Source organism: Erpetoichthys calabaricus, chromosome 9, assembly GCF_900747795.2.
Source record: "Erpetoichthys calabaricus chromosome 9, fErpCal1.3, whole genome shotgun sequence".
In the NCBI taxonomy this organism is placed as follows: domain Eukaryota; kingdom Metazoa; phylum Chordata; class Cladistia; order Polypteriformes; family Polypteridae; genus Erpetoichthys; species Erpetoichthys calabaricus.
In genome coordinates, this window is record NC_041402.2 from 50,039,602 (window position 1) to 50,111,690 (window position 72,089).

Below are 72,089 nucleotides of genomic sequence, written 5' to 3' on the forward strand. Positions count from 1 at the left end.
TGTAAACACTTCACAGGTAAAATGCAAAAACAAATGGCCCTCCTGGCCATTTTACATTATATGTCTGTGCTGGGTTATCTAATATGAGAGTAGAATCTTTTCCATCTGTTTATTCCAGGGCACCCAAGTATCTCAGATGTCTTTCCATGAGTGGAAAACTGATGGGACAAGAGCTTGGAAATAGAGTAGCAGCGGTAAGAAGATAGAAAATAAAAAGAAAAAGGGGATGGTTAGTAACAGATCATAATTATTGTATTACTTATATTTTTAGACAACAAACTAACAAACAGAGATGTAGTCTGCACAGCTAAGCAGCAGCTCTAGTCAGTGTATGCCAGACTACAAGAGTGAGTTTTCAGACTGGATTTAAAAGCTGAGACTGAATGGGCATCTCTTATATCAGCAGGCAGATGATTCCATGGCTTTGGGGCTGTGTAACTAAAAGTTTGACATCCCACTGTTATTTTGTTAATCCTTGGAATCATAAGCAGGCCGTCATCTTGAGATTTTAAAGTGCACTCTGGTTTGTAAGTCATGATAAGTTTAGATAGGATTTTGAAATCATCCCTTTCTGTGTAACCACAGAATATAGTACTGCAAGGAATTAATCTTTTGTTGAATCTCATGTTACATGACATAAGGATATCTGGAGGCCAATGCCAATGTAAAATAGGGATAGGCAAATAGGATGAACACAAGAGAGTGGTACATCTTTCAAAGATTTTCCACAATCTTCTAAGAGCAGATCTTAAGATGTAGTCCATATTACATTTAACAGACCTTCACTTTTTATAGACAAAGGTTATAATCACTCCTCTCAACTGAATCAAAATGTACAGGAAATGTATTTTCAAGTAAGTATTAGGACAATTTAGCCTTTAACTGTGTGCCATATTTTAGACATATTAGTAGGTTTTTCACAAAAATGTAAAAAGGTTGATATTATAAAAGCCAGAGTGCAATTTTTGTTTCAAGCCAGATGGACGAATACTCATAAGATATGGCCAGTGTTTGCCAAATATGACTAAGTGCATGGCATGAACTGGTACCTTATTAGTAATATTTAGATGATGATATGCTCTTAGAGTTAAATAATTCTAAGATAATCATGGATCTGCAAACTTATGTTATAAGGCAAACCACATTCTGTGACAAAGAAAAATGTTAACATTGGTTAAACTCTTTTTAAGTATGGTATAAAACATAATGAAAGCTAAAATCTTTTAATTGTTAATAATATTGAATATAAAAAGGCTTACCAATATCAATGTACAGGGACTTTAAATACATGTTGTATACCTACATTTCAAACAGTTGAGTGCAGGTATACTGTACAGCACACTGTACTGCCCAAATGGCAGCTCAATAGTGACATCTGCTGAAGCTATTATGGTTATCTAGCTAATAATTATGGAAATGTATCTAAACACATCACTCCATCCACTTTTTAACCAACTTACTTCAGAAAGAATAAATTGACCTTTGCTTTAATTATATATCTAATTTTATTAAAAAAAGAAAAAACATCATATGCATTAAATTGACATGAAAAGAAAAAAAATTAAATTAATCAGTTCTTACAATCTTATTGTTAGTAGAAAAATAGTACAGTTATTTTATATGAAATTTCATCAAACACATAAGACACTAAAATTCCATTCCAATTTAACTTCACTCACTCTACATTTTAAAAATCCTCATTGAACATACAGTTCATGTCTTCACCAAAATACAAAATAAAAAAGAAAAACCTCCCAGATTTAATATCAGTCTATTTTTATTATGATACATTGATCATATTGCTCAAGTAATTGATCAATTTTTGTGTAAGACCACTAGAGAGGCTAATAAAATAAAAACTTCATGCTTCCTGAGCTGTAAAAAAGTCTCACATACACACACATGCACACAAACATTGAGTAGGCTGCCATTAAAATAAAATTAAACAACACTTAAGTTGTTTCAGGATTGGCTTCATTTATGAATGGATCTGTGTAATTTGTTCATTGCATTATTTTGTTAGGCACTGATTCAAAGGCTACTGTTGGAATTAATCTTTGTTTTAGTTTCTTTTAAAACGAGTTATTCAGCTGACAGGCATACTTAACAATGTACTATAGAAAAATGAACATATTTGCAGGGGCAGTACAGGAATTACTTCCTCAAAAACAAAGGAATGCAGGATATGAATACTAAGGATCCTTGCATAGATTAAGTACTGAGTCCTGGAGTTCTAAAGAGACAAGGGGGGAAAAGTTAAACAATAGGTCTCCCCAGTCAGCAATCAGAAACTGCTAAGTACTTTTCCAGATACCTCTGCTCTAAGAAGATGAAGGGCAGTGTGTTTCTAATGTATTTTAGACTGCAAAATCCCAGGTATCATGGCCATTTAAAGACAGGATCTGTGCTTAAACCTGAAAAGCTTAAAAAATCTTTAAAACAAAAGAACGTCTGTCAGGAGAGCATAACTTGAATGCTGACAAACTGGTCTAAAGGTTAAACTTGTACAGCACGATTTCCTCTGTAAATCTGTTAAATGCTTCCGGAATTCTTTGAAAATCATTTTGTTATGACTGGATGTTGAAGCTATGGGAGTGCAGGACTTTTTTTCACTACAACTACCCCTCAATGGATTTGGCACTGTTAAGCTGCCAAGCCAACCAGAATTATTGTTAAAGACCTGCAGAAGCTGCTGACATATTTCCTGCCATATAATGTGATTCATTGTATAGTTTTTTTTGGGGGGGCGCGGGGAGTAATGCTGATTTATTTGTATATCCCAGCATGTCATATTTTAAAACATAAGTAAAGAACTGTGAAAACAAGCTAAAGAGCATGCACATCCTGTTTATACTCTGACAACGGACCACTTGACTACACCAAGTGAAAGATCTTTTCTGTGCTTATCAGCAAAATCAAACTCAGACACTGACAGTTTAAATGTGAAATCATATGTATCATGTTTTGATTTTTCGTAGGAATAAATACTTTTTTAATGAATAGCATTCTTGGGTGGTCTAAATTTTACAAAAGTGTTGGAAAATATATACAGTATTTCATCTAAAATGCATCTTTGTTCATTCTGAAAATATTTCTGCACAGAAAACCCAATCATTACTTATTAAAGTTAGTAACTAAATGGTGCCCAGCACTTGTACTATCTGCAACAAAATACTGAAAAATAAAATCAGTTTACTTATAAAAGTAAAAAAAATCTTTTGATTTGGCCATGATTACATGCAAAACATGTTATCATGATAAAAACCCTGACATTAGCACCGTCTACTATAAAGTAAAAAGCAATACATAATACAGTTGATTGTCAGTGTACTGGAGGTTTAGTACATGGAGGCGTCATCATGTTCATCAACTCCATACAGTTCAGCTAAAGTTTTAAAGCGTGGTCCCCATTCATTTATAAAATCATAATCAAGGTCGGAGTCACATGAAGATGAATTTATAGAACTGAGACTCCCTGCCAGGGAATCTTGTCCCTCATAGCCGTAAATGTGAAGAGTGTCATAAGGTATTCCATCCTTATCATGATCGGCTTCGTCCTTCTTCACCTCAATCATAATCGCCATGTTCTGCTTTATTGCAGGTTTTTGAACTGTGGCATACAAACATGGTCCAGTTTGGGACTCTGGTCTAGGCCTTATTCCAGTTTGCCAAGCGGAACTGAGCACGGAGACATCATAGCCGTTGGTATCCATCTCACCTCCACCTTCTTCATCATAGGACACAAGCTGCTCATGAATTTCTCCTACGCCTTTTCCCAAAGATCCCAGTGGTTCTTTTTTTAACTTTCTTCTCAGGAGAAACAACAGAGTGATAACTGAAATCAATGAAAATAATAGAATTTTTGTCAGTGAAGCAGTACATAGAAATAAAACACAAAATAAGAAAGGTTTGCAAGCAGACCAAAGGAGTTTAAGGAAAAGATTAAAATGCTGATAAAAAACATGCTTGTATAATTTCACCCAATCCATTTATAGAATCTTTTTCATTTACATTTTGGGTAACAGCTATTCTAAGCCTATCCCAGCAGTATTCACTCTGGTGGTCATGGGTATTCTTGCATTCCTTATACTTCTATTTCTAATTAGTAGGTCACACACACTTAGTGTTTCCAGGCTGACTGCCCTCTGTAATATGCAACAAAGAACACATTGATGGCTCCTTTGAGTTTTTGGGGCTCTGTGTCTCCTGTCATTCCTCATGAGCTTTCTTTAACTTTGGGGCCCACCAAGTAGTTATAATCAGAATGACAGGTAATCAAATAGGGGCTTACCAGCTCCTGGCTGTTATTGCTTACCTACACATTTGGAGGAGCTCTCCGCTTACCAGTGGGGGCATTTCGTTTAGTCTATGGACCCAGCTGAGCTCTTCTCCTATTATGTAGCATTTCTCAGCACATTCTGCTTCTATAAAGCCAGGTGCAGTTTATATGCACTGGGTCAGATTAAATCAATCCAGATCAAAACTCTGTTATTGATAATAATGTGAAGATGGCATGGTTCTGTCTGTGAGAAAAATTGATCATCTGGCCTAATCTACTAATACAAATCTTACCACTACGGGACAAATTGACTCAACAGCTGCAGTCTGTATTTTAGGTTATTCTTTTGTATATAGGAATCTTGTCTGACTTGCCGATGGCACAAAAATTGGAGGGATAGAAAATACTGTTAATGTACAAAAAAACAATTAAAAACGAGAGTGACAATCCAACGAGCTGGGCCAGCAATTGGAAAATACAGTTAAATTCTGGAGAAATGCAAAGTGCGACTTGCAGGCCAAAATAATATTAATTATAAATATAAGATGGCAGACGATGTCCTACCTATAGAAATTAACTTCTAAGAAGGATTTAAGGGTTTACGTTGACAGGAGATGGTTTTTGACAAAGATCAAAGGCATTCATAAACCTGACCCACGGGGATCCCACTTGAGAACACTAATGGTTAAGGGGGTTATTGTTAATCTGAAAGAAATGATAGGACTATGTAGCTGACAAATTTAAAACTTGTGAAACATACCCTGGTGACATATCAGGATAACCTAAAGTAGATTTTACCCAAATGACTGAAGGTTGATGACCTGAATGCCCTCTAATGTTCACATTTTGTGTAACTGATATGCAGAACAGAATAAGGAACTATTGCTTCATGAATGTGTCATATAGGCTGCCAAAAACTGGCCTAATTTTCACAACAGTATGTTGCTAACTTAGCCTTATTTTTTGCAAGTAAAAAATAAACTGGAATTTAAGTTGTTGAGTGATGGACACTCAGGTGCTCTCTATATATAAAACGTTTAAGAAACTGAAACAGCAAACACAGAGTATGAAATCAGAAGGCAGTAAAGCCACCTTCTAGGTTGATGAATTTATGTCATGATGTTTGTCAATTAAATGTACTATTAAAACTAGGAGTTAGCTATGAGTGGCTGAAAAATACAGTTTAAACACGTTCAATTAATTATGAGTGCATCCTACATAAAAAACAGCCAAAGAACAATAGTGGGACTTTAGTAGTTCATTTTTAAATTCAGTCTCATGTGACTTTTTTCAATCAATGATCTCTTTCACTTACTATGCATGGATTTTTACTTGTTTATTTAAATTTCCCTTGATTTTCCTATTTTTTTTTTGGCAAGTCATTTCAACAAGTAGAATCTGACTGTAGTTCTTAAATGTTAAGATTGTAAAGTCATTCTAAAGGTCAAGAATTAAATCAATGTATTCTAAGAGGATTTTACTGTTAACACTGCCTTTGATATATGGTCAATCTGGAGGTTTAATCGCTTTGAGATTTCCAAAGTTTATCTCCTTGCCATAATTTTGTTAAAATATGTAGCTATCCACCAATTTTTATAACCAGCGTATTTTGCTTAAAGGTATGGGGGGGGAGTGGTGGTTTGGGATAGAGCCTCTTTAGGCAGCAACAATTCTGCAAGTACTACATACACCAGACAGCCACCCTTGGGCAACTAAGGGGCCCATGGACATGAGACACATTCCTTGACAAAATATACATAAATAATGAAAGAATGTGCATACTCCACAATGAAGTGAATTGGAAAGCAAACTTTGGGTGATGGGGCATATTTTATCTTCCTACACTGCCTACATCTTACTTTTAGAGCTGCCTTTACTGTATATACACAGAGCATTTTTCAGTTGCAAGCAATGAGGAGAAGCAGTATATGACTCACTTAAAATCGTAAGAAGGCAAAATAGTATTGCCAAAAGAGCTTGAACACTGACTCCCATTTGTGCAGAGGCTACTTCACACATCCGATCCCCATCAATACAAGGGCAGACATGAATGGTCAAAGTTGTAGTACTGCTCTTTGGAGGATTGCCATTGTCTGAAATAATGAGAGTCAGGATGTCGTCTTCATTTACTCTGAAGCCACCATATTTTGCTATAATGTTAGCCGTGTTGTCTGGAAGAGAATACACAGATACACTTTATATAAAACATGACAATGTGTCATTTAGATTACTTATAGAAACAATTCTGCAGTCTATTTAAAGGAATATTACTGAAAAGTCCTGAATTTTCACTGTGTGGTAAGCTGTAAAACTATATCTACTTATAAAATTTCCATATTTTTCCCTGGCTTCCAAAACCATTAAATCATTTTGCACAGGTTATCTTGACTGCTCTAATAATGCAGTCCCTTAGAAAGTGATTGGGAATTGCTATAGTGCAACACTATTTTTTAAAATCTTGGGTCAAAAATATTTTTTTCCATGGAATATATGTTAATTTTGAATGTCATTTCTTTATCCATCACTTTCTCCTTTTTTATAACATAAATGCTTCAAATATAAATCAAATCTGTTATTTTCTAAAATGGATATGATATAGTAATAGTCTGTTTTCTTCCATATAATTCATCAGGGTAACTTAAAGCTACCAAAATGCTTTTGAAACTCTTCTTCTATCCGTTTTCTCTCTTAGGAATATATTTTTAATAATTTCTTTAAAAGAAAAAGTCATACCTAAATTTGAGACTAAAGTAAAGTTGCTATTTTCTTCTTTTAAGTGGAAAGTGAACCTCGTATCCAAAGTCATTTCATCCTTGTCAGTCACAGACAGTGTTGCTACAACCTACATTGAAAAAACATGACAATTATCAATGCTCTGGGTGCCTTACATATATTTAAACACACACATATCTACGGTATTTACCACTGAAATGACACAGTTGTTACAACAGAATATTGGTGACAAACACTTAGGTGCAGTTTTGTGTTTACCTGGCATTTGACTTGTTGAAATCTTGTGTGAAAACAGCATGCCATGGCAACTTGCATAAGAAATTCCCAGTTTTGCAGCAGTAATATCAACAGTGTTTGTTTTCAGACAGAATTTGTTGCACCTTTATTTTTATAAAGTCTCCATTGTAAGAGGACAATGTGGTATAGCAGGTCCACGGCTCTGAAAGAATGGCTGTATCATTAAATAGTCCATTGGCCATGTCAGTCTCCTTGGGCACACTCAAGCAACTGCAGGGAGTTGGTGAAGTAATTTGGGTGAGACACACCTAAGTGTGATGAGTGCATTGGGGCGGAGAGAAAGAATGAGCCAGGTGGCAAGAGAAAGGGGAAAGACAGTGTGGTCAGTGGTCTAGCAATGGAGCGAAGGATCAGTGCTCTAGGGACAGATCGTCCCCACTGATTGTGCTGCAGTTTGGGAGCAATCAAGGTGATGTCTTCTTGAGGGATCCAAGGGATGACTACGTGAGTGTGAAGGAGGACGAGAGGACAATTTTGAGTTGTCTGGTAGACGCAGATGAAGGCAGCCAAGACGGGGGTACAGGATGGAGAGGGCCGTGACTACTGAAGTCTCCACCAGCTGAGTGAGCAGTAGGTGAGCTGGGGAGACTAGGAAGGAGTTGTGCTCGGCTCATTTGGCCGAGTGACTGTTGGTTTTTATTCTTGTTTTTAGCCTTGTTTTAAGGATTATTTATGTATTGGAAGCACTGCACTTTTGAACATGTACTGCTTTGATGTTTTTATTGTTTAATGAAAGTACTTGAGCACTTGGAGTGTTTTGTCCCCATCTGCCATGTTCATCTGCTTACGTTTTCGACAGTGTCAGGGTCAAGAGGCTCCCAGATATGTAAGAGGGAGCTTGGAGCCGGACCCACACCTTCAGAGACAATCATTTCACTCATCACCTTCAAGAGACTCCCTTCGTTCTCTGAATTGACTTTAGGCAGTGAACAAAACAATGCTGTTGTGTTAAATCACCAAGGGCCTCATATATAACGCTGTGCATAGAATTCACACTAAAATATTGCATACGAACAAAACTGGAAATGTGCGTATGCACAAAATCCAGGAGCATAAAACTGTGCATAAGTTAAGTTTTATGTACTTTCCCTTTATAAATCTTAATCAATGTGAATTTGAATGCACATGGACATGCCTGCAGCCCCACCCTGACTCCTTCCTGAAATCTGCATGTTTGAATACGCAAATCAATAGAAATAGCCCCTCATTTCAGTGTTTTGTTAAAAGACAATGACAAAAGCATATGGAAAAGAGAAGAATTTCAGTGAATGTGAAGTGGAGTCAAGGAAAAACATACTATTTGTTGGCTTAAGCAGTGGTATAAGCAACAAAAGGAAACTGATGAAGTGTTACAGTGTGGCAGAGACACTCAAAAGTTCCAGTTCAGAAACTCTCACAATGCCCAAAATAAGAAATAATTGGTCAGATATCAAAGTCGACGTGAAAAGGTGAGTCACAGCCCATTGTCTGTTTATTCTGTTTCAGACAATATTACAAAAACTGACCCCCGTGCCAAGTACATGACTGCAGGTGGTGATGGTGCTGCTGTGTCCAGCACATCTTTGGGTGCTATCTGTGCACACACCTCTGCCTCGGAATCCACTGAGCGACCATCTGGTTGTGCACTGACAGATGCTGTTCTGTAGTTACAAAATGCAATAGTGGATGCAGTAAGAGATGTGGCCAATGAACTAAGGAATTTAAGGACTGTACTATGTGATATTGACCTCAAATTAAATGAATTAGATAAAAAATAAATGCTGCATCTGATTACCTGTTTTTACATTCAGCTAATTACATTCAAATGAAGTTGTAACGCTGTCCAATTTGGCCGATCATTTGGTGGGTCAGGGTCAGATCCATCATACTGCATCACTTCAGGTACGGGCAAGCTACGATTGTGTGCCACATCATGCAGCAAGCTACATGCTTGCACAATGCTACACACCTTCTGTGGACTACAGAGCAGCACATTAATATTTTCATTCTCTGAAGGTGCCTTTATAGTGTAGCATCAGTGCTGAGCACCACAATGGATTGGTTTTCTGCTCTTTACATGACTTGAGGTTGAGGTGACTCACTATCTTTAAAAGGACTTCTTGCCTTTTGCCACACTAGTTGGGAAAAACACCTGTGACTGTGCAGAGTTGCTGTTTTTATAGGCTTTCCTGCTATAGATGATGTAATGCCAACTCATTCTTTTGGTGATTCATCCCTGGCTGATGTAACTTGTCCAGCGCCATTGCAATAGCAATGTGTGTGTAGTTGACTGCTTCAAATACATTTGGAAAACCAGACGTTGCCGTGAGTTGTGCTTTGACGTTTGCCAGTTCAACCACAGTGTAAGGAAATCTTATATATCTGGATGACAAGTGGATTATACCATCCCTTATAGCTGGAATGGCGCAATGATGGTGAAATACCCAATCAGTCAGAAAGTTCATGTTGAAAAGCTCCTGTGGCTAAAAACCCGAGTGTGGACAGGACTTGCAAAGGAGCAAGTAATGCACAATTCCTGAAAATCTGCCTTTGTAAAATCAATGCCAGTTCAGCACACAACTCCAGAGGATTGTTCTTGGAAATCAAACTTGACTTAGAAGTCAGTCATCATCATCTATAAATACTCGCTCTCTTCTGATTCTTCAAATGTGTGATGTCTTCTAACAATGCTATGGTAGATGGAATAGTTTGGCCATTCTGTGCATCATTATATTGTTAGAAAATGATTACAATCAAATGAATTAAATTTGTAAATGATATGCAATTAATTTTGGTGTATTTGATAGATCCGGTGCCATGGATGTGAATCTAAAAGAGAAAGGGACACCACACAGAAACAGTAGCATTGCTTTGACCACCGGTTTGCAAAACTGATTAGAAACTTGCGTATGTGCTGTGTGAGGCTGCCATGAAAATATGCTTAACTTTACGCCAAATTTAGTTTTTATACATTTCGAAGTGAGTGTGAAAAACGTGCATATGCACTGTTCGTACATGAGGTCTCAAGTCTTTCAGGTGTCAATATCCAAGAAGTTGGTAAAATTTGATATTTGCTTGTTGCTATGGACACCTTTCTTTCAATGTCACTAATCAACTTAGGTTGAGCACCCAGATGCTTGCGACCATAGATCTACTTGTTATAAGTTTAAATTTAACCACACCAGTGGCAATTGTTAACCAGTGTTTGAATTGCTATACTGTATCTTGCAAATACATATTTTCAATTTGAGCATATAGTCACTAAGTAACTCCGAGTCACACACTTTTGTACATTGGAGGTAGGATTGATCTTGTAACCTTGTGGTTTAATATAAAGCTCCCTAGCCACTTCACTGTGTACATTAACTTGATCTACAAATGCCCAGGATAATATTTTTTTGGGTAAAAGGGCATATCCAAAAGTGATTAACTCATTCTAATCTTTATACATAATTTTCCTGAAACCTTAAACAACCCCCCCACCAACTTGTCATAATCTAGGACTTCTATTGGGAAATGATTTAAATAAACAGGTATTGTATTTTCCTAGGTTCTATGTGTGAAAAATAAGTAATTGACTAATCTTTTAGCTCCATCCTCTCAAACAGCTACCTTTTACACCTTCTCTGGTCTTTTCCTCTTTGCATCTTTTGTTTCCTGTTAGTGCAACTTTTATATTGGTTCTGCCTACCTTTCTATTCTTTATAGCTTTTCATGGCGCGACTCAGTAATGATGGTAAGATACCCGATCAGTCAGCAAGTTTACGTTGAAAAGCTCCTGTGGCTAAAAACTTGTTAAAAACGCTATGCAATTAATTTTGGTGTATTTGATAGATCTGGCGCCATGGATATGAATCTAAAAGAGAAAGAGACACCACACAGAAACAGTAGCATTGCTCTGACCACCGGTTTGCAAAACCAAGCAGAAACCTGCGTATGTGCAGTGTGAGGTTTCCATGAAAATGTGCTTGGCTTTATGCTAACTTTAGTTTTTACACATTTCGAAGTGAGTGTGAACACTGGCATATGCAACACTTTTGTGCGTATGTACCATTCATATATGAGGCCTTAAGTCTTTCAGGTGCCGATTACCAAGAAGTTGGTAAAATTAGATTTTTGCTTGTTGCTATGGAAACCTTTCTTTCAATGTCACCAATCAACTTCCGACCACATGTGAGCACCCAGATGCTTGGGACCATAGATCTTCTTGTTATAAGTTTAAATTTAACCACACCAGTGGCAATTGTTAACCAGTGTTTGAATGGCTATATCTTGTAAATACATATTTTCAATTTGAGCATATAGTCATTAAGTAACTCAGAGTCGCCCACTTTTGTACATTGGAGGTAGGACTGATCATGTAACCTTGTGATTTAATATCCAGCTCCCTAGCCACTTCACTGTGTACATTAACTTGATCTACAAAAGCCCAGGATAATAATTTTTTGAATAAAAGGGCATATCCAAAATTGATTAACTCATTCTAATCTTTTTACATAATTTTCCTGAAACCTAAAACCCCCCCAACCTGTCATAATCTAAGACTTCTATCGGGAAATGATTTAAATAAATAGGTTTTGTATTTTTCTAGGTTCTATGTGTGAAAAATAAGTAACTAGTCTTTTAGCTCTATCCTATCAAACAGCTACCTTTTACACCTTCTCTGACCTCTTCCTCTTTGCATCTTTTGTTTCCTGTAAGTGCAACCTTTATATCAGTTCTGCCTACCTTTCTCTTTTTTATTTTGATTAATTTTGCATTTAAGTGTAGAGTTAGCTTTAGCATATGTTTGTTCTATTATATAAAGTTATTCATTGGTTCAGCTTTCTGGAGGCAATGTTGTATGGAAGAAGTGCAACTACCAGTGTGGCCTATTGATTAATGAGTTGCCATTAAATTCATAAAGTTGCTGGCTCATATGCCAAATCTGTCTCTCTGTGCCAAATGGCTTGTATTCATACTGTAGGGATATCCCATTTCTGTCGTTCTCTTCAATCAAAGTGATTTCAGCTGCAGTTCAGGATGAAAGACACAATATAAAATTTGACTTATTGATACTTAAAATAAATTTCTAAGGATGAAGTGTAGAATTTTCCACTATGCAATTATGAATATGCTACAAAGACCAATATAGATTTAAATGAAAAAAACTTGGGAAATGGAAAAGCATGTTGATAAATTGTATAATATTTAATATTAAATACCGTTTCAGGTTGGGAGTCTTCACAGACCACCAGATGTGTGGTACCATTCAACTCAGGTGGATTATCATTTTCGTCAAGAATCTTCAAGTGCACAGAAGCAAATGATTCCTTCCCTTGTGTTCCTATGGTTAGAAAAAAGTATGATTGCTGAACATACAGTAAACATTTATAGTTATTAGTCTCAGTAGTGAAGTGTATAATTTAATATTTCCCATGTTTTACTGTTAAACAAATGGAGATCTCTTTGTTATAATCTGAACACCAATTTAGCATAATTGCACATTGCTCACATTATCCAGGGGCATAAAATATACAAAACTCTCTTGATGACAGATTTGCCTTTGGTTTGTGGTTTGCTTTTGTGTTTCCCAGCGACTAGGCTCATTTGTTTCACAGACCCATAATTAGACAAACTAAGTTATCACAGGTAATGATGGATGCTGTTTTTGCATTGTCTGACATTTTTATCTTAGAGTTTTATTATTCTCTAGCATTTTATACTGTATGAAAACTCTAATTTATTTTTTAATCTTCTGTGGTACAAGCACTACAGAGCGCAAGTAGGACCTTAAAGAGGCTGACAAAGAACATCTTTCTCTCCTTCACTGCATTTTCAATAACTGCAAATGTCACAGAGTAATGAAGAGTCTCTGCAATTAGACAATGGCACCTCTGTGGTCTGGCGCCAGCTCTTAATTCACTCCCATGGTTTTTTTTTGCTAGCAATTTGGTTGGATTAATGGGCACATTATACCCTTTGGCAATTAAAGTACTAAGTTTAAATTGTTTTCAGGCTAGCAAATCCAATTTTCCTGTTGTTCACGCTGAACTTTTATTTGGGTGGGAAGAGCGGAACTGTCCAAATGGGTCAAGAGAAAAGTTAATATTCAGTTAAACAAAATGTGGCTTATTTTCAAATCAAATACAAATGTTGATTTCTAACAACATTGATAAGTTTTCTGGCTGGTTAAGGGTTGGCTATGGGAGAAAAAGATGGTTTGCTGTACAGAGAAAGAGGGAATACAGAGAGAGAACCTTCAGTAGCAATCAGATACCCACTGCAAATGCCCATGTGTGCCCAGGATCAGTGTGCTCTCTACATAAAGGGGGTACACCACAGACAGACTCCCGAAGCAACTGACAATCAAATAGAAAGTCACTAAAACAATCCCCACTGTAAGGTCAAAGGAAGTCCAGCTAAGATCCATTCATTTCCTGTTGACATCAAAGGGCAGACAGTGCAGAAACCAGTTTGGCTATCTAGTCCTTTAAGCATAGGAAAGCGTAGAATTATAGTTCTTCCTTGACTGATATGGACTGAATGTCCTGCAGTTTTAGAGGAAACTTCTGATTCCAAGGCAAGTTGAGTTTAATGACATGTGTACATAGTAAAATGAGACTCTTACTTACTATGCGTGTCCTTTTACAACAGATTTTAACTCTTTGAGGGCTGAATATTTTTTACAAAAAAACGTAGCTTCTGAAAAGCAATGGTTTCACACAGAAATCACCATTAAACATCTGTTGCTGCATGCTGCGGCTGCCAGTTTGCCAAGAATGTGCGGCAGGCTTGCTGCCAGGCTGTCTTCGCGTGGCTGGGGCGGCAGCAGCAGGGGTCATGGTCGCAGTGCATTGCAATCCGGTTTCTACCTCTTCCCATTGTTAAGTGGCAGTCCTCCTGGCGAACATTGCCGTAGGCATCTCAGCTACATGAACCTGTTCAGCACCACCACGATTAGCTGGGGACCAGTCAGCTGAAGCTGGAACCTCACATTCGTTTTTGATCACTTGTATCAAAATCGGAGTCCGGCAAGTCATAGTCCAGTTCAGAGATAACAGGCAAAGCTTTGTCCACGGAGTATTTTGCTTTACGCATTCGCTTTGATCTCTCGCCATTATGTCAGTGCCATTTTTGCTCTTGTTTGCGCCTTACTACTCACACGAGTGCAGGAAATCTCGGTCAAACCAATGAAGCCCAACTTTCCTTCTAGCAACTAGAGTCCAACTAAAAGATAATGGGTGGTTTTGTCACAGTTTACAGTCGATTACCATCGTCAACTCCTCCTTTTGACAAAAGTCAACATCAGCCCTGAAAGAGTTAAAGTGCAGAGGCTACCCTTTAGAGGACTGTAGTAGTTGCAAACAGACATTTTTTTAATTAGAAGCAAATTATTGCTATTAATGCAACACACTCTTTTGACTTAAATTTATTTTTGAAAACAACTAATAACCATGTTTCTGGTTGTGTGGGTCCAGTACTTATCAAGGCAGCTTTAAGAGCAAGGCAGTTTCCAGTCTTGGACAAGGTGGCAGTTCATCACAAGGCACATTCACAAACAACCACTTTCCCTCACACTGAGCCAGTACAGTTACCAGTTAACCAAACAGCCATATCTTTGAGATTTAGGAAGATAACAGAATAGTGGAAGAAAAACCCACTGTAGATACAGGGTGCATGTGGAAACTCCACACAGACAGTGACTGAACTATGATTTGAGCCCAGGAGGTACTGTATGACACAAAAGATCTAACCTCTGTGCCACTGTGCTGCCTTAAGATTGAATGCCACACTTCAAAATGTGTTGAAATCATCTTATAAAGGAAAGACTCCACTGGAAAGTCTAATAGAAAAAGCAGAAGCCACAAGAGCAAAGTACTGTAGTATTTGCGATCCCGCTTTCCATTAATACTTTATGATATCAATGCCATATACTGTAACCTAACAAATATGATAAAAATTGAGTATCACGTTCATATAATCCAACAACTCCTCCAATGTATCTAGATTTCTCTTGCCCCTTTGCATTATGAAATGTATGTAAGTTAACATTATCTTGCTCTTTCCCTAAGAGACCTTTTAGCTGTCAGGTGACCATGCTACAACCATTCATTATTGCTTATTCTCTGTTATTGTCTTTTAATCTTTGTAATCTACTATATATGACAGATCATCCCTAGAGAAGAGCTGGGAAATCTGGCAGATTGTATGCTGTGTAGTAATATAGCTGTACAGGGTTGCTTTCTCAAATCCCTCATTTAATCAAGCTGTGCATCTCGTAAGCTACAGCCTGAAATGCTTCCAGCCACATATGCTTGACACAGCCTCACTTTTAGTAACTGGTTCTGAAATAAACCTTCTCAATACGTGCAGCTAAATTTCAATAATTGAACTTTTATTATAAGACATGAATGTGATCTAAAAAGATGAGGACCTACTCTTAGTGTTTTGTAACATTTCTTTTTTTTGTCATGGCAAATCATTGTGCCATCTGACAAATGCTTTGGGAATCCCTGCATGTGCCGTACAGTAAATATAAGAGGAAACATAAACAAGGCAATTCATTATTAGAAATAGGATATCCGTATGTTAAATATTCCATGGCATTGCTGATAGCTCCCTGTAAATTAACAATTATGCTTTATTTGTTTCACATTAGGAAAGTAGAAATGTCATTCCCAGACCAACAAAAGCATATTAAAGTCATTAACTCCTCTATAAAATGCAGGGATAGCCTGTAGTGCTTTGTTACACTTTGTATTCTTACAGTATATCAAATTATGACAAAGAAAATTAAAAAGTGACATCCTTTCTCCACAAATCATTTTCTGAATCTGCTTAATCTTAAATGACAGCTTGTATGCTGTACTTTAAAAAGACTGCAAACAGGTTAATAATATTTCAGCAATGTGTGTAATTATATAAGAGGCTTGTAGGTTTACCAACTTTTAGGCAACTATGGGGCTCCAAAAACACAGTTTTAACATTAGAAATATTTGACAAGAACAGGCCACTCAGCCAAATAAAGCTTGCCAATCTTATTCACCTAGTCTCTTTCAAATAATGTCAGGTTGTGTGAAGAACGATGGAAAAAAGAGAAACATATAGAAGTCTGAACAGATTGTTACCCCAATCTCTAAAAACTGAAACATTCATTGAAATGTAACAGTAATTTATTGAATTATTTCATTTACACCCAAAGGATGGGGCAATGTTTTTCCTGACCTCTTAAAAACCATATGTTAAGTTAAATCATTGAACTTTTTCTTAGCCTTTGATCTGTTGAAGATCACTTTACCACAAGTGAAGAGTTCTACTTTACTGATTTGATAGTAAACAGTATTTTACATTTTAATTCATTTTTATTTTAATGTATGTTAAGTTTTCACTATAGTAATGAATTACAAATGCCAGTATTTTTCAGTCACACAGGAGCCCAAAACCCATTCCAGCGACAACAAGTATATGCCAGAAACCAACTTTGGATAGGAGTTTTCTCCAGTCAGTATTAATCATGACAGGCCAATCTGTTATAGTTAAAATTTTAATTTCTAATCGAAACTCTTGACAGACAGGAGAGTTGACAAGCCATATAACCTCATGGCTTTTAGACTTTAAATGCCAAGGCCTCCACCACGGTTACCAGCATCTTGTGCTCGTATTGATAAAAATAAACAAACTTTCTATAGTCCTGCTATTGGACATTCTTTAGTACATTGTGTTCATTAGAAAAAGGCATTTCACAAAATAAAAACTGTTTGTTTGTAAATCCTATTATGGAATATGGTAATTACAAAGGCATTTTATTTGATCAATGGATAAGGATAAGTTAATGTACTTAGCTCTCTTAATTGAGTCATGACCAGATAGTGGGTAGCGCTGCTGCCTTACAGTTAGGAGACCTGGGTTTGCTTCCCTGGTCCTCCCTGCGTGGAGTTTGCATGTTCTCCCTGTGTCTGCGTGGGTTTCCTCTGGGTGCTCCGGTTTCCTCCCACAGTCCAAAGACATGCAGGTTAGGTGCATTGGTGATCCTAAATTGTTCCTAGTGTGTGCTTGGTGTGTGGGTGTGTGTGTGCGCGCCCTGTGGTGGGCTGGCGCCCTGCCCGGGGTTTGTTTCCTGCCTTGCGTCCTGTGTTGGCTGGGATTAGCTCCAGCAGACCCCCGTGACCCTGTAGTTAGGATATAGCGGGTTGGATGATGGATGGATGAATAATGGATGGATGTAATTATTAGAATAGAACCATAGTAAAAAACAATGGTATTGGTATATCCCCTGAGGCTTCTGGCAAAGTAAGTTAATTATAGGACAAACATTGTTGAAGTTGCAAATTAAGATCAGTGACCATAGTAACAATTGTCTAATTCACTGTATTCTTGAATTTAAAGGAAATTTTCTCCTCACCGTCCTTATTGATTTCTGTAGCTTTTATGGTGAAATTGTGCCAGGCTTTTGTTTCTCTGTCAAGCAATTTCCTGATTGAAATGATTCCTTTATTGCTGTCAATGCCAAGTGAGTCTACTGAGTCTTCTTTAATAGAATACCTGCAACATATATAGATGACAAAACTTCATTCCAAACTAATTTTCTGGGATGTAATATGACTTTGTAATCACTGTGTACCAAGAATTACAGCATTATTTTTTAAGTAATAATGTAAACATTGCTTTCCACATTTTTTTGTTTTATTTATATTTCTGCTTATGTTAGTCTATGCTCAGCTATGCACACTGAAATTTCAACAAAAATGGGTACATTTTGATACTAATTTCTCTTTTTTTCTAATTTCTTCTTTTTGTTCTATTAATACACAGCTTACATTAGAAAACATTCAATGAAGTATTTTTAAGGCACAAACTCATTCTCCTGTAGTTCAATTTTATGTTGATAGTAGAAACAGAAAAAAGTAAATATTACAAACCTATGTTTTTTTAGTAAATGACATCATATTAGATATCTTGAAATTTGCAATGTAGTATAAAGCAGTAAATCTTTTAACATTTCACTTAATTTATGATAATTTACATAATGTTTAAAAAATAAAGTTTTGTGTAAAGCAAGTTTTTGAAATTTCCTATTTGTGTAAGCGTACCTGTGTGTATTGTCACACATGTGTGTCTGAGGCTCACCATCCAAGCTCTTCCCAGGTATATGATACCACCCCGGGCTGAGAAGGAACACTGCTGTTAACCATCTTGTTTTTTCTTCCTCCACAGTCCTGAGAAACCTCCCAGTGAGGGCAACTGACTCTGCCGCTTCTGATCCTGGAGTTTCAAAAGTATTACCCCCTAGAAGGAGGCATCATTGATCATGGAGATGACGTTACAAGAGGAGCTCCAAGTCTGAGGACCCATCAGCAGAGCCAAAACGTTTAGACTCCACTGGGCACTTACTGTACCTTTGCTCATCTTTTCTCATGTTATCAAGCATTTTTTTAATTTTGGACTTTATTAGTACACATGGAGGACCGTTTTGGCATCCCAAAATATTCTGGTTTTATTGACCCTTCTTCACTCTTACAGCACAGTATACAGATATAGTATGTTTAGTTATTCCAGAAGAAGAAAAAAGGGAGATTTACCAAGGGAAGTAAACTGGTATTAGTGACAGAAAGATGCAAAGGTAGCCTATTTTTTATCATTTCTAAGTCCAGTATCTGGGATAACAGCTGTTCACAATGGGGGCAATTTAACCTTCTCAGCGTGAACACTTAGAACACTATCCTATTGGCAAAGATGGGACACCCATGAGCACTTGTGGTTGACTGTAGGGATTCCTTGGACAACAAGGTCACTCAGCTCTCCAGATGCAACTAGTGCAGCTTTGACATAGAACCCAGGAAACTGTATTTGGCATTACCCTGGAAGAGAAACTCCATTGGGAGTTTAAAATGAGTGTCAATATCAGAACAAGTCTAGTTTGGAGTGTAGAGGAAGAGAACTCTTATGCAGAGAGGAGCTGGTAGACAATGGGAAAAAAGAGGAGTGAGAGAGTTTAAGGAAGGGTGTTTTTATATCCGTAAAGATAGGCCTTAGATTTCTTGATTGGCACTTTCTCTATCAGTGTGTCTGTTATGTTGCCTTTTTATCTTATCTGGTTGTTCTGACAAAAGACTATGAGACCTCATTTATGTCTGTGTACCTAGACAAAGTTTGAGGGGCAGGAATGGACCCAAAATCCTTAGAATAATTTCACATTAGGTCATTTTGGAATCCTTCCATTCAGATAGTTTCACAAAAGGACCCAATCAAAAAGGTTAAATTAGCTGCACAGTATATTAACAATAATAATGCATTCTTATGCCTTGGCCATACTCAAGTACATGCCTGATGCAGCCTTCAGTACACAGTACCATCACCTGCCTTAATAACCATTCATTTTTGGTGGCACATTTACCTTATTTGGTTCTTAGCAGTATCAGGATCAATTGCATTGACTTTGCCAATATTGCCCTTATCAACATTTTCCATTATTGCAAAATGATATTCCTTTAATGAAAACACAGGAGGTTCATCTTCATCTAGGATATTTATAAAAACAGTTGCTTTGGAGAAACCAACTCCATCATCTTTATCAGGAAAAACAATAGTTTCTGTCACTTCAATTTGAAAAGAGTAACTGGAACGAGTTTCATAATCCAGCTCCTAAAGAAAAAAAAAACAAGTTTTATTTCTTTTTTATCCAGTTGAATCGACCTTCACAATAATATATTCTGTCTTTTTTTAGATTACAGGAGCAGAAGCATCACCAGTGGACTAACTAGGTGAATACCTAGAACTATAAACATCATACATTTCATCATTTCTTCCTTTATTGTTTCACCTTTCACCATACACTTTTGCATTTCATTTCAGCAGCAAGCTCAACTTCATAGTCAATCTTAAATAGAAAAAAGTAATGCAAATAATGTGTAGGCCCAACATGTAAAGAAAAAGAAGTAACATACTGTAGTCTGCAGTTCTAAAACGACACTTCTTTTTATCAATTTTTCATAAAATTCACCCCCAAAGATGATGTCTTTCTTTTAAACATGTGTGTTCTTGTTACCATAATAAAAACCACAAAACATACTATAATTTAAGAGGGAGATTTTAAAAATGCACAAGTTAAATGTACCTTTCGTAAAATGATTTTCCCATTTTTTAAGTCTTCATCCTCCACAATTTCAAACACCCCAGCCAAATTAGTTGGATTGAATTGTGGATTTGTATTCTGAGGTTCATCTTTATCTGTAATCAATAATGCTCCGATGTTAACTCCTGGAGCTGTAGATTCTGATACGTTAAAAGTATATGTGCCTAAAGAAAAAAAGACCAATGAAATACATATAAAATATAGAAAAAAAGACCAATGAAATACATATAAAATATGCAACACGTGTAGGTACTGCATGTAATGACAAAGGGAGAAATATCCTAATCATCATCAGTTATTCTCTTTGATCAATAAGGGATTAGAGCTCTGCTATTAGACATGGTGGTCTACTGGAATAGAAAGATGTGTTTGCATCAATAAAATGGCTTACAGGAATTTAGGGATTTTCCAGATGGTAGAGCCTTGTCCATTATAAAATATGCACTTGAAAATGATTTGCTTTTTTAATTTGATTTTCTCCGGGCACAAAAGCCACACACTTGAACAGAAACTTAATTATATTTACAGTATATAGCACATGGCTGAGACATTATTAAGAAAGGCTATCAGTCTGTTGTTGTTTTGTGAAATAAAGATAACTTTCATGCAATAGATTGCCAAAAACTGAACATTTGAAAAATAAAAAGGTGTCAACAAATGTCTTCAGAGAAGAGGGGAAAGTGGATCTAACCACAAGAGAAAAAGAAGTGGAAGACCAAGATGCCCAACTTCACAAGGGGATCCGAGTCTGTGGTTTGAGAAATAGATATGTTACAGGTCCTCAGGTGGTTACTTCCTTAAATGGTATACCCTAAATACCACAATTTTTTACAGTCCAAGAGTCCTGGGATTTACTTCCAGTATGACACTGTCAATGTGAAGTGTGAGTGGTGTACGTTAAATTTCACCTCATATTGGCCTTGCGCGAGTGAGTCAAGGTATGCTTATAACTGTGCCCTGCAATGGACTGCTGCCCTGTCTGGGGTTTGTGCCAGCCCTATGCTTGGTGCTGAAAGGGAGGACACCAGGTGTCAGTGACTCTGAACTAGAAGATGAAGAAGACATTGCATTTCTATGGCGCTTTTTCAAGACACTCCATGTGATTTGCGTAGAGAGAGGAGGGAGCCACATCAACCACCAGCAAAGTGCAGCATCCACCTTGATGATGCATTGACAGACATTTTGCGCCAGTACACTCACCACACATTAGTTATTAGGTGGTGAAGAGGTGAGAGAGAGAGACCATTCAGAGAGGATGATTAGGAGGCCAGAATGACCAGGATGTGATGGGCAATTTAGTTAGGACATCAGGAAACACCATACTGTTTACGAAAGATGCCCAGCGATCTTTTGTGACCACACAGAGTCAGGACCTCGGTTTTATGTTTCATCTGAAGGGTGGCACCATTTTTGCAGCACATTGTACTCATCACTGTGCTAGGAAATTAGGATTCACACTCCTATTAAAGAGTAGTCACCCCCTGCTGGTCTCACCAACACCTCCTCCACCAGCAATCCAGATGAGTCTACTGATGGACTCCCAACCAAGTACTGGCTGGGCCTGAACATGTTTAACTTTATGTGGATTACCTGTTCTGACATGTAGGTGGTATAGCTATGGAAAATGAGTGGTTGGAAGAGTATTGCAATTTGTTTTCTTCTGTGAATTTGATTATTATGTGTTTGCGTTCCATGTAATGTTTATGCTGTAGTTTAATTATTTGTAACTAGTTACGCGCAGTCTTCGGGACAAAAACCAATCCAAAACCTCCATAGAAGTTTTACTATATTGGTGAATTTGCAGAAGTGTCAGGTAAGTGGGCCAGGACAGGTCATATCTTGTCCGAGATGGATGTGTTGTTGAGTGCTGCTTTGGCGCAAATTGAGCGGGACAGGCTGGAACCGGTCTCAGGAAAATATATGGTAGCTCGTTGTGTGAATGTACTGTACATTGAGCATGTACCACAAAGCTGAGTTTGTCTACTTGGACTGAATGAGAAGTGAGGTGCATGCACGCGCCATCTCAGCAAGTGCAAGTCACACTTGTATAAGCTTCTACATTTTCCATAGAATTCACAACAACTCCCGTGGCTGTGGTTGAGCGTGAGCAGAGTGGACTGCTCCATACACACACACACACAGAGGCCTTTAGTTTGTATATGTCTTAATTATGTATAATATACTGAGATTATCATTGGGGGTTTCAAAGGACTGCACTTGTCATTTGATTGTATATGTGGTGAAAATATTAAAATATTTTAATTACTAGGGGGCTTTGCCCCCTGCTCTCTTCACTCGCCAACCCCCTGGTCTGTGCTACGTGCCAGCCACTTCGAGTCTCTGCTGCTCGCTTATGTGGATTTCACTTTCACCAAACAACAAATCTTTTAATTCTCGCGGATACGCCTCTTCATTGCGAAGAAACACTACTTTTCCCTTATGGCAACATGAATTAGACAAGCTACAAGTCTCCGACTTAAAGTTTAAATCCGAACAATATATTCAATCTCTTTTCACTGTTCCATTATTCTCAAAGTAATAATTTCTGTTTGTTTGCACTAATGCGATCTTTACTATCATTTTTTGAAACTTTTGAATTTTAGTACTTTTATTATGTCTAACCTGGCTCTGCATGTGTATCGTGCCAACGTTTTTGAACCTCTTTACGACGTTCTACTTTGTCATCTGCTCTTTGTCATTTATTTCCAGCCCTGAGCATGGTTAAATCTCTTGGCACAAAGTCTCATCTCGCGGGACTTGAAAGTTTCACTCTCTGAAAAAGTCTTCTCTCGTCCCAAGAATTTTTTATATAATAGTGAGACAAGTTATTGCATTTGAGGATGCCAATAACTGCACAGTCAAGTATCGTGCTATCATTGCATTTCTAACACTAAAGAGCAAGTGCTCTATTGGAGATTCATTCTTGCCCAGTCAATGTGTACTGGGACCAGTTCCCTCATATGCTTATACTGCACCAGTTGCAAAGGCTACTGTGTAAAACTGGGAATTCTCCAGACCTGGCCCTGTGTGCCCTTTGTGTATTCTGCCATTGATGAAAATCTCAAGTCAGGTGAAAAACAAATTTAGAAGGCCTAAAAAACTTTGTGAATGTTTTAACAAGTGTTCATAGGAATTATGTTAAAAAATAAAATTTATTTGTTTATGCTGGTATTTATCTTAACATGTCACATTGAAAACTTTTTGTTCACCTGCTCATGCTGTTTGTCTATCCTTTGACACTACAGGATCGTATTACGGAAAGAATGGATGGAAGATATTGAAGGTGGATGAGAGCATAACAAACTTGAGAATGGCCTACAACATGATCTGTGTGCTAGATATGGTATTCTTAGTTTGTCTTTTTACTTATATTTACAAATCCAGTCTTTGTTAAGATTGTGCAGCTTAGTTTTTATAGACCAACTACCTACTTTTCATGTTCTTTTGTTCTTTTCATCTTTAACTGCTGTCAGTAATTTGGTTTCTGCCATGTGCTCTTTTCTGTAATTACTCCTGTTATCCTTTCAATAATGGAATAATCGGGGATACAGATCTGTGTCCTTCTTCCTGTACTAGCTGTTGGAATTCTGCTTTTGGAAATATTAAAAATTACTGTAGAAACCCAACATATAAGTTTACTGAGTCTGAGTTCATCCATACTTTAGGCAATACAGTATCTGGCTTCTTGTCATTGATATGTGATGGCGGTTTCCTCTGACTCTTTCTCTAAACTGGCCCTAGTGTGTGTGTGTGTTTGTGTGTTCACCCTGTGATGGACTGGCACCCTTGTCCAGGGTGCTCCTGCCTGATGACTGCTGGGATAAAGCTGTTAGCTGCCCTGAGACACTGCCCTGGATAAGTGGGTTAGGACAATGGATTGATAAATGATTATGAATATATTTCTGCATGAGAATTACATATTTTGTAATGCTAATAAGAAGGTAAAATATACTTACTTTGTGTAAATTTTGCTTTGTTATCATTTATGTCTTTCAAATTAATAATCACAGTTGCTGTGCTGGTAAAGCCAGTGTTAGAGTGCTTGGGCATGTCTTTGGCTTGAACAATGAATTTATAGGTCTGATTTGTTTCTCTGTCCAGAGTTCCCAAAAATTTAATGTCTCCTAAAAAAGAAAAAGAAAAAGTCATTAGAAACCATTTTATTGTTTTTTTTTCTTTTGACTGTAATTGCAATTAGATTCCCACCATTTATATACACTTACATAAAATACAGTTTACATTTGCTTGATTTAGATTTCAGAATGAGTCATTCATTTTTGGAAAAACCCAGAAAGGATGATAACCTTCTTTTATCACAGATAAAGAGTCATTTGAATACAGCAATTAACTGCAGTTAAAAAAGAGCACAAAAACATAAAACTGTTGATGACATTAGGCTAAACACAAATACATGTCAAACAAGAGACTTAAAGCCCCAAGTTGCTAATTTCAAATATCCTTCCAAGTATATTTTGTGTTTGTGCATTTCTCTGTATAAATAAATATTTTTTAACATTTGAGTAAGATTAAATCATAACTATCTTTAGCTTAAGAATTTGTTTTATTGGAACAGCTAGGACAAACTATTCTTATTCCTCTTCATATTTGAAATGTTCAAAAATAATTCCTTATCATTTCGTCTCAAATCCCACACACAGCAGTCCATCCATTCCTATAGATTTAAACTGGACTTTCTCTAGTGCTGTAATGTCAGTCTCTTAATATAGAAATTAGCACTGCACACATTAGTCTAGAATTAGTGTTCCAAATATAATATACTGATTAAACATAACAACTCTTGTCTCAAACATCATACAACTCACAGTATATCCCTGAGGGAATTCTGCAATTCTCATTACTCTGAATATATTATTGTTATGGAAGTCAGGGACATGACAAAGGTTACAAGGGATACTAAGGCTGTAGAATAACCATGTGAAGATTATTATGATATATTTGATGGAAATGAGTTTAAAAAAAAGTTTTAAAAAAGTTTTATGATGCATGTGTTTGCTCCCACACAGCTTTGAATCCACCACTGGCAGCAATCCCGCTATATAATATTTTAACAATACACTTAGTGTAGGCCCGTTACTATGCAATGAAGGCATCTTCAGTGCATATACTGTAACTCCAAAGTCCACTGCCCAATCTTGAAAAATTCTTTTGTTTTTGTTAAGCAGAGGAATGATGCTTGTGATGCTTCTCTGTGCCAGAGCTGTTAATGTGAGGACAATGGTTTGATCCCATATGTCAGCAGTCGGAACCATTAAGGGTACAGTAAACCCATTCTTTGTTTTAATTTTGTTTACTATGGAAAAATAAATACATTTCTATGGACACCACTAAGCCATCAATTTTTAGTTTAGCTAGTCTACTAACTGGTCAGCTGTACAACTTTTAGATGAAGTTAAAACATCAGTCTACTGCTTATTCCTTAAAAGTGATGGTTGCCTACAAAGTGCCACTCTCAGGTCATTGCTTGAAGATGGTGTAAATGTGTTTGTTGTGGTCCTAAGGACAGATTGCTCACACTGTGAAGCAGGTGTGATAGTTGCCATTCTTATCATTAAACAAGTAATCAAGTGACTTACAGTATCATATATTCATAATTTGGTGCAGAGGTTAGCACTACTCACACGCACTTACCAAAGCCTGTGACTCTTTTAAAAGCATTCAGATTTGTCTGGGAATAATGATTACCCAGACGCTTCAAATTAGCAATGCTCTGTAAGTACACTACTTATAACACCCTTTAATGCTTTATTAGACTGTTCCTTGTCCTTCTTTTCATATCTCCATTATGTATGATTTCTTTGCTTTCCAAATTAAATACAAGATTATTGGCATGGGTTATTACTGTTTTGATTAAGAAGTTTTGAAATATTGATCTGTAACTACATTCTAGTATAATATAAAAGTATTTTGCAGACAGACTCACCTCAGTGTGCTCACACAGAGTAACAGAGAAATACAAAACAATGATATTCATACTTCTGTCAAATAGTAGCTTATCACAGCCTTTACTTACCCGTAGTTTCTACTATATAGAAACCTTTTGGAGCAAAGATTTTGTACTCAACTTCTGCGTGACCAAATATTGTAGGATCATCTGGGTCAGCAGCGTGTACAGTTAATACCTTGGCTTCTGTGAAAAGAAACATATTACATTTTAGCAACAAATGAAGTAAATTGAACAAGAACTGTTGAAACATTTTTCTTTTAATTATCTAAATCAGTGGCTCCCAAACGCTATCCTGGGGACCCACTGTGGCTGCAGGTTTTTGTTCCAACCAACTCCCATTTTTCATTGGACTCTTAGCCTAATTAAGTGAGTCATTATTTCCCAGTTTCTGTGTGTTGGAGTCAATGTAGAAATTAAAACTAAATTTGGTAGATTTCTATTAAAATGTAATAAGCAGTTACGTATATGGGGAATATGTATTTTTTTTAAGTCGTTAACAGTTTTTTCAGTCTAATTTTAATTCTGTTTTTCCAGGTGTTTTGGTTATTTAATTGATTATTTACTAATTAGCGACTCTGACACTGAAATTGTTGCTACTTTCATCATCCCGGGTGTCTGCTCTGCTTGTTGTTAATTATCACTATTAGGGTTAAATGAAGGGAGCAAACTACACAGGAAAAGGGGGAAATAATAGAAAAACAACAACAAAGAGTTAAGTATTTAAAGCTTTCGAAAAACAGAAATATTTGTAAATGTCTTATAAATGTAAAAACCATAGTGATGTGTTTTTCTGACATAGTGATGTGTTTTTCTGAATGCAGAATAAGAGAAGAGTAAAAAAGACCACCTAATTAAATGAGATAAGTTATTATCAATTATCACTGATTGTGAATCTGGTTGGAACAAAAACCTGCAGCCACAGGGGGTCCCCAGGACCGAGTTTGGGATGATTACAGAATTGTGAAATTGAATGTTGTCACATCTAAATCTAGAGTAAATTTTGATATGACAAAAATAGGGTGGAGTGGTGGCTCTGAGGCTAAGGATCTGTGCTGGCATCCAGAAGGATGCCGATTCGAATCTCTGTCACTGCCAAAAGAGATCCTACTCTGCTGGGCCCTTGAGCAAGACCCTTAACCTGTAACTGCTCTAGGGGCACTGTACAATGGCTGACCCTGTGCTCTGACCCCAAAGGGTATGCAAAAACGAACAAATTCCTAATACAAGAAATTGTATAAAGCGAAATAAAGAACAAAAAAAAAATAATGTCAGATTTAGGTAATTATTTTGTTCTATTTGATAGCTGATTCTTTATCTGAGTATATTCCATACCTGGCTGCTACAGTTAAGAATATGCCTTAGAATTGCTATTTCCAATAATGCCCTTGAGTATGTTATTCACTAAATGAAACAATTTTATTGATCCTTTTGAGAATTTCAAAGGCTTGGATTAGGCCTCCAACTTAATCTTCTCTTTCCAAAATTAAAAAGTTTACTTTTGACCAATTTCACTTCTGAATAATGATGTTAAGATACTTTCAAAAATCATAGCTAGAAGGATGAAGAAAGAAAGTGCTGCCTTTAGTAATATCACAGGATCAAACTGGATTTATCAAGGGTCGACACTTATCCTCCCATCTTCGACGCCTGTTTAATGTAATATACCCACCAACAAAGTCAAACACCCCAGAAATATTATTATCATTGGATGCAGAAAAAGCATTTGACATGATTGAATTGAAATACCTTTTCACTACATTAGAGAAATTTGGGTTTGGCCTGAACATTTGTGCATGGATCAAACTACTGTATACCAATCCAGAAGCTTCAGTTTGTATTAACAACATTTGTTCAGACTACTTTAAACTAGAATGTGGTACCAGGCAAGGATGCCCCTTGTCACCACTGCTATTTGCAATCGCCATTGAACCACTGGCAGTTCACTGTCGAAATGCTGATCAGATAAATGGGATTATCAGAGAAGGACTAGTACAGAAAATTTCTCTATATGCAGATGATATGGTACTGTATATATCAGACCCACAAAATTCTGTGCCTGCAGTCTTAACAGCACTTACAGAATTTCAAAAGATCTCTGGTCTCAAAATTAATCTGAATAAAAGTGTACTCTTTCCAGTGAATTCTCAAGCATGCAATATCATATTGGACACCTTTCCTTTTATTATTGCAGATCAGTTTAAATACTGGTAAACATCACAAGTAAACACAAAGCACTTTATCAACAAAATTTCGCCGTCCGTATGGAAAAAATTAAGCAAGACTTGCATAGATGGCCAACCCTTCATCTCACTCTAGCTGGAGGAATTAAAGTTGTTAAGGTGAATATTCTTCCTAAGCTTCTTTTTTATTTCAAAACATTCCAATATACATCAATAAATCAATTTTTAAGCAATTAGATTCAACAATAACCTCATTTATTTGGAACTCAAAACATCCACGTATCCAAAGAGCGACCCTACAAAGACCTAAGGCAGAAGGTGGCATGGCTCTACCTAACTTTCAGTTTTATTACTGGGCAGCAAACACACAAGCGATAAAAACCTGGACACAAATAGATGAACATACACAGGCCTGATCCGCAATAGAAGTAAAATTCTTTATATTCCCTGCATTGTGTCCCAATAAAATGCAAGGTATTGGCAATATACTAATAACCCAATTGTGCTTCACTCACTCAGAATATGGAACCAATGTAGAAAGCATTTTAAGATGGAGAAGCTTTTATCTGTGGCACCTCTGCAAGAGAACCACCTCTTTCAACCCTCGCAAACATATGCAGTTTTTAATATCTGGAAAAAATGTGGGATTAAATTGCTCATAGATCTTTATATAGACAACATCTTTGCATCCTACAAACAATTACATTCCAAATTTAACTTTCCAGCTACACATTTCTTTCACTATCTTCAAATTAGGAACTTTTTAAACAGAACCTGCCCGATTTTCCTCTTTTTGCACCCTCGTCCATGCTGGAAGAAATATTGCTCAATTTCAAGGGCTTAGACACCATCTCTGCAATATATAAAATTCTTTTACAGTCCCTCCCTTTCAAAGATCCAAGAGGACAATGGGAAAAAGATCTCTTAATCAATATATCAGAATGGGAGTGGAAATTAGCAATGCAGAGAATTCACTCAAGCTCGATATGCGCAAAGCATACAATTATTCAACTCAAATATATATCGAGCACATCTGTCTCACCTAAAACTGTCCAAAATGTTTCCAGGGCAAGATCCAACCTCTGAACGCTGCAATCAAGTCCCAGCCTCACTGGGTCACGTTTTGGGCCTGCGCCAAATTAACATCATTTTGGACCAAAATTGTGCCTCTCAGACAGCCTTGGTGTCACAGTCCCTCCTAACCCATTAACAGCTGTGTTTGGTGTTCTTCCAGATGGGTTTAAATTGGAGGACAAACAAACTGTGATTGCATTCACTACACTTTTGGCACGCAGACTTATTTTGCTAAACTGGAAGAATCCTAACTCTCCTCTTTTAAGTCAATGGGTAACCGATGTTTTATACTATTTGAAATTGGAAAAAATCAAATATTCAGTTAGAGGATCTGTACAGAATTTTTTTAAAACCTGGCAGGATAAAATCAATAAAATTTTAGAATAAGCTCTTAAAGCACAGAGGAAGTAATTATTTCCGCATTTCTTTTTCCTCTCCATTCATCTCTACTGGCCTATTAAACTCATCAATTTAGGTATGTTTACAAGCCTTAAGTTTTACCCCGTTGGCCATGCTCTCTCTCTCAGGAGTGGGGGTTGACTTGTTTTTCAATCCTATTTTTTGTAAAAATTGATCGATTTGTATGAATGATTACAATAAAAATAATAAAATTTAAAAAAAAAGAAAAAAAAAGTTAACTTTTATAGACATTTCAGAGTTGGACTTGTCAATAAATCCAGTAATTCGCATGGTTGCGGCCCTCAGCATGGCTTTAAGAGTTGCTATGTGTTTTTGTAGAGTGGTAGCCAGACATGTGCATAGTATTCCAGGTATGGTCTCACATGGGGTTATAGAGTTTGATTACATTTCTACATTTATTTTCAGCAATTTAGCAATATAATCTAATAGTTTAGTAGGATTTTATTTTCTTATGTGGAATTTAGAAATGGATTTGGAACCATAAGTTTATTGCAATTCTTTTCCACTGTAGTTAAAGCCATTTTCACTGTAGTTAAAGCCATCTGGATGTAATTACAATGCAGGTTTCCCACAGATTATGGAAAAAACACCTTAGAAAATTTTGGGCATACCAATGCTGACATGAACTCTGGTTCATTATTATTATTTTATGAACATTATCAATTATACATTATTAAAATGTTTACTTAAGGCATGCCTGTCCTTTTATTCTATCTAATTGCCCGAGGTTATAGATGTAGAAGGGAAGGTCAGGAGATGTCTATGGGATTTGAGGCACTCTTATAAAGTCTACACAATAAAGAGTACACAAGGGCAAAGTAGAGTCATATAGGACTTTACCAAGATAAAACACCAGGTGTGTAAGTGTAAATGGTGACAGGCTGGACTTCATTTCAGAGTTTTTCCTGCTGTGTTAATGATACTGCTGGGAAAAGCTAAAGCTCCCATGAACTAGATATTTAGAAAGCATGTTTAGAAAAATGATGCTGTCATATATGATCATCACATATTCCACCCTTCTTTAACCTATTCAGTAGTACATTTGTGGAGGTCACTTAGTATCCAGTCCTTCAGAAAATTCAATATAGACAATCTGCTTGACTCTTTGAACAACTATTACATAAATGTAATTTTCCAGAAATATGCTGTTTTTGTCTATATGAAGCACTAGGTAGGAATTTCTTTAAAGTAACCTATCTGACTTCACTAATTTTCCATCATTATCTATCCTTGAAGCAAACTTACAGGGTGTCCATAAAGTCTGGATACATAGGAAATAGCACAAATTTATAACTAACTATATATTTTTTGCCCTACAGATTAAATATGAGTTTGTTGGAAAAAAGAAAGAATTGACCTTAACCCTCTTTACTTCTTTTTCTGGGCTATGCTAAAGCAGAAGTATACTCAATGAAAAATTAAAGAAACAAGGACATCTGAGGGATCAGAGGCATCATAAATGAATGTGCTCAAATTGACAGAAATGTGGAGTTAAAGCATTGGGTTCATGTGACTTTTGCAAAGCGTTATCAAATTTTGCATCACAAATGGTGAAAATCACATGAAGATGTTATTAATTAATATTTCAATTAAATAAAAACATTCACATTTTTTTATTGAAAGTATGCATTTTGCCTAATGTTTCCAGACTTTAGGGACACCCTGTATGTTAGTTTTAAATTAAGATACAGTTATTATTTTTAGAGTATACAAACAAGTTTAAATAATTTTCCCCTTAGGTCATCTCAGGGAAAGCTGGCAAAGGAATACAGGTATTCATTAGCATTTCCATAAAATTAATCTAAAATGGAAAAAACTACACATATATTTAAAATAGGCTATAATGTAGCCAAAACAAGATTTAAATTGTTGAAACCATGTTCAAGGTGCTCATCTCATTACGTCATATATCCTGGAAATTAGAACATTAGAAACACTCTAGATGAGAACAGGCCATTCAGCCCCAATAAAGCTTGCCAGTCCTATCCACTTAATTCTTCCAAAATAACATCAAGTCAAGTTTTGGATATCCCTAATGTCTTGTTTCATGTGTCTGTGGCTCTCTATATAAAGAAAGACTTCCTAATGTTTGTGCGAAATTTACTCTTAACAAGTTTCCAACTGTATCCCCGTGTTCTTGATGAACTCATTTTAAAATAACAGTCTCAATCCACTGTACTAATTCCCTTCATAATTTTAAACACTTCAGTCATGTCACCTCTTAATCTTTTTTTGCTTAAATTGAAAATACTTAGCTCTTTTAATCTTTCCTCATAATTTATCCCCTGTAGCCATGGAGTCAGCTTAGTTGCTCTTTTCTGGACCTTTTCTAGCGCTGCCATGTCCTTATTTTAGCCTGAAGACCAAAACTGCACACAGTAATCCAGGTGAGATCTAACCAGTGCATTATAAAGCTTGAGCATAACCTTCTTGGACTTGTACTCCACACATCGTGCCATAAAACCTACAATTCTGTTAGTCTTCTTAATTGCTTCTGAACACTGTCTCTCTGGACTCTTAAATCCTTCTCATAAGGTGTATTTTCTATACTCATACCATTTTTAGGCTAACATAGTTGAATATCTCTCAGATGTCCTAGAATCTAAAGTCACTTCCAATCCTCTAACATCAGTATTGATAATAACATAAGATGGGGTTACATTACCAATTAGTGCTAAGATTTAACCAAATTTAGCCTCAGAACTATCTGAGATGATTTTAAAAAATCAAATGAGAAATCATATTAAAATATTTATATATATTTTTCCATTTTCCATTGGAAATATATAGGACTTTTAATTCTTTAACACACATTTTACAGTGTATATATGTTTGTTTTGCTTTTCAAAACATGATTATAATTCAAGTAAAGTCACAAGCCATTCTTACTGATTAAACTACTGATTTAAAACTACAATAAGCTTTAATGTAGCAGTTAAGACCAACAGGAAGTGGAAATCAGAGACTGCAGTGGCACAAGTCATGAATTTGGACTTGGGAACTGGTGAGAAAGTGACCAGAGAAAGACTGGGACAAGGAATCTTTATAACCTTCATAACTCCCCGTTATGATCAATTCTCTGGGAAATGAGCAACAGCAACTGAGGACATAAGAGCAATGATCAAGGAGGAACTATCCAGCAAAGCAGTAGGGATGAGGCAGAAAGGTGCTTGGACTAGATGAGGAGAGAAAAATCTCCTGGACTGACCTTTCATGGACAGGACCACACCACATCAACCTCTTGTTCCGTATAGTATATGTTGTCATCACAAGCCCATCTAATCTGCACTGCTGGGGTGTGGTGGAAATATTAGATTGTCCCTTTAACACATGTTGAACAGCTATCCAATGGCTTTCAGTGAAGGCTAGTATTGATGGCGGCATGACCAGGTACTTAAATCCATTGCAGTGACCATCAGCAGTGCCACACACCCAAGGCCAGTCATCTACTCATTCATAGAGAGAGGCCAGGAGCAAAACACAATAAGAATGCTCAGTACTGCACAGGACTGGCAGCTGACAACTGACTTTGGCAGGCAACCTAATTTCTCCCGCACATTGCCAGGACTACTCTCATATTGGACATAGTCTTGGTGTCAGGGGCAACAAAGAGCGTTGGTATGGTAAAGATTATTATGCTATGGGAGGAATGTTTGGAGGAGGTCTTTGAGTGGAAGAGGAACAAATATGAAGGCCTAGTCAGCAACTGCCACAGACAAGTCTGGAGGGTGAAGCACAAATGTTTTGCAGGGGCCATCTCTACTATAGGGCCACAATATGCTCTCTACATCATAGGAGATAAAAGGAAGAGAGCCATCTAAATGAGCACAGATGCATAGAAAGTCTCCAGATGGCTCTGGATCAAGCCTTTGGATCACTCTGGGAGATTGCCATTAGGGTTTAAGCTGAGGCTTGATACAACCAAACAACTGTCTTTAGCGTAGCATTAGTAGCTGTATCAGCAAAAAATAAAAAACAACTACCTGTATATGGACCCTCAAAAAAAGACACATTGTACTCCATTATGGTTCAAATTTGGGCTCATTGTCATTGATGTCCATCACTTTAACTTGAAATGATGTTTCAGGCTCCAGCAAATTCTAGTCATTTCATTCATGGCTAAAACATTGAGATTATACATAGCCTTTTTTTTCACGGTCCAGGGTCTTGTGGACAAACACATCGCCAAGTTTGTTAACAGTGAAAATGCCCCTTTTCACCTTGGTCTACTCCCTTCACCTCTGAGTATAAATAAAGCTGTTCTGTTGAATTTTGAGGAAGAAAGCATAAAACAAAATATAATATTAGTTAGTGTCACATTTACGCATATGCTAAATACTGCCATCCATTTCCAGGACATGCTGAACAATTTGAGAGATGCCATTGGGCTAGAAACCATCTGGCAACAGTGAGTGCAAGCAGACGCCAGTCTTGGCATCATCGTAACTCATTATTACTGGGCCAGTGTACAACCCAGAATTTGAGCCCAGATGTCCTTGAAATGTCAGGCAGTGGCATTGGTTATATTAAATTACCTACATTTAGGTACAATTACCTACATTTATTTCCCATATTGCCATACCAATGAGAACAGAGGGGGCATAGTAATTAATGTTGCTGCCCCATAGCTCCAGAGACCTGAGTCTGAACAAAGACTCAGCCACTCTCTGTGGAGAGATGCATGCGGTCTCCGTGACTGTAGTCTGCATAGGTTTATCTTTTGGTACTCTGATTTTCTTCCTATACCCATTAGGATATCAGGACTGATATTTATAAAGATCCAAATTTTTTGTATTAAAAATAGTAATAATGGTATAGTAATAGTTATAATGTTCATAAATGGCTCATGTTGCATCTCAATTTGGTTTGTGCCCTGTACCTGATGCTACTGGTGGGACTGAGGGCTCCCCCACAATCCAATAACAGAAAAAGGAAGGATGGAATAACTTGGTTGCCATGTTTGTACCTTGCTCATTTTAAATAACCTACAGCAGAAGTGTTATAAATATCAGACATATGAAAGTAACATTAAGAGGATTGTCCAAGATATGTATGAGGGAGTGATGACTTGGGTTAGAAGCAGTCTGCACAAGGATCTTCTTCTTCCTTACCTCTTTGATCTGGTTATGGGCGTGTGTTGAGTCATAGGATCAAAGACCAGTTCCCCTTGTGCAGACTTTTTGCTGACATTGTGTTGTGAAGCACCAGAAAAGAGGAAGTGGAGAGGAAGTTGGAAGAATGGAGAGGGGCTTTGGAAGAGGATTGAAAATGAATAGGGAAGGGACCGAATATATGTGGCTTAATGATGATCAGGATTCAGAAGGTAGAGCTTTGGAAAGGAGAGGATAAATTTAAATATCTAGGATCAGTGGTAGCCCAAGACAGAAAATTAGATGCAGAGATGACTCAAAGAGTGTAGTGTGGATAGAACAATTTGAAGAAGGTAACAAGATTATTTGTGATCAAAGAATTAAGGTGAAGGTTAATGGTCATGTTTTTAAGACAGTGGTAAGACCAGCAATGATTTATGGAACTGAGCCTTGGGCAGTAAAGGGAGTGCAGGAAAAGAAGTTGTATGTGGGTGAAATGAGAATGTTGAAAAAGATAGAATAAGAAATGAGACAATCAGAGGTGCAATGAGAAATGTTTAAGAAAGTAGAGGAAAGGAGGCTGAAGTGGTGTAGACATGTGATGAGGAGAGACAATGAATATGTGAGAAAAAGAGTGATCGAATGGAAGGGAAGGGGAAGAGAAAATGAGAGAGGCAAAAGCAGAGGTGGAGGGATAAAGTAAAAAAAGATTTGAAGCACATGGGTTTGACTAGGAAGGAGGTTCAGGACCGAGCTGAAAGGAGAAGTTTTTATCAGACACATGGACCCCACATAGAAGTGGGAAAAGATAAATGGAAGAAGTTTTGTTATAATTTCTTTTAATTAAATGTTGCTTTTTGTCATTTAGTCAGCGCACATGCTTTTCACTGAAACAGTCAACTGTAAAATGAACTTTACACTGTGTGCACAATTATTAGACAAATGGTATTCCTCAGGTCCAACTAGCTCATCCTGGTACCTTATTCAATCTGGTGCCCTGTGCCCATTTGTCAGCCCAGCTATCTGGTCCATCAGAAGTCATTATATTTTTATCTGTCTATAAAACCTTTCAATAATCAGTGTTTAATTGGTCCAATCTTGGCACTTCAACGTCTGAATCTTATTCAGTGGTGGTCATGTTTCAGCCTTCTTTACTTTAGCCATGTCTCTGAGCACTTGACACCTTATACTTCTGGGCACTCCTGACAGGTAGCAGCATTACATCCAATAGACATTCAGGTTTAAATGGTGTAGAGTTGGAAAATGTGCATTGAAAAAATGATAAGGACAGAATACTGACTTGCGTAATGATTGTGCACGCAGTATATATTAGAAAAGAAGATGTTCTGTGTCATTAATTTACTTTGGCTGTTCATTGTCAGGACAATCATCCATGTTGGTTAAAGAAGAATTGCTTGTGCAAGAAGCTGTTGAATTTGAAGTGCTTGAACGTCTGCTGTGGCAGTGGGAATAGAAGTGACATTTTTGGAAACTTAAACTAATGATATAAGAGACTCTGTAAAATTTTAATCTCTGAGCAATAAAAGAGTGATTGTAAAATGTACTTGTTATTCCAATTTATTTATAAAATCCACATACACATAATATCTCAATTTGATAGTGGAAATAATAATTAAAATATATTACACAAGCAAAATAAAACATACCCTTTCCAATAGAAATAGGTGATACTGACGACATGTTTTCAGTAACATACATCATATTCCATTTAAATTCTCTTTTGTGTCGGTGTAGAACAGATTGAATATTGGATGATTTTACAACAAGCCCATTTATTGGAATAAAATGGACCATAATGCAAAAGACCACCCAGATGCAAGCACCCCATCCCTTTATGAGAACTGAGTACTTGAAAACCTACATGAAAAAGGAAAATGAAAAAGAAAAAGCTTTCAACTTCAAACCTAATAATGTAATTAATGCATAATAATACTAGATGGTAAAAATAAAAAGTAATAGGTACAAACTATAGAATTATATTGCCCTGGATAGAAAAGGCACAGAGTAGTAACAATAATTCATCAGTCTTGTCATCATCACATTTGTCAATTCACTTAAAATAATCTAACAATTTTCTAACTTACTTTTCTAATTTACACTTTCAGTTTTAGCAATATTGACAATACACCTGTGAATGATTTCTAAGAGCATTTTATTTACTTCTTTTACTCGTCCTTAGCCCCAAATACTATATTTTTTACATATGTGGCTCTAATGCTAAAGTTTGATTATGTTTCCCATATCTGATATTGTCTGTCATGCTTGTCTTTTTACCTTTAAATAAGTAATATTTGTACCTTATTTTCCAATTTTGTACATGGTGTGTATTTTTTACTTTTACCATAAAATCCACTATCTTCTTTTTGTAGATGCCATTTTAGCCCTAAAACATCCATCCATCCATTTTTCAACCCACTGAATCCGAACACAGGGTCTCGGGGGTCTGCTGCAGCCAAGCCCAGCCAACACAGGGTGCAAGGCAGGAACCCATTCCCAGGATGGGTGCCAACCCCACCACAGGACACACACACACACACACTCCAGGGCCCAATTTCAGAATCAACCAATCCACCTAACCTGATGTCTTTGGACTGTGGGGAGTAAACTGGAGCACCCTCGGAGGAAACCCAGGCAGACACGAGGAGAACATGCAAACTCCCACAGAGGAAGGATCCGGGAAGCGAACCCAGGTCTCCCTAAACTGCGAGGCAGCAGCGCTACCCATGTGCCTCCGTGCCGCCCTAGCTTAAACATGGATTTTGTTTTCATCATGAAAAAAATGTTTTTTCAGAATATTACAAAATACAATACACCTGCATAATAAAATAAAGTTACTGTTGCTCGTAGTCAAGTATTCACATTTGTCACATAATACCTTCACTGGATTCAGTATACAGTAATCCCGCCTCCATCGCGGGGGTTGCGTTCCAGAGCCACCCGCAAATAAGAAAATCCGCGAAGTAGAAACCATATGTTTATATGGTCTATTTTTATATTGTCATGCTTGGGTCACAGATTTGCGCAGAAACACAGGAGGTTGTAGAGAGACAGGAACGTTATTCAAACACTGCAAACAAATATTTGTCTCTTTTTCAAAAGTTTAAACTGTGCTCCATGACAAGACAGAGATGACAGTTCCGTCTCACAATTAAGAATGCAAACATATCCTTCCTCTTCAAAGGAGTGAATGCAAAACAAATCAATAGGGCTGTTTGCTTTTTAAGTATGCGAAGCACCGCCCGGTACAAAGCTGTTGAAGGCGGCAGCTCAACACCCCCTCCGTCAGGAGCAGGGAGAGAGAGAGAGAGAGAGAGACAGAGATAAAACAAACAATCAAAAATCAATACGTGCCCTTTGAGCTTTTAAGTATGCGAAGCACCTTGCAGCATGTCGCTTCACGAAGCAGCTGCACACAGTAGGTAGCATCCGTGAAGATAATCTTTCAGCATTTTTAGACGAGCGTCCGTATAGTCTAGGTGTGTGAACAGCCCCCCTGCTCACACCCCCTATGTCAGGATCAGAGAGAGTCAGCGCAAAGAGAAGAGAGAGAAAAGTAAGTTGGGTTTCTTCTCAGCCATCCCACCCCAATAGCGTCCTTGTATGATATCAACTGGGCAAACCAACTGAGGAAGCATGTACCAGAAATTAAAAGACCCATTGTCCGCAGAAATCCTGCGAACCAGCAAAAAAATCCGCAGATAATATATTTAAATATGCTTACATATAAAATCCGCGATGGAGTGAAGCCCGCGAAAGGCAAAAGTGCGATATAGCGAGGGATATACTGTATATGTCCCCTGACGCACTGTTAAAAGTCAGATAGTACTGCCCATGGCAGGCTCCAGTCTGTGTGAACCCTCCATAAAAGGACACATTTGTACTCATTGGGTCAAATCTAGGTTTATTGTCAACATGTCCAACACTTTAACATGTGAAGAACGAACATATAACTCCCCACATTCAGCTTCATTTGTGTGCCTCTCACAGAAGAATGAAGCCCTCCAATGATCTATGGACTCAAAATTCTCCCCTCAGCCCCATACTAGAATGTATCTTTGCCTTTGATATTCTGAGAATACAATTTTTATGTTCAAAACGGAACACTAGTCCACATACATTCTATTGTGTTGAATAATATTTGCAGTTCTAGATAGGACTAATTCCATTTTTGTCAATTTCATATGCTTATTTCAACGGGATTATTAATTGTATTGTTATTCCAGACATGCTATTTTGTGCTCCTCTTTTTGTACAGTCATTGCCATTTAGTGACAGTTGTTACATGATTATGTTCAAGTGGTTGCAGCTCCTATACCTGTCGCCAGTCAAGTGATGAGAAGATCATGCAACATAATCATGCTTTCTTTTTAAAATGGCAACAGGTATAGTTTCTATCCAAGCATTTGATCTTCTCAGAAATAATCTACAAATGTTTTGGCTGGTTAAGGAGGAGCAAAAAGTTTGTGTGAGGACTTTTTTGTAACAAACATTTGACTGATATGATTTTGTTTTTTCATATTTCATATAATATTTCATATTACCAAAAATTTCTTCATTGGTTACCTTTCCTTATTTTGATAATCATAACATCATTTCCTCAACCCCCAAAAATCAAGATAAAGAATCTTTTTTTTGTTAAGTTTGTTTGCACCACTTTCATTTTGTAAGGAATGTGATTTTTTATTTATATTTTCATATATTCACATGGTTTGTAGTTAGTCATGAACCATTCGATTTTCTGATTGTTTCCTTTAGGTTCAACATACATCCCACATCAGTGTTGTGCTTAAAGCTTAAAATTCCTACTAAAGTAATATGGCAGAATGAAGGATAGATGAAACCTACTTAATCTTAAATGACAAAAGAGTGCTGTGGGCATTTTTTTCAAAATCTGACTCAGCTCATTCACTGCATCTTTGCACATGAATTAAATAATTGATTTGTCATAAAAAATAAAGGCATGCTAGAAAAATCAAGAAAAAACATGTTCCAGAAACACAAAATCAAGTGCAGCTCTGAGAAATTCAAAAGTATGAATTTTCTGCTAGTGACTGCCACATTTCTTAAAACTCTTACGTTAGATGAGAATGCCTGTCCAATGTCATTATCTACAGTGACACATTCATTTTAAATATCTAATGAGAACAAAGCTGTTGACAAACACATTTTCTACTCAGATCAGTCTGCTTCCTTGTGGTATTGTTTATATCCAGGGTCCTCCTTTCGTGGACTTTGAATGTTCCCAAGGTGTCTGCATGGGTTTCTTCCGGGTGCTCCAGTTTACTCCCACAGTCAAGAGACATGCAGGTTAGTTAGATTGGTGATGCTAATTTGGCCCTAGTGTGTGTGTTTGTTGTGTGTATGTGTTCACCCTGTGATGGGCTGGCACCCTGTCTGGGTATTGCTCCTGCCTTGCACCCTATGCTTGCTGGGTAAGACTCCAGCTGCCTGTGACCCTGCTCAGAATTAAGTAAGCTTAGAAAATGGTATTGAATGGTATGGAAAGGTATCAGTCTAAGAACAAAAGAAGAGGACATAAGAATCACAGAAAGAACTAAAAATCCAAGCAAATCAGAATGTAAGGAATGTTACAGTATGAACGACTACCAGAAAGTATCAAAAACCCCATTTGGATACTGTACAAAAAATATTAAAATAGCCACAGTATACCAAATACAAAGGAAAAACTAAAATTCAAAGTTGGAAATGCAGTAAGATCCGGCCTAGTGCTAGTTCTTTGTTTGTTTTTATGCCTTCAGACTGTGGATTTCAGACTAAGTGTGTCTCATCTTTTATCATAGCAGCATAATGATATCCACATCATGTAATCTGGGTCAAATGGTAACAACAACCTTGGCAAACATGATGTGTTTCAGACAGAATATCATAATTACTTGGGTCAAGCAATATGATGTTATGCTTCAACCAGGGTATATTGTTGCAGAGCAAACTGTCCACAGCATTATTGTTTATATAAACAATTATAATAAAAAATATCTGTTGCTTTAAATACTTTTGCATGTAAAAAATAATGAGAAGAAGGATGGAAATAATGCCACTTTGTCATAGAGATGTACTCTATAATAATTAAGTCAGGATATTCAGCTGAAAAAAGTGAAAAAACTGTATTAATCTTGAATAAATGAGAGAATGCTGCTTGCTGTCTATTTCAGTTTTGCTCTTTCTAGGCTGAAGTTAAGTTATTCTAAATTGTTTTTGTTTGACCATTATAACATTTATAACTTTCAGTCCAGCCCCCCACATATTTCACAAAAGCATGCAAGTTGCCTGATGAGATTCCACAGCCCTTTAAAACATGGCTCAGTAAACTACAGCCCCCAAACACACTGCAGGGTCTTTCAATATAGCCGTTCTGTTAATACTCAGATCACGCTCCATCCCAGGCTCTCCTTTTGCCTTAAATTTGAACTTGACCATTCATATTGGTGTCTGCTGCTATACAGAATTAATCAGGTGCCAGTCATCCTCTTTAATAAAATCCCTGTGTGCGTCCAGGTGTCTGTGTGTTGTGTGTCTTCTGGCGAAGTGCGCATGCGCGGGGCACGGTGTGATGCGCGATATTACTGGCACAGAAAGTTACAGGCGTTTTACGGAAATACAAACCAGTATTACTGCGAGAGTAAATTAAAGGTACACAATACAGTGACTCATATTATAGCCACATACAGTACAAGCCAGTATTACCGTCAGAGGGAGATTAAAGGCATATTACCAATGCACACACCTGTTTTACCGCCAGAGAAAATTAAAGGTATATTATGGACGTACAAGCCAGCGGACGTACAAGACAGTATTACTGTCACAGAAAATTAAAGACACACAATACACGGCGGCAGCCCACAAAGAACGGTCAGCTCAGCAAGTAAACATCAACAAAAGAAAGGCTGAAAGAAAGAAAAATACGACCAACAAAAAGAATGAGGTCAAAGTCCCTTGCCATTTAATATAGACTGTTCCTACTAATGTTTATGCACTACTGTTCTAGCGCCCGTTATTGTAATGGGCTAAATGACTAGTAACATATAAAATATGGAGCTTGTTCTTTGCTCTTACATTGTACATCCCAGCTATTTGAAACTGTTTTGGCTAGCGTTTCTGAGCTTCCTGAATTACTTCTAGTGTTTGTGGTCAGTCATATCCAGGGGTGTTTTTAATGGATTAGTTTATTAGTAATTTTAATTGTTTCTTAGCACAACCCCTAGGCTTAACCATCTCAGACAAGCAGTTTGCAATTGCACACGTCGAATTAAATACGGAGGACAGATGTGGCATAATTGACTAGTAGCCATAAAATAAAAAGGTGGGATAGTGCTGCAGAGGTGGAGAACAAGAAGAGAACGCTAAAGACAAAAGAGTGATTGTTCAATGGAAGATTGCTTTGACAGGAGATATTGATGGCGAGAACACAGGACAGGCAGCAACGACTCTACTGAGCTAAAAGGGGAGCAGGACCAATGGTTGGAGTGGAGATTCTCGAAAATGGCTGTGTTTGAGTCTGTTGACTATCTGAAAAGAGACCTCTGAAACTATACACAGACAGGCCAATCCAGAGCATAGAGACATCAGTTTGAGGGCAAGGCACCATGTTGAGCTGTGGTGACCAATTGAGGTGACAGTTCATCTGTGCAGCGTTATTGAGTTAGCAGTTCAGGTCTATAGTGGGCTATGCAAAAAAAGATCACTGATTATAACGAAGGGAATATCTAATATTTATTTGTGGAGCACCAAATGGCACTTTTCTTTTTTTTTAGGGGACGGCTTTAAAGAGGAATTGAGTAAATTTATATACTGTTGATTTTTTAGTTCTTTATTGTAAATAAACATCTGCTGCAGTTTTTGAAAAGAAAGTCTTGTCTGTCTTCTCACTTGCCCTGTTCCATCTTAGTTTATTACTGTCAGATGTCAAAATGGAGGGTGGTGCCCATAATTGTAAGCACAGAGGCATCACAGTGTACAGTACTTTTTTTTCACTATGCTTGTCCATTTAGTATATTTTTTTAATTTTAAGTACTAGGATTACATGGAAATAAAACAAGTCCAAAAAGACAAGAGGAATTCAGTTTTTTATTTTGGAAATATTCATTATTATTATTAACATTATTATCATTATTATTATTATTATTATTATTATTATTGTATTTTGGAGACATTCATATCTCTGGTGACACTTTCTATGAAGTCAGTAGACAGTTTGTGTGAGTATGGGGGGTCATGAGGTTGCTGGAAAGAGGTGTGTGGCTCCCAAAATCTCTGCAAAAGGACTAGGGTCCAAGTCTTTAGAGTCCTGATGCTTCATGTTTTGCAATCTGGTTGTGAGACATGGTCATTATCCATTGACCTGAGATGAAGACTGGACTCTTTCAGTACTGTGTCTCTTTGGAGAATCCTTAGGTACCTCTGGTTTGACTTTGTGCTCATGGAGTGAAAAATGAAGCTCGTTACCTGCATTGTAAGGGAGCATCAGTTACAGCACTACGGCCATTTGGCACAACTTCCCGAGGATGATCCGGCTCACAGGTTGAGGACCCAATCAGTTGGGCCAGGCCAAGGGTTACACCCATGTAACACCTGACTGCAGCAGATAGAGGGTCATTTCTGGAGGGTGGGAATGGACTGTGTGTCTTTCTGGAGGAGGAATGTGTGGTGGGTGCAGCAATGTGCTGTACCAGTGCATGCTCCCTGACCTGACCTGAAATGATGGGCTTTTAGAATGGTAAACCAAGAGAACATTTTTATGGTAGGCAGAGACTATAGTAGGTGTAAATAGTAATGTCAAATACCAAAACCTGACCAAGACTAAAACTCATAGTCATAAAACACTTATAAGTTAAAATCCTTAATGTAACTGGGTTGTGTTTTTCTCCCTATTGCTAGTTCTTTGTTTGTTTTTTGTCATTGGCTTAAAGTGTAAACATCAGACAAGAACGGTCATTTGAAGGGTTGCATTGTGGGAGCAACCACTTCCATACCGCAAGTACCATTGTGATAAAGCTATCCAAAAAAAACACACAGTTATATGATATGAAACACGGACACATAGATGAGAACACATCATGGTGGTATCTACATAATCTCATTAATTTATCTTGTTGGCAAAAAGTTATGAGGCCACGGCCATTAGTCCAGGGGATGTGTGGTGTTAGGGATAAAAAGCTAAATTGAGCTTCTGCGTAGGGTGAAGGTTGGGGGTCTGGTGCCATGCAGGCACAAGCACTAGCTACTAACTTGTCTGGATCATTATGATTGTCTAATTCTAAATAGTAAAATTTTTGAGGTACTTTTTCAAAAGATTTGTAAAGTTTTAGAGCTTTTGCCAAAATTGTTTAAATTCAGGTAAGCCATTTCATTGTAATGAACTGAATGACCACTTGATTAGCTTTGTGCAAATAAATAACTTATTATCCTTAATGTCTTTATTAATGTGGCAGAACAAATATTGTGTTCTGCATGAAATGCATCTCTCAAAAAAGGATATAACGTATATGCTCGTGGATAAGTTCCCCCCGTGGATAAGTCGGGAGTTGATTTTAACGTATAATTTCTGGTATTTTATTATGTCGGCCGTATAAGTCGAATGCGGAAAACTGGCGCTGTTGGTCCAAGAGATTATGATAAGCTAATGCCCACCTGAGAGAGTAACCATGGAGCACACTGCCTTTTTTTCCTATGTATTGTGCCTACGTGACCAAGAGGTAATACCCAAACTATTCCGAAGCGATGTTTGCACTGATTTGTGTTTTTTGTACCTCACACCCTCATACACCTTTATCGTAAGAGCATCCCTTATCTACGATGGAGCGTTCAGTCAGAAGAAAATATAAAGCTGGTTTTAAATTAAATGTCATTGAAATAGCAAAAGAAATTGGTAACTGCGCTGCTGCAACAAAATTTGATGTGTCTGAGAAGCTGATGCGAGATTGGAGGAGGCAAGAAGATGTAAAAAAAAAAAAATGTGTCGCATTTTTGAACGGGCGCATAAGTCGGGGTCTGATTTTATGATCGATTTTTCGGGTTTCAAGACCAGACTTATATGTGAGTATATACGTTTTTTTTTTTGAAAAGGATATATGTTATTCAACAATCTAATAAATTATTTCCAGTATATTACTTTAGTTTTCACCTGTGGCTTATTGTTTGTATTTACATAGATGATTATTACAACTTCACAAAGAAGAGAAATCTATGACATTATGGCTTTCTCCCTTCCTGTGCACCATTGCCACCAAGTATTATCTACCAATCATCCATTTTGTGAAACTATTTTTTTCTGTCACAACATTACATTAAGCAATATTGTGTACAAGGTAGGAACCAATTCAGAAAGAAATGCTAATTTATTGCTGGGCACAAATGACAAAAAAATTGCATAATAAAAAAAGGAAAAAAAACATATGCAGCAAGCCCCAGAAAACCAGCTCAGTTTTGTCCAATATGTGTAGAAATGCCATTAATTTATTTAGATGTAAGATTCACAGGAATCTTGCCTTAGCTAATCTTTACCAATAAACAAATTAATGTACTCAAATTGCAGATTATCATGATTTAATCAGTGCCACACATTTCACTATAATTTGCCTCAATTTGTTTACTTTTTGGAAACAGTGACACATAACTTGATGATTAATCCATCCAACCATCCATCCATTTACTACACCTGCCAAATGAAGGTCATGGAGCTTTACCTGGGCATTTCTGAGGCACAGGGCAAGTTCTAACATTGGGTAAAATGCTAGTCCATTGCAGGGCAAGTAGTTTGACTAACTTAAATTATGATACTACCAAAACCACTTTGAGTATGTTATCTTAAGCAGTTTCACTAGTGCTTTGTAATTACTATATTAATGCATAGAATAAAATTGTAAGTTAAAAAAAACACAAAAAATGTTTTATAGTTCAGACTGGCTAAATAAGACAAGCTTCAAAAATGTTTCAAATGATTTCATAGTATTAGTAGAGCTGTATTCAAGTCTGCCTTTGTCAAGTCCAAGACCACAACTAGTTGAGATCAAGTCAAGACCGAATCTAAATAAAAACAAGACCAAGATGAGTCCTAATCCAAGCATTAACTAGAATGTAACTGGTTTCAGCCTGAATTTGCTAATTCTCTGATGTTGCTGATGAGAGTCAACTCTACCGAACCCCTGCAGATTCACTTTAGATGATGGATTAAAGAATGAAAAAGGATCTCACCAGTCGGTGAGTAGGAGCGTACACAACAGGACCCTGAAACGTGGTAGAGGGCATGCAGCTCTAACCTCAAATAAATATTTAATCATTTGTCAAATTATAGAAATTGACAAATACAAACGTTCTTACCATTATGTACTTAATGTGTTTGTGCATATCAGTCCTAAAATGCTAATACCTGTTCATATCCTTTACAATACTATAGGCTTCTATGCTTACACTTGAGAAACAGGGGGACAGGTCTTCATGCTTTTTAATTTTCGACACATTATTGAAAACCAGAAAAACATACAGATTGTTAAGCTCTAAAAACATCATATGGGTTTATGCTGATTTCAGGAGAATGAGGAAACCTTGGAGTTTTTGTTTTTTTACATTTCCTAAACAGATTAATCTTGCATCAAGGTATTCGAGAATTGCTAAATATAGCTTCATTGTTTGCACAGGCTACTCAGGATGCTTCTTCTTTATTTTTTTTAATAATAACCTACCATTAAGGTCATGCTGTAATGAAACAACAGGAAGAGCCTTCATATATGGTCACTTTTTAGAGCAGGTGTTTGGTGACCTTCTCCATCATTTTATTGTAACATAATATGACATTTGTGCTGAGTTGTATTATTTTGGCTTTAAAGTTGAAACAGAAAAGAAAAGAAATAGGTCAATCCATTCTTTCAAGCTTTCTGCATTTCTGATTGTGACTTTTCTGGTATGAGAGGCAAGTGGCTAAACAGATACAGGTTAGATGAGGTCATTTGGAAGTACAGTACATACACAGCGAAGATTTAAACCAGCTTTCTTAATATCGACTTTTGGCTTTGTGAGAAAATTGCAGAACAATCTGCTTTAGGAGTTAACATTAAACACCCATCTATTCTTTAGTACTCACAGTGCTGTCCTATCCAAAGTCTACTCAGGATAAAAAAAATATACGTCATTCATTTAAATCAAATTGACTAATGTGAAAAAACACAGCTTACAGCCCATGAGTAATTCAAAATGCTGCGATAAAGACCTAAGGAAGTAGCTACTGTATGGCCATGTAACTCCAGTCTTGCTTTCACACTGGCTATCAGTTAAGGTTAGCTCTGGGTGTGGACTTGACAATCGCTTTGCATTCTATAGAGTGTACTGGAGGCCATTGCAGGCTGTGTTTGAGCATATCTGAAACATAACAAAGTACATTTAAGCTCACAGCGCGCCTGCTACAATCTCAGCAGTTGGTTTCCATTTTGTAAACTTCCTGTGATTGCTGCACAGAGGAATATATTCCAAAAGAAGATGTTATTATCATTGGATATGAGTAGACTGTGTCTTAATGGGGATCATGATCAGGCTGTTTTTTTAATTGTGTTTCCCCCCAAGCATCCAATAGCTGAACTCAATAACTCCATTGCAGGGTTAAGTTAAATTATTTAAAAAAATGCTTAGTTTTATTTTCCTGCCACTCTAAAAGATGGTATAATGCATCTTTGGTTATAAAAATGCGGTTTATTACCCTCCTATAATGCACCATTTTCAAACATACTTGGAGACAGAAGGAGTTCTGATTTAATTTTAATATTTTGGTGAGGCATATACTCAGCTCTACTGCTCTTCTCTCTGTTGTGGAGTGGTGTGGACCTTGTGTTTTCCTACACAATCCTTGCCAGTGACTGTACTTTACACAAATCATTCAGAATGAAAAGGCTAAGCGGAACTAAGCATGGCCAACACAATTCCAAATTCATCATTGTCTATTCATATTAAGAATAAAGTGTTCTGCCAAAATAATTTAGAGGCATATTATAGACTCTTTTCTAAGGAATGTCATCCGTATTTAAACTGTGACGCAGCAACATTTAGTAGAGCTTTATTTTCAGTAGCAGAACTGGGAAGACTGTGACAAGTGTACAGCAACAAAGCAGATTCTGCACAGCTCTGCCTATGCGCTTGTTGAACAAAGGGGAAAATATCACACAGACCATATCCATGTCACCGCTAAAATTGAACACAATGCAAAAGGTTTGATTTCACACAGTAGTTATCACTGTAATTGGTTAAAGTCTCTTTGTGCTTGATGTTGAGCAGAACGAATGAGCACTTAATTTAATCCAGCAACCGATAATAAAGCTGGCGAGTGCCAGAAATGTAATGGAAATGAATCACCCAGTAGGTTTTCAATGTTATCCAAAAGACAAACTCCTTGCCGACCAAATGAGTGCTGCTGTTATAACTTAGTAAGACATTCATAATCTAAAATATGACCTCTATTTTGCCGTCGGCCTTTTGTCACTGCCCTTACACCCTTTCCTGCTAGCTCACCCTGTTGCACCTATTTGATGGCACCTAAAGAAAAGACCATGTATCCTTCTTTCTTCTTGTGGAAAATATCTTTTCTTTCTTATGTGCTTTAGTCAGGGAATGATTCCTCACCTCTAAAACACATGGTACTCTTGCAAAAGGAGCACATTACTTTAATTTCTTTTCAGACTGCAGCTTCAAGACAAACATGCACATAGTTTGATGTTATAATTTGGATCTGTTTTTAGCATGAGAAAGTTTCTACCACATTTAAGGCTGAGCCCTAGATGATTTTAATGTATAAATGTGAAAATGGATTTGGTTTTATAATTAATCTATACCTTGAGATGGTTCTGAACCCATGTGCCCCACTAGGGTGGCCTATGCCACTGACTGCTGTATCATGTCATGTGCAAACATGTAAACTGCCTACAGAACACGCTGTTTCTCCTTCCAAGCCTCCAGCCACAATGATGTACCATTAGTAACTGTCTTGAATCCTTTATGGCCTTGCCCTTATACTGTAAAAGTTCCAGACTAATTCTTTAGCCCAGAAGGCTTGATATTTACAGAGGCTAAGGAAAATGGTATAAGGGGGCAAAATGTGACTGTTTGTTTATGTGATGCCCTGGAGCCACAGCCATGGCATTTTCCTTTTTTTGGTACATTGATAGTTATGTACTGAGGACAGACCATGACAAGTAGTCAGACAAGTGGAGACTTTAAATATCAAAAGAATACCAGTCTTTATTTTAAAGTGGAGAATCACAAGTGCAAAACCGTGCATAAACAGTGTGGTCAAATAAATAAGTCTATAAATAGTTCAATAAATAATCCATTGTAACCGTGCAATATTATCCATCAGTGACTTAGCAAACCAATAATCCAATAAATAATATTCCATATAAAAAAGTTAAAATCCTGAACATTGGAGAGGTAAACCCATTTCTTCCTTTCCTGTTCTCTGTCTCTGTTCTCATCAGGACAGCGGGAGACTTCAATGTCACAGCCCATTGCATCCCAGATCCACCATGTAGATCTGAACTGCACCGCTAACAGCTTCCTCGGATCCCTAAATGACTTGCCCTTCATTACAGCCGGCTTCATTCTTGATGCCCACCACACAGGGCATCTTGCCCTTTGACGTGATGTCACCATGTCTTGAGCGTCCCTCCTCTGCCTAGCACTCTCTCACTCTTTCGTGCCAGCTCCACAGAGTTTCAATGCAGCACTCAGTCAAGCTCTGTTGTTGTTGGACAGCCTGTCTTTCCCTTCTTTCGCTCCTTCTGTGACCAGTAATCACACTCTTTGAAAAAAAAAGACTACCTTTTCTTCGGCTAACCCATTCCCCTTAATACCACTCCATTCCCAGACAGTGCTTACTTATTACCATGTCATAGTTCATTCATTAATTATCTAATTAAACTGGCGCATGCATTCAAGGGCAGACCTTGCACCAGCACGAATGTTAACAGCATGTTGCTCCAATGCTCACTAAAACCATTAAATAAACTAGACAATTAAAACAACCCCATATCCACCTTACCACAATTTGAGGCTCACGGAAGAGTAATTTCAGTATTATAATGACCCTCAGCAATATTATTAATTAGTGAATTAAACTTTACAACAAAAAGGAAATTATTTTTTTCATTTCTTACATTTCAATTGATTTTAGGCATTAGCTCAAGATAATAATTCTTTGCATTTATATAGCACTTTTCTCACTACTCAAAGCATTCAGCAATTGCAGGTTAAGCGCCTTGCTCAAGGGCCCAACAGAGCAGAGTTCCTATTGGCATTTACAGGATTCAAACCAGCAACCTTCTGATTGCCAGTGCAGATCCTTAGCCTCAGAGCCACCACTCCGCCTATATGAGATACGAGTAAATATGATTTTTGCCATGAAAATAGACAATGCTGCAACATGAATAAAGTAACAAATTTTAAGGGGCAATATTGTCAATGACTTGGTGCTGTCTGCTACCAAGGCAAGATTTGGCTATCACTACACTTTCATGAAATTAGCTATACTTTGGCTAAAATCTTCTAACATGGCTTTCTATATCCCCACATTACAATTGCAATCAACACTGAAACTACTTTTAGCAAGTGACATTTTTATTTAATGAATTACAAACAAAACTTTCTTTAATTTTATATATACATACATATATATGTGTTAGGAATGAAAAAATGCCACATCGTTTGATGGAAATGAAAATTATCAACCTATAGGGGGCTGAACTCAAAGACACCCGAAAAATCAAAGTGAAAAAATGATGCAACAGGTTAGTCCATTTTGCTGAAATTTCACTGCAGCAACTCAGAATTGTACTCAGTAGTTTGTATGGCCCCCACGTGCTTGTATGCATGACAACATCGTTGGGGGGCATGCTCCTAATGAGATGATGGATGGTGTCCTGGGGGATCTGCTCCCATATCTGGAGAAGGGCATCACTGAGCTCCTGGACAGCCTGAGGTGCAACATGGCAGCGTCGGATGGACCCAAACATAATGTCCCAGAGGGGTTCTATTGGATTTATGTCAGGTGAGCGTGGGGGCCAGTCAATGGTATCAATTCCTTCATCCTCCAGGGACTGCCTGTATACTCTCGCCACATGAGACCGGGCATTGTTGTACACCAGGAGGAACCCAGGACCCACTGCACCAGCATAGGATCTGACAATGGGTCCAAGGATTTCATCCCGATACCCAATGGCAGCCAAAGTGCCATTGTCTAGCCTGTAGAGGTCTGTGTGTCCCTCCATGAATATGTCAATCCAGACCATCACTGACCCACCATCAAACCGGTCATGCTGAATGATGTTACAGGCAGCCTAACGTTCTCCATAACTTCTCCAGACCCTTTCACGTCTGTCACATGTGCTCAGGGTGAACCTGTTCTCATCTGTGAAAAGCACAGGGAGCCAGTGGAGGATTTGCCAATTCTGGTATTCTATGGCAAATACCAATAGAGCTCCATGGTGCCAGACAGTGAGCACAGGGCCCACTAAAGGACATCGGGCCCTCAGGCCACCCTCAAGAAGTCTGTTTCTGATTGTTTGGTCAGAGACATTCACACCAGTGTGCTACTGGAGGTCATAGCCAAATGCAAAACTAATGAAGAAATAGTCAGAAAAGATGAGGAAGGAAAAATGTCAGTGGCCTCCACCTGTTAAACCATTCCTGTTTTGGGGGTCATCTCATTGTTGACCCTCTGTTGCACCTGTTGTTAATTTCATTAACACTAAAACAGCTGAAACTGATTAACAAACCCCTCTGCTATTTAACTGACCAGATCAATATCCAAGAAGTTTCATTGACTTGATGCTATACTCTGATTAAAAAGTGTTCCTTTAAATTTTTTTTGAGCAGTATATATTTATATTTATATATATAGTGTGATGGCCAGGTGGCTGATATATTGAGGACTAGAGTACTAGATAGCAGTTCCCCTGGTTTGCAGTGGTACCTTGGATTCCATGAGAATTCTCGGCATCCCTGTTGGGTTCTGTGGATGCCGCCAGGGGGAGCTGTGGATTTTGAGAGCCCTGCTACATTGGGCTTTCACCACACCTGGGAGTGATTCCAGATCTGACTAACGAGCCACCTGGAGCATTCCCAGGAGCAGCATGAAAGGAGCCGCCTCACTTCACTTGGACAGCCAGAGCTGGGAGGAAGAGGAGAACGATCGCCTAAAGAGGAATGAAGGCAGAAGGAGAGAAGAAGAGAGAGCCAAGGAAGAAGAGAAAAGAAAGTCCTATGTGCTATATGTATATATTCCATCTGATGGCCACTTAATAATAAAAAAATACATTTTATTTATATAGCACCTTTCCCATGCTAACTTACTCATTAACAAGTCAAGAAGCAAAGGATTCGCAATCTACATAAACCCTCTAGGATTTGAGTCGTTTTTCCTGGAGCTATGAGAAAGAACCGTAAACTACTACAACATCCAATCTAGATGGACAGAAAATTGAGAGACAGCAGTAAGAGATCATCTCTAAATGCCAATGTCGAAAGATGGGGGTCATAAGGGCAGCACCCCCTGTCCTCAGAGAGAGAAAGAGTGAGACATAGACCAAAGAAATGAAGGGCTGTGAAGAGGCAAAAAGAACTCGAGACTGTTAAGGGGTAGCTAGATGAAACTTTTTGGTTTCTAGATGGACTTCTGGAATCATCAAGCAAGCAGAAGATTTTCCTCTGCCCCCCCATACCCCCCCTTATCACTCTTATCATGTGATTACAACATGATCAATGTAGTTAGACAACAGATATCAGTAATAAGGGCCAAAGGCAAATGGCAGAAAAAAGGAGGATTTTTACAAGACAGCATATGGTCTGAGATTGGATCAGAAGGAACTATGAGATTTAATTACAGCTGAAGATTATTTCAGGGCGTTTCAGTCTGGCTTCCCTGTAGTCATAGGTGGCTGCTCATGACCTCAAACTGTTTCTGGAGCTTAATCAAATAAGGATCTATACATTTAAGAGCCAGTATTTACTCGGGTTTGTCAAGTCTAGAATCAGAATTACTGTACTGGCAAGAGGAAGAAAGCTGATTATCGACAGGGATACAGAAATTGAGAAGGCAGCGTGGCTTTAATGGTACATGGATGGGGTAAATGGGCAAGAACCTGTACCTAACAGAAAGACATACAGAATCCTGAATAGCTAAGCTAACAGTTACAGCTGTTTATGTTTTGCAATTTCCTTTCTTTACTTTATTGTTGTAAGAAACACAAATACTGTATATCAAGAGCTTGGTCTCCTTGGTAGCATTTCAGGTGTGGAAAGATGCCAGGGCACTCTCCTTTTCACAACACATATATACTTGAATTTAATTTCTAGAAATGTAAAACCCATGTAAAAATTACACCATTACTCTGGTTTTTTAGCATTTATATTTAGTATTCACTTATGTGTCTGTCTTGTTTTTCCTCAGCCAGCTTAGTAGATTTTATTCAGGAAAAAAATGAAAAAATTGAGTTCTATTTGCCCTTGTCAACCAGGTTGACCAGTAAAAAATTCTATTACATGCATTAAGTGTGTAATAGGAAGATAACTGGGGAAAAAAATAAGATAATCAGGCTAGAGACACCCAGTCAGAGAGCTGCTGTTTCATCTTTCAGGTCATTTACAATGAATTTTGACCTCTGCAGAGGAGTTACTTCTCTAGAGATGAGAGATGCTAGACCTAAATTAAAGTTTCAAAATCACAATTATCTAAAAACTATGTAAAAATGAACATCTAATATTTATAGCAAGCATCCATAGTCCTGTTCCCAAAAGTTATTAATTATGGGTCCTATTAGCCAGTTTAGCTGAACTGGTTTCTTAAATATTAACCCGTATTGATGAATTAATAACAATATTCTCTCATGAAATATATATTGATTGTTTGTTGCTACAGCACGCATCAGCCCATCATAAGAAAATGTCTCAAGCTGTGCAGTTATTACAATTCTCATTTTATCAAGTTATTCAGGAATTAAAAAAGATAGCTAGGCATTTTATCTGACATGTTGTCATTGGTGTAATTTGTTCATAATCAACTGAAATTTCAATTTCAAATTAGATTCTTACCAGTTTAAAACTAAATAAAATAATCTAATTTCACACACAAATTCAATGCAAGAAGTAGGCTTTTGAACAGGATTATCAGGAACAGGGAGACTAAGTAGTGAATAAATATAAAAAGCCAGTGAGAAGATTGGTTTGGTATAACTAATCCAATTCTGAAATTAAAAAAGTATTCATACTGAAATCATTTCTGTTGTTTTAAATTCTCTTAACAACATAAAGAAAAATGGCGGTGCCATAAAATTAAACTGAATGCAAAATGCAACAACTTATTTGCCATCTACTTCGGTGTCCTTTTTTAAGACCACTAAGCAGAGGAGCAAGTCTTTATATCTTTACAGAATTTCAGACCTAATTCCCCATGTATGTGATTTGTATATTTTTAATGTAATTATAACAAACCAAATTAGCAGCCTTTTAGTCTGGGTGGGTTCACCATTGCTCATTCCAACAATTCTTCCAGTTAACACACCCATCCTGCTATTCAATTCCCTTTGGAATTCTTATCAATGCATCTGCTTATGAAGTGCTTACAGAATTCACAATCAGAGGCTATATTTATAACTGCTAAACTATACATAATATATAGGCACAAAAACTTCATTATTATTAAGCTGTTGTGGTAGTATCTGAAATCCATATGAGATTATATATATATATATATATATATATATATATATATATATATATATATATATATACGGTATATACACACATATACACACACAAAGATAAATATGTATACATATATAGATATATATATATATATATATATATATATATATGTAGGTAACCACCCATACAATCAGATTGTGACACAGACTTCGAATGCCGTGAATATATATATATATATATATATATATAGATATAGATATAGATATAGATATACACACACATATTGTATATACTGATATATTATAGTGTAAAGCAATACTTCATATGCCACTTCATTACTGCATGTCAAGTGTTTTCACAATTTAACTTTCCTATGCACTTTTTAAAAACTTACTTGAAACCTTTTTGATTTAATTCAAGTACTACTGCAAATAATCCCATTATTGGAAGCAATGAATGAAATATAATAACAGCATTAACCAAGCAAAACACACAAAAAAATTATAAAAAAAAATCAGTAGATAAATAGTTTTCAATTTGTCATAAATTATCAATATTCTTATTTACATTTGAATTGCACAATAGTTTCTGTTATAAATAAGGAAGAAACTATCCCTCACTTTATTCTAAATATACAAAAAAATGTGACATATACAGTAATTTAATCAATTATTAAAGTTAATATTATTGTTATTATACCATACACTACATCTGCATTACTGTCAAACTTACAGAGACATTGATTGTGATCAGTGGTTTGTGGTTTTTGGTCTTCTTGAATTGCTCATTAGTAGATATTCAGTTATTAAGTGGAGTTAGAGAATAAAATAATGCGGCACAGTGGCGCAGTGGGTAGCGCTGCTGCCTCATAGTTAGGAGACCCAGGTTTTCTTCCCAGGTCCTCCCTGCATGGAGTTTGCATGTTCTCCCCGTGTCTGCGTTGGTTTCCTCCCACAGTCCAAAGACATGCAGGTTAGGTGCATTGACAATTCTAAATTGTCCCTAGTGTGTGCTTGGTGTGTGTGCCTTGTGGTGGGCTGGCACCCTGCCCAGGATTGGTTCCCTGCCTTGTGCCCTGTGTTGGCTGGGATTGGCTCCGGCAGACCCCCGTGACCCTGTGTTCGGATTCAGCGGGTTGGAAAATGGATGGATGGATGGATGGATGAATAATGGATAGATGGATGGATGGATTGTGGAAAACACTGTACCACTGAGCTGCATGTGACATGATAGATAGATAGATAGATAGATAGATAGATAGATAGATAGATAGATAGATTTAGTACAAGGATGCTATTTAATAAATAAAATAAACATGGAACATTAAAATCCTCTAACACTGAACATGGATTAACAATTAATATTGTACAGGTAAAATGTTAAAATAAACCATTAAGTAAGTGCATTTTTCAAATTATGTTTTCAATTATTAGTAATGTCATCGTGATTACAGCTGTGCCTCACAGCTCCATCAGATGGGCTCAAATCCGCTCCTTCTCACTGTTTAGGTGGAGTTTGAATGCTTTCACCATTCCTCTGTGTGTGAATGTACCCTAACCTGACTCTGTCCTAGTCTGATTCCTGCCTTGCAGTTAACACCGTTGGGAATGGCTGTAGTAACACAAGATACTGAATCAGATTAAGCAAGATTGAGAAGGTTATGTTGATATATTTTGACAAATGGCTTTGAAGGCAATTCACAAAAAAGTTTTGTTTTTTCTGTCCTCCCTGGCCATCGGACCTTACTTTTATTCTATGTTAATTAGTGTTCCCTAATTCTATTTTCTTATTTATTTTTTTCTCTTTCTTCATTCATGTAAAGCACTTTGAGCTACATCATTTATATTGAAATGTGCTATATAAATAAATGTTGTTGTTGTTGTAATGTGACACCTAAAAGTCAACTATTGTATTTCTGACTGTGAGAATAAAAGCATGGCACTAGGCAAAGACGAGCTGTGTGATTTAAGATTAAAATTTGTTCTTCTAAGCAGATTGCGTGGAATGCTTCCCTCTATGTGTTGTTAAAGCCGGCTTTGGTGAAGCTCACAGTTACTTTATTCCTAACCAACAGAAGATCCACTTAAGGCTGTCTTGTCTTGATTATATATGTTTCTACATGATTTACAAAATTATTAACCTTTAAAAGTTGTGGATCAAGCTGTGCTTCAGTTTTCTATATCTGTACAGTGTATACTGCATCTAATAGAGAAGTGTATTTTTGACATTTTATTGTATGGTATTATCTATCAAGAAGAGAAATTGAGAGATAGAGGAGAGAGAGAGAGAGAGAGAAAGAGAAAAAGCAAGAAAAAGACAGATGGGAGAGGTGGCTTTATGGCCCGTTGCAATCGGTCATAAATAAAAGATCTCAATTTAGCAGTTCTATGGGAGAAAACAATATCCATCTGGGGAAAGTAAGATCATACATGTTAAATCATGCTTCACTTTACACGGCTCTCTTGCTGCGCATTTGTGCATCGGTACTCCTCAGGCATGTGTCAAACCACCTGCTATAGCTATATATAATTCACAAGCAGCTGCATGAAACGCACCTTGCTTTTATTCCTTTTCTTTCTTAATGCAAAGGCCTTGCATTAACCCTTCTAGACAATTTATTCGTTTATTTAAATCAGGTTAAAGTTCATGTCATAGATGGTTTGGAAACGGAGTTCTTTGAAAGAGATTTTATTTAATTTTGTAGTCGGCTAAAAATGAACAGCATATTGCTTTCAGCTAAAAATGAATAAGGAATATAAGAAAATAAATTTATTACTTGCATAATGTTCCTAGATAATGAGAAACAAGACTAGTTAAAGGAGCACAGTAATTACATTCTGCTCCAGTATAGAATTTCAGAATAGGAAATCCCAAAATGTCTTTTCTAGTCTATCCTTCGTGAGTTTAACCAGATAAATTAAATAGTCCTTACCTGATGTCCAGAAACAATCCTTAATATTTTTTAAATCCTTACTACTCAATGCAGTCCAAAATTGGAAGGCAGTTGCACCATATGAATGTGCTCAACTGATAACAGTCTTTCAGGACTTCCCAGTGCATCTGAAGCTTGTTCTGGTAAAGTGTAGACTTGTTTCCCACCAGTAGGCTTCCTGTTATTGTTCAACTCTTATGCGGAGTCAGAAACTGCTAAAGAGAGTGCAGGAAGCCAGATAAATTCAGCCTGATTACTACTGAACCAACTACTTCACCAGGGAGTGGATCGAGGAAACTGGATGATTGTGCTGATAAAAAATGAACAGCTGAAGGACCAGGTTGGAAGGTTTGGGAAGTGGCATCCAGACACTGGAAAATCATTTTGCTTTTGCTGGAATGTGGACTCAGGCAGCATCATTAGACTTCATCCAAGTTCCACAGTGGAAAAAAAAAGAAAGGCAGAGATTCATTATTAATACCTAAGAGATAAAGATTATGATAAACATGTTACTGAAGTTAATCCCATGACATTTTCCAATAGAGGTATTAAAAATTTTCAGGAAACTGTTGACTATCTGATAAAGAAATCTCATATAAGCCGGAGAGATGAGCACATTTTCTGTTTCTCCCACTGCCTGGTCCTGAGTAAAGAATGTAATTTGGAGAATTGGTCGTCTTGATCTAACTGTACAATATCAAGCACTTCCCTGAGCTCAGCATACTTATCTAAAGTCAGTTAGACGGATTAGTGCTTTAGGCAAGTAAGCGCATTTGGCAAAAAAAAAAAACCAAAAAAAAAAAACAGGAATGTTGCAGTAAAGCTTCACAATTTGAAGAGGTAGATTTAGTTTGACTTAAATTTATATCATTTAATCAGTAATTTTATTTTAACCATGTTCACTTTTTGTTAGATAAAATAACTATGATATACAGTATAAGTTATGGTTGTCTTTTTATATCCAAGAATAATGTATAGCTTCATACTTTTCAGCATGCCTTCTATTAACACTCCCACGGGCCATGGGTTCATTTGTAAAAGTGAAACGACAAAAATTTACTTTACAAAGCAAAAAATAAGAATTGCAAAACTAAAAGCATTTTAATAATGCATTTAACCATTTTTAGCTAGTTCCAGTTCATCACTGCTGACTCTTCGTGTCTTGACTTTAATAGCCAGAGATAAGTCATTCAAGCTGGAGATCTGAATTTAATAATTCCTGTAAACTGGTAACATCCCACACTAGACCTTTACCCTCTTGAGTCTCAACACAGTCTCTGTTCAGGCTTATTGGAAAAATGCACAAATCAGGATTTAGAGACAAAAGGCGTTAAGTTGGAGATTAGTGATCTGCTCTTTATAAATGATGGTATATTTCGTAAATTGATTTGTTTATTACGTGCTTAATTCTTGTGTGAGTACAGAAAAATGTATGACGGTATTCCCTTTGTCCTGGTCCATGTTTCCAGGTTGAGTGGCAATTCAAAGATGCCCTGGTGTGAATGATTTTGAGTGTGGGCCCAGTGGCACCTCATCCAGAACCGGCTCCTCTATTATACTTAAAGCTGATGAGATGGACACTGGCCACTGGGAATCTGAGATCAGAACAAATGAGTTTCATAAATGAATGAGTGAATGAATGAATTACAAAGCCTGCCTTCAATATAACTGAATATTTGGCTTTACAAGAAAAGATTTATAATATAAAAAGAAGATACACATTTGAGTATTGAAAGTTCTACATAGAAGAATATAGTCTGTGTGATCATTAGGGGATATTCTTCAGAGATCCCCCAAGCCCATAGTTATCTACGTGAAACCAAAAGTTATTATTATGGAAATATTAAGGAACTCACTGGAACTGTTGCGTAATGGCATAACATGACATGGCATTTAGAATGCAAAACTGGAGCAATTCCTTCTGGCAGTCAAGTTCTTGCTGTAGCTATATCTTCTCGGTTCTATACTTAAAAGATTCCAAATCTGAGGCAGGTTTATTTACCCTCCCAGGGGTCACTTCCTATCCTGCCTAAAATGACTTCTAAGACAGAAAACTCTTACATTTGCACCAGGGATATCACGCTAGATCTTGGTTGCCTGTTAAGACACTGATCCAATGTAAGATTCTCCACCTAGTATTCAAATGTCTTGCTGCTACTGTACACACATATGTTTGGGGCCTATGTACTCCATCTTCTCCACTTCTACTGTCTCTCTCTGGCCTGCATACTCTAATTCTCTGATTCTCCCACAGACATAGCTGTCTACATTGGGGGATAAAGCTGTCTGCTTCATTGGTCCATGTCTACAGAACAAAGTGCCATTGCCTGCATGGGCCTCAATATCATTGACTGTTTTAAGCAGAAATTGCAAACTTATCTCTTCGAATATGCATTTAGTCATTTATAATGATTATTTATTTATTCTATCTTTTGCATTTTAATGTACAATTCATCAATTATGTATTTGTTTGATTGTTTGATTGTTTATTTAAATGTAAAGCACCTAGAGATGGCATTGTTTATATCGTGTGCTATATAAATTATTATCCATCCATCCATTTTCCAACCCGCTGAATCCAAACACAGGGTCACGGGGGTCTGCTGGAGCCAATCCCAGCCAACACAGGGCACAAGGCAGGAACCAATCCTGGGCAGGGTGCCAACCCACCACAGTAAATTATTATTATTATTATTATAGATCTTCACCTTGATGTTTCTGGTTTCCCTGCACTGCCGGACATTCAGTTGGCATTTTGAGGACTAGAATTCCACAACAGCTCCTTGGCTGCTTTTCTTATTGAATGCATCATGGACTGTGTGTCCCCTTGAAACCAGTAGGTACCACCACTTTTGGCTTTTCCTTTCTTTTCTCCTTCTTTCTTTATCTGTTCTTGTGCCCAAGTCTAGTAGAATCCCAGGGCACCCTGTAACTTGTCCTCTCCCTGGTAGTGCCTTAGTTCTGGCACCAGCACAACAGCCTCTTGTCTTCTTTGTCTTGTCAAGGCCTTGAATGGTTTTATCCCTTTCAAGTAATGCATCATTCTGCCTGTTTCTCAGCATATCTCTAACCTCAGAACACATTATAACGTCTTACTTTTAAAGCCATTTTATAATTTTTTTTGCTACTTGTTAATATGAACATCTGTAAGTGACTGAGTGGGTTTCTTTGCTGTGGCCTTTGGAATTTCACCCTATAATTTGCAGTGGATGTGTTTTCCCATCTATTGTTATGTATTTGTTCTGAAACTATAAATACTGCAATAAACTAAAAAAATATCTAATTCAGCTGCTTACTAACAATTAATAATCACTAACACATTGAGTAATCAGATATTTAATGTACTATGAACAAATTATTCAATTAATTAATTATAACATATAAACACCTGTTATAAACATGCATACAAAATGTATAATTTTAAAAAATTTTATACAAGAAAAAAAACAACATATCCACTGAGTACAGATATTTTAACATCTTACACAAATAATATATCTGTAGAAGTAATTAAACAACCAATTATAAATATACCATAACATACAGTAAAACAACAGACCTGTAACACCCAATATAGAAAAATCATATAATGCTTACATAAACTAGAGAACAAGATGCAAATTACATACCAGTAAACAAGAACCATGTACAAAATCAAGACATATTAAGCAACATAGACGTGACCAAAAAGATCACCATACAAGTAACATAAGATAAACAATGTGAGCCTCACATATACTGTATCTAATAATTCTATAATAATAAGGATGTATAAATTTGGCCAATGCATTTTGAGGATTCACTTCCACTTCAGGGCCCAGAAACCAAGTAAGAAACTTGAAAACAGTGATATAATCAACCATTAATTATATAACAATTCCATTATATACCTCCAACCATGTAAATTAAAAGGATAACTACCTATTTGTACATGAACAGATGTTCACTGAAGTACACCCACAGTAACTTAATTCCCTAGAAATGACAGCTGTATAAAAATAAAATCAAACAAAAATGGCAATCAAAAATTCAACCAAAATATAGGTACTAAAAAAACAACTAAATAGGAGGTTCTTCTTAACTCATCCATGTTCACAATGTGCATTGAAACATTCTTGCCCAAAAACCTTATACTGTAAATGGCAAAAATAAAACTAAAGAAAACAGTATACACACCATCACATATAAATAAACCACAGCAAGCATAAACTTAAACTAAGCACTAAAAAACTGAAAAACAGTTTACTTCAACCATTCATGTGAAACATTATATGATTTTTCTATATTGGGTGTTACAAGTCTGTTTTTATATTATATGGTATATTTATAACTGGTTGTTTAATTATTTATATAGATATATGATTTGTGTAAGATGTTAAAATATTTGTACTCCGTGTACCTTTATTTTTTTTTTCTTGTATGAATTAAAAAAAAAAACTATACATTTTGTATGTATGTTTATAACAGGTGTTTATATGTTATAATTAATTAATTGAATAATTAGTACATTGTACATTAAGTGTCTGCTGACTCAATGTGTTTGTGATATTTGTTATAATAATACTTAAAGATTTGGGTATTGAGGAGATGGCCATGCTAAAGTATAAAATTGTCACTAAAAATACATTTTTAACAAGAAAATAAAGTTCAAATTAACATTTATTTTTAGAAAATCCATAAGCTTGAACGCTGAGACTAGTGTGCTGCCATGTTTCACACTGGTGGAGTTTTGCTGTCAGAACAACACATGATACAAGTCATATCATTGGTAACTCAGCATAACATCAGTAAATGACGTGGCTGCTCTATAGGGACATCACTGGGTAGTGTTCCAGCTGAGACATAGAACTATAAACAGATGCGTTTCAATGAATGTATAATGAAATTACCCTTTACTTTTTCTATTTGTATTTCAAATATAGCAATAGACATTTTTGAGTAAAGAGCCCAGACATTCTTACTGCACAAAACAAAATAATGCAGTGTATTCATAACATAAATATCACAGAGGAAACATGTATGCAGATTACAGACACAGGACAAATAAATCAACAACACAAAGCACTCTGCAATTCTAAATTAGTTTATATGCCCTTTCAAATAAAGGAATTCGCAAAGCTATGAATAATATTCTCTTCCTTAATTCTTGTCAGAAGAATTAACCAAAGAAGCATTATTCATTCAGGACTGGCTTTTAAGTTGTCTACTTGTAAGCTTGTCAGCTTCCATCGGCCTTGATAGCGGCGTCGGTTTTCTTCACAACTTGCCTCCATTCAAACCTTTTTGAAACTGCTGAAGGGCTCATGCTGCACAGAATTAATGGATGGTTATTTGAGTTTTCCTATTGAATTGAGGAATACAAATATAGGGAAGAAAGTGTTATAATTTGCATAGGTTATTATTTTCAGTTAGAGTAATTCCAATAAACAAGAAATACACATTTTAATACTTTTGCTAGCTGTACCCTAACTGTGAAGTTACAAACAATTCAGTCTAGGAATCAAAAATGCAAGCAGTGTATTTATTCTTTGTATGATATATGTCATTTTAAAGGATGGGGGTGCGATGCTTTGTCCCAATTCCTCCATGTAGAGAGCTCTTTTCTAGTACATGAGGAAGGATGTTGAGCACATTTTGTTTTTCTTTGTCCAGATGCTTTTCTCCTTCTTGGCTTTAGTTGCACATTACAATTGTGGTGTTATAAGCACACTTGGGGGTGCTGTACCGAAGAGTTTTATTTTTGTTATTTTCATCAAGGAGCACGAAATGAACCTCAGAGAACAGACAAAATGTGTAGTAAAAGACAACCTGACGTCAAATATCAAAAGAAGAGGAAAAAACAAGAAATCAAAGCCAAAGCATTATAAAAAACAAAGTTTGGAATAAGGTGTGAAGAACAAAAACTGATGTAAATAAAGTTCCCCTTAAAAAGTAAAGGTTTGTTGGTTTATCCAAAAGTTTTATTACCCATGACTGTGTGCTGCCATCTTATATAGGTGGGGAAAGATGACACACTATGTCATGTTAACCCCAAAGCATGTGACTGGCAATGGGCATAGCAACCACAAGCAGCAGCTACGTTATTCTACCAAAGCAGAATGATTTTTATTTTGGGACCAGATAATGAAATGAGAACAAAACAGAACCGCCCTAGGTCCCATGCCTAAAGGGCCCTGCTTATTGAGGTCCGTGTGTCCCGTTCGAGCGGATTTATCAAGTAATATTCTCCAGTTACAGTAGGCTTATATTTTGATAAAGTCCAAGTGTTATTTTGCAAAAATTTAGCTGAATACTGTAATGAGAAAATCCGGTGTATGTTAACATTATTTTTTATTAAATTCACGCGCAAATTTATACAGTTCACACATACCAGTAACGGCGTTTGATGTAACCGGCCCCACATGGGATTGGTCAGCCCTAGGCCCCTAAGCACACCCCTAAGGCCGCCTCTTAGAGGATATTAGCAGTAAAATAAATATATTGGCTTTTTTGATCAAGAACTAGGCAACAAAGTGACATTCAATAGAGGGGAGTTATACTGTAAATACACGTAGTTTAGCTATATGGTAGGAAGGATCTCAGTGGCTGCATGCTTTTGTTACAGTTAGTTTATCAATTTTGTGCCAATTCTTCTTATTATTTAATTTTTGTCTTTAATTAGCTTTGTCTGCAGTTTCAGAAGTGAACTATATATAGTGTAGCTTTTACATTTCTTTAAAATTCAGAAAAAATCACTGCAATAATTATTATTGCACATAAGGCCAACTCCTTTTAAATATTTTCTCCTTTATAATTTACTTGCTTCTTAAGGATGTTCAGTTCCTTAATTGCTTATTTTTCCTCCACCAGCCACCAATTAACAATGAAGCACAAATTGCCAGATAGCCAACAGACATCCCACTAACTTGGCACCACTCTCACTTCTGTGTCTTTATTTTAAAATAGCTCTTCTAATGTAATGCTAAGAAAAACAAACTAGGAGAGGAAGAACTTGATGGTTTCAGATCCACTTAAGCCAACAGAACATTGTGTCTGCCTGAAAACTATAAGATACACAGACAGGAGATTTAGGTGTAGCAGAATAATATCTACATCAAGTTGTTACATCTCTAATAGAATGAAATATTCTATGAACCACAAGACTGGGCTTCTAATTAAGAAATTGCATGGTTCCTGCCTTGTGCTTGATGCCACAGTGATTGAATAAAGTGGTTTGATAACAGATGGACAGAAGTAGACTCTCAATAGTTCTTAATACTGTATTTCAAAATTGTTATGGCAGTTTTTAATTTCACTTCTTGTATCGAATGAGGCACATTACCTTCATTGTGAGGGCACGTCAGTTACGGCACTACAGCCGTGTGGCGTGATTCCCAGAGGGTGATCTGGCTTGCAGGATCCTCATTGCTGAAAACCCAAGGGGCTGGACAGGCAAAGGGGACACCCAGGTAACACCTGGCTACAGCAAACAGATGGTCATTTTCGGAAGGTGGAACTGGACTGTGTGTCTGCCTGGGGAGTTGCCAAGCTGTTTCGTTGTGTGGTGGATGTGGCAACGCGCTGTACCAGTGCATGCCCCCCAACATGACCTGACCTTCTTGTACAGCTGGAATACTGTCTTCCCATCTTGCAATCAATTGCTTAATCTACTCATTTTTCTTTTTAAATGTAAACACAAAAGGATGGCAGTCAGTCTAATGAGCCATACCCATGAAGGCACACTGGTCCATGGTTAAATGCTGAGTATGTACATGTTTTGTCTTATGGAGCCTGGAATTAATTACAGAGAATAAAGACAGGTAAGCCAGAAAAATGTAAAATAAAAAGAGAAGTGTCATTGAAGTTAAAATACTGGTAAATATATATACAGTACATTTAAATGATATATATACCAGTATGATAACGTGCAGTGAATACACTTGACTTGAGCATTCCTAGTTTTCATACTCTTTCTCTGTACATTTAGCATTCGTTTGCTCAGAGGTTGATGCGCTTGCTGCTTCCTGAGCAGCTCTTCTTTTCTCTACCCTAGCAGCCCACTTCTTCTCTTCTTTCGTTGGCATCTTTTCACGTTAAAACTGATTAAGTCAGTGTTTGTGTTGCAATTACTTAGTACATTTTCTTTAATTTTTCACTTAAGCTGGCACTTAAGTCTTCAATCTGCCTCCAGAATGATTTAAGAGGGGAAGTGACGGCGAAGGTGGTAGGGATGAGAACGACCGCCCTGCTGGCTGCTGCCGAGAGTTGATTCTACAATAAAATAAAGTAAAAATAAAAAGAGGAATAACCTTGGAGGTCAATCATCACCCTGTAAGCAGATAGTAGATGTCACATAGTATATGTGAACTAAATTTTAGGTCAATAGGTCAAACGGTTTGCGAGCTACAGGTGATTTAAAATCTTGGACAGACAAACAGACAGACTTGGTAGTGTAAGATAGATATACTGTATATATATATATATATATATATATATATATATATATATATATATATATATATATATATATATATATATATATATATACACATAGTGAGAATTTATTTACATATAAATCCACACCATGCTGAAAATAATCAGAAAGATGTCAGAGCACCCATCATCAATTCAGCTGTAATGACATGCTACATATTACAAAGTTCTTTTTGTCCTTCATCTTTGATTAAAGTAGTGGTAGCATTTCCAACATGTAGGATATGCATTGGTAAAAAATATAAAATTGTGAGTCTATTGGATAATGCAAATTAGCTCCTCAGAAGTCCTCATTTTGAGGCATATAAAATTCTGGAGCTGATAAGATTCAGAAGGCATTCCAGTTAGTCATAAAGTACAGTCATAAATAGTCACAGCTTAATTCACTGCTTACACTGGCTCATTTTGTCTCAGACAGTTCCTTTTACAGCACCTGTGGAATTGCGTGCCTTTTTTCACGTATTAAGGAAAGACCCAGAGGAGAAAGCATTAAATTAATTGCTGACACAAGAATTACAAGAACAAGGAAATCTGATCATAGTATTCCAGTTACCAAGTCTTTAACGTGATAGATGTTTTTATAATTTGTCCTCTGGGAGAAGATGAGACAAATTTATGTGTTTTTTTATTACTGTTTATGTTTAATGGATGCATGAAATTCTGTGTGGCTTTGTGCTTTTTTGCTATTATTTTTTATTTGTAAATGAGCATGGGAAAAGTGCTATATAAATTAGCATTATTATTATTATCATGTAATTTCTTTGAATATTCATTAAATACCCTATATAGAAATTAACTAAATTGCATTGAGTTGACTGCTAGTAACAGGTTTAGAACAAAAAGAAATAAAGGGTGGACATAGTATCCTGCTATGGCACTTAATCTACACACCCAAGATTCTACATGCATTTGATACAAAACAGACATAAAATTACTTAAGTGTCCATCCATCCATCCATTTTCCAACCCGTACTATTCAAAAATAAATTATACAAAATAAATCTCTCTCCATCCAGCAATCTTCTTCATCAAATTTGATTTTATTTTTGTGTGATTATGGTAATTTCTACACTTTGTCAAAAGATTAGTTTTACTATCCTTGTGTCTCCTGATGAATTAAAGTCAATAACCAAGGTGAATGTACAGTACCTTGTTAGAGCAGCAATGGCTGCTGCACCATATTAGTCCAAGTCATGTTCTGAATCATGCTCTACTTTAAGATTGTTGCCTTCTTAGAATTTGAGGGCGATGACATAATGGTCTTATAATTGACAGTCATGTTTTCTGCCTCCTAATAAAAGGACAAGTGTCTCTGTGTGTGTGTGTACAGTCATCCCTCACCTATCGCGGGGGTTACGTTCCAGAGCCCCCCGTGATAGGTGAAAATCCGCGAAGTAGCGACCTATATTTATTTTATTATTTATACATATTTTAAGGCTTTATAAACCCTTCCCACACTCTTATAAACCTTTCTCACTCTCTTGTTAACCTTTCCCACACTCTTATAAACACTTCCTATGCTCTTAAACACTTTCTGCATTCTTAAACACCTCAGACCAACACTGCACACTGCACGCAGCAATCAGACGTCAATGTGTCTGCACTCGCTTTGTGAAGGGGGGCAGCTGAACTCACGCTGAGCAGAAATGGACTTTGTGCTGCTTGTGCCAAAAAGCCTGCTTGTCGCTCTGCGCTTTTGGAAGGAGGAGCAGGAGTGGGGGTGTGTGAGGGCTGAACGCACGTTCGCTCAAACCCCCCTCCCCGGAGGCGCAGTACACTCCTGCCACTTCGCATTGTCAAGGGGGGTGGGGAGCTGAATGAACGCTAAGGAGAAGTGGACTTTGTGCTGGCTTTGTGCTGCTTGTCGCTCTGCGTGTCAATAATTTAAAAGCCTGTACAGCACCAATTTTCCTGTCTCACTGTCTTGTCTTGCGTGAAGTTAAAATGTTTTATAATAGTGAGATGTTACTCATATCCTTAGCCCAACATCCACATATCATATGTGTTAACAAAGTGTGTTTTATAAGTTTACATGTGTTTAAAGTATGTGGGATGGGTATTTTAAGGCTTAAACTATAAAAATGTTTATTTACTGTATATGGTCTTTCTATATCGCGGATTTTCTCCTGTTGCTGATGGGTCTGGAACATAACTTCCGCGATAGGCGGGCAATCACTTGTATTTAAAAACCCGTGAAGTCGTGAATCCGCGAAAAGTGAACCGCGAAGTAGCGAGGGATTACTGTATATCTGTGTGACTGTCTGGTTACTGTCTCTGTCATTCCAACAGATGACACATTACAGATATTTGTAATAAATAAATACAATATAATACAATTTATTTTTGTGTAGCCCAAAATCACACAAGAAGTGGCGCAATGGGCTTTAACAGGCCCTGCCTCTTGATAGCCCCCCAGCCTTGACTCTTTAAGAAGACAAGGAAAAACTTCCAAAAAAACCCTAGTAGGGAAAAAATGGAAGAAACCTTGGGAAAGGCAGTTCAAAAAGAGACCCCTTTCCAGGTAGGTTGGGTGTGCAGTGGGTGTCAAAAAGAAGGGGGTCAATACAATACAATACATAGAACAGAACAGAAATATCATTCCAATAGAGGATGCATCACAAACATTGACACTGTTTTTTACTAATCCCAGTTTGCATTTGCATCCCATTGCATTTGTCATTTCAACTGATGGTACATCACAAACATTTGTAGTATGCATTTTATTACTACAAATGTTTCTACTGTGTCATCTGTTGGAATGACAAATGCGGTGTAATTTATTACTACAGGCATTGCAAAATACATTCCAAAACATGGTGCACTGCAAATGGTCTATGTTGAGGTCTAAATTGATTAGTCAGATTTCAACTCCTTTTAGATGGCTAACACAGCTAGTATTCTTTATTTTCACTAGTAACTTTAATGTTTGTTCTACAGTAAAATACATATTCAAGCAAGTCACATATCTACCATCAAAGGAAGATGAAAGGCTGAAAGTTGATATAATGAAGCTTGAATAGCTGTAATTTGCAATTGTTAAAGCACATCAAAAATGTAACAGGACTGAAAGCCTGTTGTCTCATGAAGCACGTATCATTAATGTAAAAAGTAGCAGCGCACTCACAGACAACTAATCTGCAGTAAATCATTAGGGGGCTATAGAACAAACAGGACCAACCAACCCTGGGAACTGTTTAATCAACTTCACAATGACACAGTTTACTTTACTGGATTCAATAATTGTTAGCCTTTTTAAGATTTTTGCATTACTTAAAACATAACAAAAACATGATTGCTTGAATATCCAGATATAATGAGCACTGATGTTCCCTTAAACATTTTCTTTTTGTTGTGATTAAGAGTCACAAACATGGTGGCGGTGTGAAGCCTGCTATAAGGACAATAAAGAGCAACAACCTAACAGGCCTGCCAGAGTAGACTCATGCCAAATCCAGAACGTCCCACAACAGCTAATTACAGGCTTCCCATGTAACAGGCCTCAAGCATTAGGAGCTGGCAATATAACAAGAAATGCCCCAAAAATATATAAGGTCCCAGAAGAGAGAAGATGACTGTAAACCCCCAGATTGTTCATAAAATGGCAAACAAGGGATCTTTATAATGTCTTCAGGATTTATTCACAAAAAATAGAAAATTATATGAAAATGAAGAAATAGAGAAAAACTATATAAGAGAAGTTGCCTAAAAGGCAATCCAAAGCAAACATTCCCCAATAGGCAACACAGAAATTATAATCTAGTAGCAAAAAATCAGCAAAACCAGAAGAATTAGAAAAAAACTTAAAATACAAACTTAATGATCTCCTCATCCTGAGCCTTCTCTGATCTGGCTTAAATAGCGACAGGCAGGGCTCAGAAGTAGTGACATCAGGATGGTTCCATGTCCTGGGCCTACACCCCAAGAGGCAAACTTAAACAATTAAACAATTCTAAACAAAAGCAACAGAATCTTTATATATAATATGCTACAGTGGCTGTTCGTTTGTCTGTCCAGGATTTTAAATCACCAGTAGCTCGCAAACCTTTTGAACTATTGACCTAAAATTTGGTATACATATACTACGTGACCTCTACTATACGCTTTCAGGGTGATGATGCCCCAAAATGAGGACTTATAGCATCTGAGGAGCTAATTTGCAATATTCAATAAACTCACAATTTAAAAATTTTTTATCAATGCATATCCTACATGTTGGAAATGCTACCACTACTTTAATCAAAGATGAAGGACAAAAAGAACTTTGTAATATGTGGCATGTCATTACAGCTGAATTGATGATGGGTGCACTGACATCTTTCTGATTATTTTCAGCATGGTGTGGATTTATACGTAAATAAATTCTCACTTTCTATCTATCTATCTATCATTATCTATCTATCTATCTATCTATCTATCTATCTATCTATCTATCTATCTATCTATCTATCTATCTATCTATCTATCTATCTATCTATCTATCTATCTATCTATCTATCTATATATATATATATATATATATTTGCAGTTGGAGATCCACGAAGGGAGAAAAAACGAATCACGTATCATAAAATAGTTTTATTCCTGAGCTTTCAACCCCTATCAGGGGTCTTCATCAGAGGATAATGCTTAGACTTACAAGAATCAAAGGCAATATATAGCAACACATTCAGTATATGGGGGGATGGGGGGGTGGGTGAAGGTGACTAAGTCAGTATGATCAAGGGGGGGGGGGGTTGTATAGTTTAATCATTGTTTATATGTCCTTCTTATATATATGTATCTATCTTTATATATAATATGTTACCGTGGCTGTCCATTTGTCTGTCCAAGATTTTAAATCACCTGTAGCTCGCAAACTGTTTGACCTATTGACCTGAAATTTAGTACACAAAACCCCTAGTTTCCCTACCTCTTCATATCTCCCTACCTCTTCATATTCACTGACTTAATCAGTTTTAACACAAAAAGATGCCGATGAAAGAAGAGAAGGAGCGGGCCGCTAGGGTGTAGAAAACAAGAGCTGCTATGGAAGCAGCAAGCACATCAATAAAATACATAAATACTATTTATTTACAAAACACTTTTATTATCTTTTTTTTAGTTTTGTTCATCATACTTATAATGTTGTCTTCTCTAGAGCAATTCTTGAAATTGTTGCTGGTCATAGTATCTGTTTTAATTCAAGCACAGAATCTAAATTAGTATTTTTTTAATTTATTCTTAAATAAAATTCATTTTGTACAATGTTCTTCAAACATTTGTCTCCTTTTGTTAAATTATCTCTTATATTGGTAAACTATCCGTTTAAAGTGTATAAAAATTAACACTGTTTTCATATATACACTGCAGTGAAAATGTATTGGCCCCTCAGTGGCTTCCTCTTCTAATTTTGACTTGGAATGTTTTCAGCTGTTCCAGTAACACATTTTGTTTATACTTATGTCATTTGTTGAAGTAAAAAAAAACAGAACTTTTTTTGAGAATAAACTGCCTTTCACTAGACCAGGCCAAAGCTACAGTTTTACTTCTTTTCAGCAGCTCTGAGATGGTCTTTCTTTTGTAATACGGTTCAGTGATCTCTGCATGCAACTGCTATGTTTAAACTTCAGCTGACCGATGGACGACCAGACAGTCTACCTAAGAATTCCTAGTTCCAACAGTTATTGCAATTTTTCCAGGTCCTGAGGCAGCAAAGCATTCCCACACCATTCCACTACTAACACCACCATCATATTTGACCAACCCCATGTTTGGTATGTTATACTTACTGTACGATGAAATGTTTGCGTTATGTAAGATATGACAGGCCCCAAACTGTGCAAAAAGTCCCATTTTTGA

The 72,089-nt window shown here is 36.9% G+C and overlaps 1 protein-coding gene across 1 annotated transcript; it reads right to left on the minus strand.

The window, feature by feature from the left end:
• Window positions 1–1,209: 1,209 nt before the first annotated feature.
• Window positions 1,210–34,321, minus strand: cdh5 (cadherin 5). The gene is made up of 10 exons (XM_028809636.2): window positions 34,025–34,321; window positions 26,434–26,550; window positions 24,359–24,526; window positions 20,385–20,566; window positions 19,665–19,912; window positions 17,673–17,812; window positions 12,493–12,614; window positions 7,013–7,121; window positions 6,217–6,450; window positions 1,210–3,835 (listed from the first exon to the last, which is right to left on the minus strand). Exons 1-10 carry the CDS (start codon window positions 34,062–34,064, stop codon window positions 3,339–3,341), a joined length of 1,857 nt encoding a protein of 618 aa, XP_028665469.2. The 5' UTR covers window positions 34,065–34,321; the 3' UTR covers window positions 1,210–3,338.
• Between the last annotated feature and the right edge of the window lie 37,768 nt (window positions 34,322–72,089).

Bases quoted from the DNA above. Each gene is read 5' to 3' on its own strand.
- cdh5 (XM_028809636.2), bottom strand. From the start codon at position 34,064: ATGGAGTACAATGTGTCTTTTTTTGAGGGTCCATATACAG. The intron at 20,567-24,358 runs GTAAGTATATTT...TTTTTTCTTTAG, and splicing joins CAAAGCAAAATTTACACAAA to GCACATATACTTTTAACGTA. The intron at 17,813-19,664 runs GTAAATGTGCCA...TATATGTTGCAG, and splicing joins ACTGCTAAGAACCAAATAAG to GTATTCTATTAAAGAAGACT.